At 38.5% G+C, this 72,089-nt stretch overlaps 2 protein-coding genes across 3 annotated transcripts; both read left to right on the plus strand.

The window, feature by feature from the left end:
- The first annotated feature begins 13,530 nt into the window (after positions 1-13,530).
- Positions 13,531-22,221, plus strand: LOC112555303. Of its 2 annotated transcripts, XM_025223648.1 has the most exons (10): positions 13,531-13,692; positions 14,205-14,592; positions 15,026-15,134; positions 15,660-15,769; positions 17,066-17,267; positions 17,648-17,784; positions 17,995-18,114; positions 18,561-18,697; positions 19,155-20,638; positions 21,245-22,221. In XM_025223648.1, exons 2-9 carry the CDS (start codon positions 14,484-14,486, stop codon positions 19,287-19,289), a joined length of 1,059 nt encoding a protein of 352 aa, XP_025079433.1. In that variant the 5' UTR covers positions 13,531-13,692; positions 14,205-14,483; the 3' UTR covers positions 19,290-20,638; positions 21,245-22,221. The 2 variants fall into 2 exon arrangements, with proteins under 2 accessions (XP_025079433.1, XP_025079432.1); XM_025223647.1 differs by lacking the exon at positions 13,531-13,692 and having other exon boundaries at positions 14,084-14,592.
- LOC112555549 lies at positions 19,384-21,344 on the plus strand. The gene is made up of 3 exons (XM_025223982.1): positions 19,384-19,737; positions 19,869-20,638; positions 21,245-21,344. Exons 1-3 carry the CDS (start codon positions 19,384-19,386, stop codon positions 21,342-21,344), a joined length of 1,224 nt encoding a protein of 407 aa, XP_025079767.1.
- Positions 22,222-72,089: the final 49,868 nt, after the last annotated feature.

Raw genomic sequence — 72,089 nt, forward strand, 5'->3', positions numbered from 1 at the left:
AAAAAACTAAAATTTAAAATAATAATAACTCCAAAAGCGTACCCGCGACCTGGAAATTGTATCCTGGAGGTAGGAAGTGGAACACAGATGCTTGTCTGGCTGTAAAACTGCCAGTGTGACGTCATCGGCAGTAGAGGCACAACGGCAAAGGCCGCACCTGTGAGCCACGACACTGCGCATGCGCACTGCGCTGAACGTTTGCCAATGTGCACCTGGCTGAAAGGAAAACGGAGAACAAGGAAGCGGTCAACTGTAATGAGAAAGATGATGAAGACGGAAACTTCACATGACAGTAAAGACGTAAAACCTGCCAGTTTGCACAAACTGCTGTTTCTCCACCCGACATCCTCCCAGACATAGGATCCTCTGTACCGGAAGTCGGCGATACCGATGATTGAAAGATACAATCCCATCAGAAAGTCGGCCACACACAGGTTGGTGACGAAGACGTCATACCCGACGTTACCTGACGTTTTGTGCAACATCAAACGGTAAACCAAGGAGCTGAGGTTTCCCAGTAGCGCCAGTGAGGCAAAGATGGCGACTCCTGCTCGGTAGACTCCGGATCGCAGCAGATCGTCACAGGAAGACACTTCATCGGAAGGAGCGTGACAGTTGACCAAGTTAAAACCAGGGGGCAGTATGGCCGGACAGCACAGCCTGTAGTTGTCAGCAAATATACTTTCTAATTTGGTGAGAGATTGAAATATTTCTCGTGGGAATACAGTCATCGGGCAAAGTCGTAGGTCTAATATTCTCAGACTATTTATTGCGCTAAAACCCTGTCCTACCACGTGATCTAAGTGACTGCTAGAAATATTTAACGTCGATAATTCTGAGAAGAAGGAAATGTTGCTAAAATCTATTTTTGAGATGATGACGTCAGACAGGTCAAGAATTTTGAGAGACGATGTTTGCCCAATGTCCACGAAATAGAAAATATTTATTGGATTAAAGCTTAACTTTAGAGACTTTAGGTTCTTGAATTCCGTGAAACAACTGCTGCTAATATATGTTATGTAATTTTTGCTGAGGTCCAGAATGAGGAGATTAGGCAATGTCACCTCATCCAGCCTGGTGATATTACACCGAATGAGAATAAGATGAACGAGGTAGATATTACTTTTAAAGTCAATCAAGTTCATCGCTGTCCCACTGGCATTAACGTATCGAAGGTTAGGGTAGCTAGCAGCATGGAAGATACCAGAACAACCAAAAGCCCAGCCGTGACAGACACAGTTGTGTGGACATGTTTCATTACACAATATTTCATCATCACGTTGAGGACAATGGTAGATCCCGTCACACACGTGACTCTCGTGAACACACACCTGAGAGGCGCGGCAGCGGTAGAAGCCTGGACACGTGTACCTGTCACATGCCGCCTCGTCTTCGTGACCAGGACAGTCGTTGACACCGTTACATCGGAGGTAGACAGGCAGACACACCTGCTCAAGGCTGACACATGAGAAGTGTGATTCCGGACAAAGAAACATCTCTGATGAATTGTACCCACTTTGTGTGAAGGAGAGATAAGTAAACGTTCCTTGTAAATCGAAATCAATTTTTACAGGGAGTTCAACCTCTAGGGTGTTGTAGTTAGTTTCTAGTTTAGAATGACAACGGTCTTCGTCGGCACGATCATCACAGTCCACTTGTCCGTTACAGCGCTCCCACCATTGAACACACTGCACACACAATTGTCTCATGTTTGTTATTGTTTGTTACAATTAGGTAAACACAGTCAGACAAACACACTTCTGTAAACTGCGTTTGAAGCTTTCTGTATAATTAAGCTCCTTTTAATTATTGTAGTCACCTGAATAATAAGTTGTTGTCGGCCATATTTGTATGACAGGTGTTTAGCGTCTGACGTCTTTGATTGCGTCATTTCAATGACTTCAATTTAAATTAAAACGTTGACGTCATCGAGAGACAATTGAACAACGGACTTTGCTTCTCACCTAGGTGACATCAGCTAAAGGTCAAACGTTTCTATTGGTCATCTTAACTACAAGTGAATATCAACAGTCGCCACTATCTTCGGAGTGTCGTCAAAGTGTCACGTGTCTGTAAGTCGTCGAATGTAAGCTGTGGTAAGTGTGGGTGGTACTGATTACACCGTGCAAAAGACATTTTACTCTGTTAAGTGTGAAATGTGATCTTTTTTAAACCGAAAGTCTAAAAATGCGTTTAAGAAAACCAACAAACCCTCCTGCCTGCACACCGAAAAGGAGACAAAGGGTGGCAGGGTGGAAAGTAGCAGAAGTCTTCGTCGCTCCCGTCTTTGCAGTCAGCACGATGATCACAGACTAGCGTGTACGGGACACTCTGATGCACGCCGACACATTGAAATGGAGGCAATGGTGTCAGTGGTGGTGGACAGGAGTGTGTAGCGCCATCTGTACTGCCCCAGCATCTAGAGACCTCGTCACACGCCAGAAACACGTGTGTGAAGTGATGATCGGGACACTGTATGTAGCCTGACTGTTACACATATCACAGTTGTGTTGAGACATTGGATGCTGCATACAATATAGTGATCAGTATAATTGAAAACAAGTGAATCGCTCTAGTACAAATAACGGTGAATATTACAATAGTTTTTGTATTAAAACTAATTAGATTATAAGTAAAGTAGTCGGTGCATCAACTTCCGGGAGGAGCAAGACTGGGATCAAATTAGTTCGATATTAGACGTTGAGAGGAACCGCAGGGAGTGATGTGTGTCGTTTGAAGACTTTGATTCCCAAGTAATGACGTTGGACCCTCGCCATCGAGTACTATAGGTCAGTGAGTCTAATAAATACATTTTTGTTTGGCACCGAGGGGTGCAATACAAAGCAAAAGTAAGCTAATAGACTTTCGTGTATTTAAAAGTAAATTACATGCTCCCGGAAATGAATTGAAACTGTTGTGTCTGGTGTTCAGTCACTTGTGCGATTTCATTAAGAAGTAAGCCTAACTACGTTTTCTGAGTTTTATCTATCGTTTCGTTTGTCTGTGGAAACACTGAATGAGACAAGAGCTTGCAGAAATCGACTGATTTGTAATAGTACAAAAGTAGGAATACCGGAATCAGATTCCAGAATGTAAATAATTCACACAGACACATATGTACACAGTTATCTTCTGCATTTTATACCTCTAATACGAACAGACAACTTTTACTTGCCAAGAAGTTCTTCTATGTGCAACTGAAAGAAAGTTAAGATAATTTTTTGATAAAGGTAAATGTATCAAAATGATTGATAATCATTTACATTTGTAAAGATCTCTAACTCTTAACACTATGTTTTTAGCATTCTACAAAAAAATTACCACATTAATATAAAAACTAAGCATTACTTTACCTTTAAGTTAGAAGTGGATATTATTCTCATCGCTGGTGGTTCAATTTTTTCAAACGGATTTGTAGTTGCCGGGATCTCACACACAAGGCAAGAAATCAAAAAGTCCTTTTCACACTTTTGTACAATCAGAGGACTTATTTTATCTGTTCCAAATGTACCCGATAAAGTCGCGCAAGAGTCACTGGCAGAAGTAAATACCCAAAGTGTCCACAGTTTGATGAAATGGGCGATCGTACCATCAGACCACATCCAGCTGTTGCGATACCTGTTAAATATAAAGGACTAACTTATGTGTTTTTTTATGAATGCTTCGTAAAGGAAAACAGAAAAGCGAGTGGTTAGAAAGCTGGCTTCTGAACTGTGTGCGCACTGGTTCGATTCCCGATTAGCGCAGCAGACTTGGTCAACCCAGCTGGCGAGAATAAGAACCTGACTATATAAACGGTTGCGAAAGGTAAGGCATCGACGGAGAGAGATGGGTACCGCTCTCATGCAAACTTGACCCCGAGAAAAGTGAAGTCTCTAGCACTTCTACGCCTATCGAGCTGGAAAGCTTAAGGGATGACCTTTATCATTACCTTTATTAATTGTGCTAAAATGGTGGAAAAGTTATTCACGATTCTGTCATTCCGTCCCATGAGTTTTAATTTATAAACACTGAAAGACAAAAACTATGATCAACTACTTACATCGCGGATATTGAAGGAGGAGCTGACCTGGCGCCGATTACGATGTCGAGTAATTTATTAGTCCTCAGAGAAAGTTCTGTCACAGATTCCCACACACGTCTTGTACTCAGACTTGGCAACTGTCCTCCACGCTGCTGACACAACTCATTTGTATGGATCCAAGATATTTGTTTGTCTTCAAAAAAGGAAAATAAAAAGCAGCGGCCGCCAGCCTGGAATGTACCCGGGCTGCACGTGCCGTCACCTGACCAGCATCCAGCTTCATCTTCGCCGCCCACACAGTTAGACACAAAGTTACACGGGAAGTGATGCTGCATGTCCTCCCATCGCACGGCGGAGCAGTTCCACCTGCCTTCAGACAGCTGAACAGGTAGTGCCGACACGTGGTGGAACGAGAACAGTATTCTGAAGAATGAGTAAATATATAAGTTAAAGCTTTTATACTGGATATGCACACCTCCATGGTAAATAAGTGGTTCAGTAGATGTATGCGTTGGTATTTCACAAATGCTGTATTTTGTGGAGCTCGACGCCGTGTGAAAAATAATCCAAAGTTGTAGTGCATTAACGAGACAGGATATACTTCCACCAGTAAGATAAATGTTTATAACAATAGCGTGGTCTTCAGGTGGCTCCAGGTGAGTCCAAGTGTTTATAAAAGGAGTATATTTCCTATATTCACTCGCTTGCCATGTTTCAATGTAACCTGTCAAAATAATAATGACAAGTGTCTGAGATTGATCTTCAAATAAACTCTTTTCAAAACAAAACAAAATTATTTGGATACCGAGTATGTAGTTAAGACGAGGTCCTTTTCTAGTGCTTGTCCTTCGCATAAATTAAAATTCATCCTGGCTAAAGAAAAGGGCGCTAAAATTGTTAAATAGGATGACACCTACTGGCTACTGTAGTGAATAGTATTATGATAAATCAGAGTTAGTTACACTTCTTACTATTCTATTATCCATTGAATGAAATATTAATTTACATTGCAAATCAATAGCGTAAAATCGAGAGGACATGGTAGATAAAAAAGTGGCACTAAGTCTGGGTGGGAGGGGAAATGTTATCCGAACTAATAATTATCATCGGGTATAATAAAAACGGTTTGTTTTCCTCGGGGTCTTTCCTTTATAAGGATGTTTATGTTGATGTTTACTCACGATGATTAAAACTGTCTTTTACAATGCTATTTATGAATCTGCTCAGCTAGACACTTCCATTTTTTATCACAGATGGAGCTTGATGTGTCATAGGTACACACCTTCTCCACAAGACACACCTAACATATATGTGAGCAGTTTACCATCGTACAGACATTTGTATTAGGAGAACTTTATTGTAAATGCCTTTATATTAAATTATTCTATTTCTTGTTGGGAAAATAATCTGTCTTTATTCTTGTTTTGTCCTAAAACTGAGCTTAGAGACCCGAAAAGTGATTGAAAATAACATTCTTAACTTCTTATATTAGTGTTAGGAGCATTAGTTAATGACTAAATGTAGGTAACACAAAAGGGATTAACATATATTTTATGAAAAAAAAGTTCTTAGTACCCAGGCACTGCTTCTGACTGTCAGTTTAAATGAGATGTGAACTCTGAACATGTTTTTCAATGTGGCCAGCAAAGAGTTATTTTCTTCGCAAGCTAAACAGTATGTACAAAGTGCATAAAAATAGTTTTTTATTAACACAGTTGAAACAAGAATCAAAAAAGGGACTTTTTAAAAGAGAAAAACACTTTCGATACAGTACCTGTAGTTGATGAGAGAAAAGTCGTGTTAAGGCGTGGCCGAGTAGCCTCAGGGATCGCAGTAAAGTTCACATACAGTTGAAAAGCAGTTTTGATGCCACTGGTGATCAGCTGAAACTTCACAATACTGGAGTAGGTGAACAGTTCTTTGGGAAACGTGTGGACAAAACCGTCATGCATAGCCGTGTTTACAGCATCCATTAAAATAATTTTATAATGAAATTTACTGAATTGATCAAGCACCCGTACATAAGCCACCATCCCTGGAGGCACTTCCAGCTCTATGGTGCAAGTAATGATGGCGGTGTCTGTCTGAGAGTTGTCCGTCGGCGTATAAAAAATAAAAATGCTTCCTTCGCTCCCTCTCACGTGATAACTTGACCAGTGGTTACCACATTCTTCAAGGTCTATATCCAAATGAACTGAGTGAAAATGTGTAGTCTGATCGTCCAACTTAGTCACATGAGTTAGTGCCTCGGTGCTGGAGTTTACCGGAAAAAACACGTGTGTGACCAGGTTGTAAGATTTGTCATAATCATTTTCAACAGAGAAGTAGTTTTCAGTATAAGTGCCATCGATGTTTGCTGAATAGGGGAGAAAATATTCAAGCTCCTTCGTTTGTGTAATATTTTCTTCCTCCCACTCGTCGGTTGTGTGGATTGCTATAAAGTTGTTTGGAAGCAAGCAAGAAACGACACAAAGTATCGCAAGAGCACTTAGTCTTGGCATGCTGACACTTCTGCAAAAACATTGAAAAAAGTTCATAAAAATTAAGATGATGATGATGGTTTGATGAGTAATAATTGTTCCGTGTACTTCAAGACAATTTCCAAACCTCGCAAACTATCTTGTCAGTAGAGTGTTAAGAGTTAAAGCAAAGAACCCATGTCTAAAATAAAGTAAAAAGTAAATTAATAATCCTTCTGCTGATGCAAAGATTTGTTCTAATAAAACGGAAATAGACTATGTCTTTTGTCAGTTGGTTTATAAAGCTATAGCTCAAGATTCATAGGTGGGAGCACTCTCTGTAAACGAAAGTTGAACAAAAATGTGCATTGCCGGAAAAGAAATAAAAAAGACAAAGAAAAATCGAAAAGTCGTTTTGAAAAACTCAGTAACGGCATTAGCAGTATATTTTAGGCCAATGAACATATTAAGTATTTCTACTCACTGTCAGAATCCACTAAACTGTCATCTCATGAACATCATTTTAACTATTTTAACGGCTACACGAACAGCATCATGCAGGGTTTGAGAACAGCAAGGGTCGTAATTATGAAGCGAGGGTAAGCCGATGCCCTGGAGTAAAGAGGTGATTTCCAGAAAAAATCTTCCTCCGAAGTTTTAAAGTGGTGTCCAGACTTACAGACGGGTTTGTGTATTACTTGGTAACTAAAAACACACTTTTCCTCTAATTACCGATCTCCACCTTGTAAACTACTTCCGGTCACGTGAAAACTGCCCTTGGTGAGTGGATCCTGTTTTCTACCGTCCCGACCGACACACCACATGAGAGTTTCTTATGTAAGTACAACAAAGGTAAGCTTTGAGCTCCGAAATATCCAAAAGTTTTACAAAATAAAGAAAAAGGTACAAAGAACAGCAGCGGACTATGAAGTACTACAAAGTAAAGTAGAAGTATTTAAGATGTTCACACAATGAAGACACATGTGTCGCCATCACACGGCACTGCAGTCGTCGTCAACATCTCTTCAGCTCGTGATGATGTTATTTGAGTACAACCAACAAAGGTATTCACTTCATAATGCTTTTCTTTCGAAACTCTGTTCAGTTCAGACTTTACTAAATGACGATGACTTAACAAATGATTTGAAACACACAAATGTCCAGTAATAATAATAATGTACAGGTGGCTACAGACTTCACCAAAGTCGTGTTGATGTGTGAACACACCTGACTACTCACCTCGCTACTGACAGCAGTGATGAGGGAACAGGCAGGGGCACAGTACTGCTCCAATATTCCCCTTTTATAAATCTTCTTCCTTTAACCTTTTGTGTTCAAATGTCTTCTACTTTCTTACATCGTCCTGAATCAGTAGGTGGCACCTACCGTCTCCTGCTGTTCAGACAATTTAAGTAGTACTTTACGAAAAGTTTCTTTGGGAAATGTTCTTGTGTTGCTTTAGAAGTGTTTTCTCGTAAAATCAACGAACTAACCTTAAATGTAGCTTCCACAGAAAGAAAAATTGAGCTTGTAGACTGGAAAATCTGAAGCATGCTAAGCAGGAGGAAAATACCTTTACAGTATTTCTACGCTAAAACAAAATAAACAAATACTTTATATTTATTTCCCTGCTTAAAATTGTTAATTGGATTCAAAGTAAGAAATATTTATCGCATCTGTAGAAGATATTTAGTTTCGAATGACTTTTCGTTTCGTTAAAAATCTGTAATTTCTTTTTGGTTTAATTTTACTTTTATTTGCTTGTTTTTTATTGTGTGTGTGTGTGTGTGTGTGAGGGGGTGAGGGACTCAAACATTTTCTGAATTCCGACAGCTTCGCCAAGAAGAAAAAATATCTAGTTATTTCTTAGTGATGAAAACGTTTGCTGTGCTTCGTAATTGTCAAAGTCGATAAAGTTTGAGATCAGGCATTATCGACATGTGCATTGCGACAGAGCCGCGTGCTTTTATTTGCGACGAGGAGATGCCGAAGGTAGAAGATAAAAGTCGGTAATGTGTGGCGCGCGAGCTGCAGCTGGGAAAAGGTGCAATGTGAAGTATCTGTAGTAACACACACACAGACACACACAGGCCCGTTCTTAGCCCCCGCGGGGCCCGAGGCAAAGGGCATGTGCGGGGTCCTCACGCCACGATCACACGCTTTTAGTTGGGATCTCAAGTCACTTTTTTCCTCAGGGATATCTCGTCTTTTATCATTGACAGCACGCTGCATACACATTACAACATAAGCCTACGATTAATTTATTTGTAACGTTCGTCAATAGGTTACAACGAAGGGAACCCTACAGTCTGCAGTCGTAGTTGAGGTTGAGTTGATGGGTTTGCATCCGCCATTAAGTAACACACAACACACACACCGACACACGTACATGCGAAAGACATTCAGATTTAGTAACCAAATAACATAGCAACACGTAAACCTACGGCATAATATAACATGTAAGTTTTCAACACTAAAAAATATTTACAAGTGAACTTTCCTGGCCTTCATTGAAGCAAAATCATCAATCAGTTCACTGAAATCTAATTCCCGAGAAACACTGTCCTCGATGGAGAGTATGGCCACAGGCCATGTTCCTCAGCCGATCTTGGCACATCGTTGACCGCAGGTAAGTTTTAATTAATTTCAGCTTCGAGAAACTTCGTTCTCCGGAAGCTACTGTCACAGGTATTGTGAGGGCAATTCTTAAGGCAATCCATAAATTCGGAAAATCCAACTTGCCCCCTCCCCCCCCCTAGTGGCACATAAATCCAGCAATAGCTCAATGCAGGAACGTTCATGCGCGATAAATCCTCGGTCGCACGCATTCGGAGCGTCCTTGACCTATACTACCTATATACCTATATACCTATACCTATACAGGAAAGAATACGAGACCTGCCACAAAACGTGTTCATTCTATTATTAGCACAACACGATATTTAACTGATTGGCAGCAAGTGGGAGAGAGTATCAAGGACGGTAGCTGAGCTAACCTGTCTATCTAACAAACAGACAGAGAGACGAAGGGAATGTGTGACACGTTACCGATTATTACGTTTGCCAAAATGATTTTTGTAAATATATTTGGCCATTAAAAGTTAATAGCAGAATATGTCTGAGTAATACATTTTACACCTTAACATATTATGTCAATGTTTTATTAGTAGACATCTCACTTTCGTTGGACTTAATAATTTCATAATAAAAGTAATAAAATTTCTTTTAGTCATAAAATTAAATCAAAAGCAATTTCATAGACAGGGCCTTTCACTTTTTCTCTTTATATAATAATCAGGTATAATTAATTATTTAATACTATTAGATATTTATATAGTATTCTTCGTTGTTCGTGTTACTTGTTATACTTCGAGTGGTTGATCCTTTAGCTCTGGTTATTTAATGAATGGGAGAGTGAACACAGAAAAACCTTACAACGGCAACAGCATCTTCAACAACAACAACAACAACAACAACAACAAAATCAAAGTCAGGCAGACGACGGGGACCCGATCAAGAAAAAAATTAATTCCCCATTTATTCCTGTCCTTGCAATTCAGCAAAATAACTGTACCTGCAAAACTAAAAGTACACAAACATTTCCCTTTTAGTGGTAGTTTTTTTTTCTCTCCGATCATTGTAGGTTTAGCTCATTCACAACCGCTAGGCCAGAGTGGGGCAGATTTGTCCTAACAATGGTATCATCGTAGAACACATCACTCTGTGCGTAAATGAATGAGTACATAAGGGAGGCAAGTACTGAAAGCTTTAGGAATTGTTTCACAATAGATTACTTCCCTTTAAATGATGGGGAGAAAAAGTCAACCGATCAGGTATTTTGTTATGTTTGAAAGTAGGTAAAGATTCTGTGTTAAGCGCCATGTTAAAGTCGTCTATCGGTTACGCATGGATTTGTACTCAACTGAAAAGAAGAAGAAAACAGTAAATTAAATTCTAATGTATATTCTAATGAAATATGTGTTTGTTAGGTACTTTATGTTTGTTTATATCGTGTAAGTAATTTTTGCATTATAATTTCTAATGTATACTCTAATAAAATATGTGCTTGTTTAATACTTAATGTTTGTTTATATTTGGTAAATAATTTTTTTGTTCCTTCTATAAGTGGACCTGCTTTTCGATTAGTGAGTTCTCTGTCGAATACAATTACAATCTTTAATTAATTTGATTTTACTACCAGTCTACAATACTTATATTTCATAAAATTTACACAACGTAAATGTTTTTAAACTGCTATTAAAAACGGAGTATCACTGATAATTGTCAACATTGAAGGTTAATAGATATAATTATTTTTTTAAATACCAGTCGAAATTTTACTTTTTCTTCGCCAGCTGGTAGCAACGCGCATCTTCTCCCTAGAACAAAAGCTAAAATATTACACTGTGTTTTCTAATCTCATCACAAGTAATCCGGTTGAATTCGCTTGATTATTTTTTTTTATTTGGAAAATTGATTACTATCCTCAGGTAACAGCTATTGCCACGAATGTACTTAAAAAAGAATAAACTTTCTGCAGTCGCTAATTAGTCTGGGAACGCATTCTTCAGCTCTTCCAGCGACAAAGCTGTAGCAGAAAGAACTGTCTTAAAGAACTGGTTCTCAGATTTTCATATTAGTAATGAAAAGTAACGAAGACATGGTCACTTGTCCTCTAGAATGAGCAGAGTCTTTAAAGTGCTCGTGACTAGGCGGCCTAAGTTGAGACATAAACCATAGTCACAAAATTAGGTAAATAATCTTGACTGTATGCAATTAAATATTTCGTGGAAGATTTCACAGATGTAAAGTCGTAATAGGTAACTATTTTCAATCAAGAAGTTGTCTGTTATTGTTTTGAGTAGCAATTTAGACATTAAACAAGTAATTTTTCTGTTTTTTTCCACCGGTTTTGTTTGTGTGGAAAGTCTGTCACATTTTCATGTACGATCTTTAGTGGACGTTGACAGTAGCAGGGTCGACCATCAGCCACTCTTGGTGACGATTCTTCTACACTATTTTCTTCTCTCAACTGCTACAAATAGTGAACGACAGCCTCGAGGATGTAGATTATCTGACTACACACTAACTCACATCCCTCCAGACTTTAAAGAATGGTGGCGATAACGACAATGATGTTTTATCATCAGCTACTCTCGCATCATTTGCTGACGACAAGGAACGACAACAATGATGATCATACAAATGATGGGGTAGCTCACTTCCTCCCTTCGTCGTTTGTCATCTGCCAGGCACACATAGCACTTCTTTCTCCCTAGTGTTCACACTCACACACAGACAAACGTGCGAACACACACATGCACTCACACTTGCAAGCACATATACAAACACACACTCCCACATGCACTTACACTTGCAGACAACACACTGTCAGACACACACACAGACTTACTCCTCCAAAAACATAAGACTAACGATGTAGTAAGCTGTGTAGAAAGTTAAAAACAAATGGATCGTTTTTCAAGTGTGCGAGCAGCAACAGGACTCCTGCTGGCAGATGACTCACTGGTCTGGGGGGTTGATGGAGAAGGGGAAGGGGATCCTCTGACCTTTTATTTGCCTGTTTTCTAGGTCACACCACCGCTCGCGCTGAATAAAAACTCGACAAAGACCTCAAAGTTTTACTCCCTCCTCGTCTGGTATACTACCATCATTGTTTGGAAATCAATGATCGTTCTCATTTGCTGTCTTTTTTTCCGGCTCGTTCACAAGGAAAAAAAATTTTTTTCCAACATCCAAGATGACTTGCAATAACATGTAAACTAGTGCTGGAAACTTTTAAGGATATTAACCCTTTCAATGACCGATCTTATCCATAATTGTTTTATTTTATCGTTTATTAACGATCGTTTCCTATATTAGTAAAGTCAGATCACAAGGTCCGATTTTATTTAATATTTTAAGACGTGTAAGCAAATGACAACTAATGAATTACATACAATCACCAAAAATATTCATGAGCTGTAATATTGTTAACAATAGAATTTAGAATTTTCTACTTTCTCAAAATAATTTTAAAGATTATTTACAGAACTGTTAGTTTCTTTTTTATTTTGTGTGACAGTAAATCCTCTTGATTAAAAAAAAATCTTTTAGAAAATTTTTATCCTCATAGGATAATCTTTGTTTTCTTTTAAGAAGCATTTAAAAATAACGAGAGCAAAATCAGCTACTTCACAAGTCTGGCACAAGAAAATTATCACAAAATATGTAGATTTTTTTTTTTAGAAACTTTTTTGTGGAAATGGATGTTTACGTCCAGCCCACCATTATGGGAATATCTCAGCAAATCAGCCAGGCCTGTAAACAGATGAAACATGCAGAAAATAAACAACGTGCCCGAAACGATATTTGAACCGAGGACAAACAATCCTCGCTGTATTACTAACGCGCTAACCGTTGCGTCACCAGACCGCCTTTTGAAGAGACAGAGAGAGGAATACAGATGGAGAGACGAGAAAGTGAAGTGAGAAGCAGAGGACAAATAGAAGAGAGAAACGATGGATGAAAAGTGCTTTTGAAAGAAATAATGAAAGCCTACAAATGACTCTCCGCCAGTACACAAAGATGGAAGTCTCGCATGGAATAATTTTTTTTTCTGCTAAAATTACTACTCCGGCAATAACAGGCATCAATAGAAACAGCTTTGTCCACATATAAAAAATAATATTTGCAATAACATTGGTTTTCTTTGAGGTTGGCGAACCTCCTCTAGGCTGACCACTTGACAAAAAGCACTCCAGGCCCAACAACCTTGACCTGAACTTACCTCCTGTACATTAAAGTCACTCAAAACATGTGAGCTAGAAAAAAGTCAGAGTGAAGTACCACAGAGGTTGGATTCTAGAAGATAAAGGTCAAGAGTCTGACGTCCCTGTGACACTATTTCGAGATGCCCCCTTCTTAACCTACTTTAGCTGGCGCCGCCTGGCTAAAAAAGAGAGAATTAATGACATTGTTTTCTTTGCTAGCCTCAGGCAGTAGCAGAATTAATGATCTCAAAGTTGTGTTGTTAAGGGATGTAGAAATCGGAGATCAGAGCAGGTATAAAAAAATACCCAAGTATAAATGATGTTTAATTTACCTTTGAACTTTATTTAAATCTGACGCCGAGATTAAACGGACATTAAGACTTTTGTAGTGGAATTATTTTCAGAATGGAACTTGCCGCAGCATAGAAGCAATGTGGTGAGTATTGTTTGACTGGACTGTAGTTTTGAATACAAGTGCCTCGAAAACTTTTCAAAAATTCACTCACTTACCTCTCTTTTTGTGTGTGTCCGCGCGTGCGTGCACTAAATGAAATTCAAATGTCTACATTTAAACTTGAAGTGCTTTGCTCTCTTGTGTTCCTACCGATAATCGTTTTAATTTTCCTCAGATCTCATATGGAGGAGTCGATCATTTCTGTCCAAACGGTCTAGCTATGCACGTAAAAATATGTTTTTTAAACTTTCAATTGTTATTGTGCTACTAGTCGTAATTGTTTTGTTTTCTGTTTGTTGTGGATTTTATTTTAACGGTTACATTCTCCGACATTACATTAGTTAAAGTCATCAACCGTAACACCATCTACAAACACGACCGAGAAGAGGAGACTGATTAGTTTACACCACGTGATAACTAAACCCTCGTCTGTACGTTCGGCATTTCAATGATCAGTTCGTATCGACAGTCACTGAAGCGTGTTACAATTGTAGAGACCGCCGCCTCCACATTTTTATCATCACTGATACGTGGCCTCAACAACAAGGCGACGAGAATGTGACACGTGGACTACTCGCCGAAACAGAAAGGAGAATCCAGACAACAAGTGCCTGAGGAGGCTGTTCCGGATCTCATACAAAGAACACAAGACCAGTGACTTTGTATGAACCAAGATTGCCACACTCGTAGAACGTGTGTGTGCGTGTGTGCGTGCGTGTGTGTGTGTGTGGTCGCATGCGAGTGCTGTCCTCCTTGTGTCACGCCGTGGCCATATGAAGCACGCGACAGGAAGCGGTGGTGGAGTCAGAAGCAGGATGGCCAAGAAGTGGCTGCCACAGAGTCGCTGGCCCTACGACCTCGTCCTTCTGGTCTTGTTTTGTGGTGAGTACTTAGCGCCGCCTAGCGCCCGCTCTCAAGTGTTGTATGTCCTTACCATTTACTACAGTTGTCCACGACATGGCACACTGTGTCAAGTGTCCTCCTCGCTGTTTTTTTCTGGCAAACATTAATGTTTGTTTTGCTACATGAATAGCGAAGACATGAACTGGAACTTTTTGGCTAAACGTCCGTGTAGTGATTTCACCTTGTGGCAGATTTTATTATAAAGTGAAATAATTTTAATTAATATAAATACATTATGATGAAGCTTCTTTATTGTAATTCGTCAATTATAATTAATTTAATTGTAATACAAGTCATAAAGGTTTCAACGAGGATGTATAGATACTGTTTTGTCGAAAACAAAACCAACAACACGATATATTGGCATAGCCTGGACACAGCAACTCTATGAAAGAACTTCACTTTATCTCAGGGGTCACAGGGTCATGCCCTCTTGGAGAAAGGATGCTGCTGATGACATGTCTAGAACCATTGCGTTATCTGCAGGACAATCACAACTATCCATCTCAAAAGGCATGCAAGTAAGAGAAAAAGTGAAAGACAAATGCATTTTTGTGGTGGTTTGTTGTGCTTGTAAACCGTATTACATATTTATTAAACGTTCATTACTTTTTGTCCACTCTGTGTGTTAGAATGATTGGACACTTTTTTGACAGTTCACTGTACAATGTAAGCGATGTAATAAGTTTATGTGCGCCTGTGAGTGTTTTTATGAGAGGTAAGGTTCATGCGTGACAAACGTGCAAAATTGATAAATAAACGATATGTATTTATTCACTAAACAAGATTACATAAAGACATAAGATATACTATAATGTAGGTGGTAAAACGTGTCTGTATATGTTTATCAGTGTATCACAGTCGTTTAGGTATGTAGTAGACTAAGTAGAGGACCAACGATAACTATTAATTTGCATAAGTACGTTAATTCTAAAACAGTTTCTCTTTCATATACCTATTTTTACTTGACAAATGTTGTAAAGCTATAATTATGCTTTCAACATCCGTCTGCGGTAAATAAAATCGTATTTATTTGTCACTGCTAGCCTCACCATCAATTTAATACACTGTGTGGAGCAGCGTCTGTTTCGTTGTCATGGTTCTGTGGAGGTCCACGATGCCCTCAACATTGCGGACAGTCTGAAGGCCGAGTACTGTAAGTATTGTTACAATACTGTAAGCACTTAGTACTGGACTGTAAGCAGGGCTTCTGATTACGCAGAAAATTGCGTACAGTACGCATTAAAAGTTCAGAGGACCCCTTCAATTTTCATCAATGGGGTCCCAGGGGACCCCTTCAAATTTGGGCGAAGAACAGATACAAAATTGGGTAAGTGTAGTGTCTGACATCGTAGACGAACCTATTCATGTCGTCTGCTGCAAGGCGAGAGTAACTTCCCTTGCACTGAGTTTGTTTTCCCTTACCAAGAAGAGTTCTATTAAAGGCGATATCTTCCCACCGGGGGAAGTGAGTGGTACGCCCGTGCAAGGGAAGGTAGGAGTACACAAGGTGCGGACTGCCATCGGCCAGTCGTCTTCAATTACTACCCGGACAAAAGGCGGGTGACATCACAGGCACTGCCGACTTAGCATGGCAATAAATCGTCTCCTCACCCAGTACTTGCGGTAGGGTCTGAGCGTTGATGCGAACGACTTCTGTCTGAACATTCTGTCGGGGTTAGGACTGACTGTATTCTCACAAAACAAAACAAAACTAGAATTTAAAAAGGAGAGAAGAATGAACAGCGCAAATGACACAAACATATAAAAAACTGAATTGATCGCATAATGGTCGGGTAGCAGAAGCCCTGTGTAAGTCTTTATTTTTTAATATTAGACGATTTTGCGATTATAGCTTACTATAAAGCTCAATATGTCCTCTATCCACTCTCCTAGGGAGCTTTCATAAAACCATGGAGAAATATGAATATTTTGTCACTAAAGGCAGGGGCTGATTTCATATTTGTTTTCATCGTACAATACAGAATGATTGGTACATAGCAACACAGCCTGTATTTTGAAAAAGTGGGCAACATTGCCATTCAGCAAGGCATCATTTGCCTTTAAAATAAAAATACGTTCATGGCCTATGACATTTCTACTTGGCTCTTTTTGACAGGAAAGTCCTTTCTCTTATAGTGATTTCAAATTATGAGGGGACAGTGAGGGGAAAACCTGAATATCCGGAGAAAACCTCCGAGAGTCGACTGTGGGACAAAGAATCGCATAATTCCTAATACGGACAATTCTGCGAACACACTCTTTGAAAACAAAGGCAGAATTTTTTACTGCCGACCTTTGTTTACACATCACACGAAGGAGCTTCGGATGTTTTCTTGTGTCACAATTCACGAAATCCGATCGTAACCAACTATCTCCTTCAGTGAAAAGTTGATGGAGTTATATGTTGTTATTGAAAGTAGACAAAAGCTTTACAGCCGTTATTTTTCAGGTAACGTGGAAGCTTCGGAGAAAAGATCTACACCAACAACAGTTGCAACAACCGTCACTACCGTCATCCCCCAAACTACCATTACCTTGACTACCAGGCCCTCCGTGGCAGACGAGGACGACAGTGAGATTGACCACAAGTTTCAGCTCTGTCGGGACAAGTTCACGAAGCATGAACCCAAGACTTTGGAGGAGGGCTGTAGGTAGGCGTCCGTGTGTGTTTGTTCTTATGTATATGTTTTCTCACACGCTACAACCTGTTTGTCTAGAAGACCTTCAAAAATGTGTTTTTGCAAAACAACAACAACAACAAAACAACAACAAAAGGGACAGAGTAAATACTAGAGTGGAGGGTGGGTTAAGGGGATAGATGAGAAAAAAACTAAGTTCTTGGGTCAGGGGTCAAAGACACGCGTGTGTGACAATCGATGTTAAATGTCTACCTTTCGATAAAAAAATTCTCTACTTTTTCTTTTATTATCTTTCTTTATTGCTATTTTAAGGAAGTCGTGTGCTAAGTTTCTTGTTGTCAAAGCAGCCCACAAACCTCTTTGTTTCCTCATTTGCCTTTGTCGATGCCCAGACTTGCTGAAGCCTTTCTGGACTGCGGCTACGCGGTGCTTCAAGCGTACAAAGTCTCTCTGGACACGCTCTACTTACATGCTGAGCTGCTAAGGAACAGCGCCATCTACTGGGAGTACTGTGGCGATGACAGGTCCAGTAAGTACTTTCCGAAAAGATAACGAGCTAACACTGACGAACAACCTTTCTGATTATTGTGAAAAAAGAAACTTCTAACCTTTTCACTATCTAACCGAATACTTGAAGTAAAATAATAATAATAATAATAATAATAATAATAATAATAATAATAATAATAATAATAATAATAATAATAATAATAATAATAATAATAATTTTAAAAAACAGGTGTGCTTGCCATCAGAAATGCTAAAAAGGAAAGGTGTCAGACGCACGTGATTCAACACCTTAAAGACTGTCTCGTGGGCACAAAACACATGATGAAGGCAATGAGAAACCATTCTGCAGGTAACGAATGATGAGCTCTTTAGCATCCTTCAGAGTTTCTCCACTCTCTCTAACCATTTCCGCTTTTTTTAAATATTTTATAGATATTTTTTTAAATATTTCCTTGCTCATGTTGCTCTTCCATCAATCTCCACATATTTTATTTTTCCGATTTTTCCATCCCTGTTAGCTTGTCCTCTTCCTTATCTGTAACATTTTTTTCGCACATCTTTATGTACACAGGGACGTAAAGATGTAATAAAAATAATAAAAACACTCACGAGTATGAATAATAAGAATAATAGAGTAGTAATGGAAGCCACAACGAAAATTAAAAAACACTTTTAAGTAATAATGACTTTGTGAATGATTGTGTTTACCGTTAGGCGGGAGTGTAATCACACTAATTAACATAATTATGTTTAATGCATCATTAGCTGAACAATGATTATGCTCAATCATGACAGCTTGGTGCCCAGTTACATCCCTTGCATCGCGCCGGTGGTCAATAAGTGTTCGCACGTTCGGCAGTTCGATCGGGTGGAAGATTTTCTCATGGACTCCTTGGACCTCCAGCGACTACACTGCCTCTCACCCCCACCCAGTAAGTTGTAACGGACAAGAAGAAGGAAGTAGGTGTTTTTTAGCCGAGCCAGCAGCTAAAGTTAAATTGCAGAAAAGCAAGTGTCTTATGCAGAGAAAAAAATCCTGATCGATACGAGATCTGAACCCACGACATCCAGTTTTTAATGCTTTCTTTTTTGTTTGTTTAATTCTCATGTAACCGATTTCATTGTTTGCCTTTTGGCCATCTCTCTTTGTATAGGTTAAAATTGTTTTGTTTTTTGTTTTTGTTGGGTTTTTTGTATGTTTGTTTGTTTGTTTGGTTTTTTCTTGTTTTGTTTTTTGTTGGGGTTTTTTTTTTTTGATTGTTTTCTTTTGTTTTTCGGGTTTTTTTTTTTGTTTTGTTGTGTTTTGTTTTTGTTTTGTTTTTTTTTTTTTCAAGAGAGCTTTTCTCTTGATTGTTTGTTTGTAACTCACTCTGGGGTTCTTTAATTAAGTTTTCAGCGAGGCGGAGGCTGGAACTAACCCGTTGCCCGAATCATCAGTATCTGCTAGAAAAGGCCATGAACAGTCTGGAGAAGACCCTTTACATGCCTCTGGTTTTTCAAAGACAGAGAACTCTGTGCCTTTGAACAAGCAGCATGCGTTAAACCAGTTGAAAAATCCATCTCAGGAAGCAGCGGCTAGCTTTAGCTCGACCAGTGACTTCAGAAAAAGTAGGTCCAGATGGAAAGATGGTCGCCGAAACCGAGCGCTTCTGAACTTCCGGAATCCAGGGACTCTGATGGCGATGACCTAACACGCACGGGCTCCGGAAGTGAGGAAACAGGAGAAGAAGGCCTGACCGAAATGCAGGAGGAACTGTCAAGTGGTGAAGCAAAACTCAGCAGCAGTGAACAGCACGAAGGAACCGAACCGGATAGCAGTTTGCTGGAAGACGACCCAAGCGGGTCCGGCGCCTCGTGGCAACAAGAGGTCAAAGTTGACAGCGTCACCACTGTGTACCGGACGCCAAGGCAGCCAGAAGGTCTGGCAAAAACTTCAAAGACTAAAAAAATTGAAAAACACTCTTCAAGATCTGTAAGTTTGAAACAAGCGACACTGAAGAAATAAACACAGACGCTGAAAAATTAGCTTCTGGTTATTCGACCCTGGAGACAAAGAAGTCTAATATCAGGAACAAGAAGAATAAAGAAAATTTACTTCCAAAGAAAAACAAAAAGGCTTCATCCACCACAAGTCTCAGTGTCAACACCACGAGATTGTCAGACAATCAAGAAAATCAAACTGTTGTTGATTATGAAACGCAAAATAAAGAAAAGGTTGGTATCTATGCAAAAGGAAACCAGCCGCTTGATGAAGAAAGTGGTAAGACATATGTAGAGGTATCTTTACTTTCACCAAGTAGCACTACTGTTAGAAGCAATACTGAAGACAAATATATTCCAGAGACAACAATATGGAGTCTCTCAAACATCACACCTTATTACACCAAAGAAGCCGGTGAGGACCAGGATGCAAATAGCAACCATTACAGAGGTGAGGAGAATGAAGAGAATGTTTATCCAACAGAAACTCAATCGCCTCTAAAAAAGACTAAAAGCCAGAAAAAATCAAGTAGAACATCTGACCAGTCTTCTCCAGCTTCTTATAAACCTTCAACAAATGGAATCCAGAAGAAGAGCGAAGTTACAGAAACAACATTGTCAATAAATAACCGTGTCAACGAGCCAGCAACAGAGCAAGAAGCTGACAGTCATCTAAAAGAGGAAACTGATAGCACTTCATACTATTACGAAAATGTCGAGGATGCCCAGGAAGAGGAGGAGAGAGAAGAAGCTAATCTGTTTCCAAACGAACTCGGAGAATGGTCGACCCTCCAGCCCTGGGGCTCCGGGTGTTCGAAACCCTTCTACGGCAGTCAGTTCTGCACGTCCATCATCATGACAACGCAGCTTGGCCACCGTGACAGCGAGTGCAGGTGTGTAGATGCCATTTATTTCTTTCTAATTATTTATTTGAGACACATTAGGAATCTTAGTCATTGAACTGCTTTTTACTTTCATGGACGCAACTGATTCTAATTCTAGCTGTTTGCTTTAATTAAAAATGATGAGGCTTCAATTAGTTTGATAGACGCCTAAGTTATTGGTGGCATCTACAATAATCAACATAGTACAGGTAGGTTAATCAAAACCAGTTAATAGATTTTTGTTGAAACGCAAAAAAAAACTGTGAAAAACAAAGAATATTAACTGTTCTTTTTAAGGAAAAATTCTTATTGCAAAAAAAGGAATTCCGTCAAAAAAAAAAAAAAAAAAAAAAAAAAAAAAGGTCTGATCGGAAAACTGTTAACTATTGCAAAGTTTTGGTCAGTGTGAAAGTAGAAAAAGAAGATTATTTACGATAAACAAACATTTCGGATCGTTTCCCCAGTCCATAATTGAATAGCGATGCTTTACCAAAAAACTGTCAAGAAATAAATGTTATGGAAACACTTCCTAATCCAAAAGAATCTTTTCTTGATAAATACAAAGGATTAGCCTACATATAAAATGTGTGTATGTAAATATTCTTTTCTGTACAGGGGCTTAAGGTCTTACGTGAGCTGTCTGCGAGCGCTGATGGACGCCTGTGAAATTTTCCATTATTTGAGACAATACCAGGCACCATCAAACACATTATGATCAACTACAGAAAGAAGTGCATGAATTAAGGCTACAACCTGATGACCGTAGAAGTCCATGTTGGGAAGTACCTCTTGAAAAGAGATGATAGATATTTAATCGTTAAGTGGTCTTAACAAAGAAGAATGGCAAGAAATGAACAAAGGACAAGTTTTGTATATTTCCTTTCATTATTAATTCTTCTCTCTTTCTCTAAAGATGAAGGCTGGTTGTGATATCTCATTATGGCTAATGTAAAATCGAGTTGTTTACTTCACAGGATAAACATGTAACTTGAGAAAAGAAAACAACAAACTAATGTTAGAACCAATGTACAGGGTGCGAAGATGCAATAAAGAAAACAGGATCAAGATTATAAAATTACTCTGTCCATTTAAAAGAGGGTTACGATTTTTTTCTCATGTGTACATGACATAACACGTTTTTTTCCATTGATATGCCTGTATAATAGTTTTATTGTCTTCTTCATAACATTACCTTTCCACTATGTAGCTAGTAGAACAGTTTTTTTCAGTGCACAAGTGACTCATAAACATTTCTTCTCTAACATCTCTTTTAAGGTCACTCTTCTTTCTCTCCCCTTTTACCTGGCTCAATAGTCATGTCACTTTTTGTCATACCAACCTTTTTCTATCCCTTTAGTTCATTTGTCATATTTTAACCCAAAGCCTTCATTTTGTAACATCATCGTTGTTATTATCATCATCACTGACCTCGTTTGCTAAAGAATAATGACCATCAACCGTGTCATAGCATCATTTTCTTATTTATCTTCTCATGAGAAACCATCATTATTGTCAACTTTCTGTACGATTGTGGTTAACGGTTTTAACAAAGATACTGAAAAAATGATGTCAATAAACAATATGCAGACAAGGTTTGACTTTTAACAGACAAAGAAGGAAAAATATATAAACAAAATTAGCAAATAATATAATAACTACAAACTACCCAACATTCATGTAAACAAACTGTCGTCAACTGTTAAAGTGCAAGGGTCGGAGAACTGTTCTTAGAAAATGAATAAAATTTAGAAAAATGAACTACTAATTGATGTCGTCACAATATTTGAGAATTTTTACATACTACAAGAAAACATTTTTTGTAAAAGAAAAAAAAGTTTGATTTGCAAACGGTTTCAAACGAAGATGACCCGCTTAGTGACACTGTTGTTCCAAGTATGAGATTTAAAAATGGGCTGACTTAAAGAAGTAAAGCTGATTGTTTTATGAACATTTTTAGTGGTTCAGTAGTAAGGTTCTCGTTCTTTCTGCTCACTGACACTTTCTGTCACACTCAGAGAGAGAATGAGAAGGGCAAGTTGAGGTGATTGTTTTTTCCCCCACAGAAAGATCTATAAGTATACTATTTTAAATGACTAAGTATATGATTAATCAGCTTAAGGGATAAACAAACACTGAAACGGAGCAAAGTGACAAAAGCATGAGGTCACAAAGAGAAGGTGGAGTGTTACCGGTGACTTGCTACACAGACATCAACAGAGGTGAGCGAGCCTCCGGGACAGTGTTTTAGCCACTTGAGCACCCGTCACCTGTACACCCACGAGATCGTTACCTGCAGAGGAATGTCATTACTAGCTGGCCCCGCTGTTTAACAGCACAATGGTATCTTAGAATGGCTAGAAACACTTACACAGTTTATCAAAGCTCGAGAAAAGCTGTATGTATACACACGAACATTCGTGCTACTGCAATCCACGGATATTTAGAAGGGTTATCAAGAGCAAAAATAGTATCAGGGAAAGACCACAAAACAACAGATAGCTGTATGTCACAGTATAAACTGAAATAATTTTGATGATATTTAGTTCCACGTATTTAATATGTTCGGTTCTCACAAAAACTAAAAAGGAGAGGTGAGGAGCGGCTTCCACCTTACGGCCCTTCGTGCTGCTCTTGTCCCCTGTATTGCTCCCTACAGTACTGGGACCTTTTGTTTTTGACTTGTCGATATTATATTGGAAAAAAACTAAATAAACATGAAAAAAGGAGACCACATTTACACACCACCTGTCGAACTGAGCTGTAAGTGGAAAGGATTAATCGTCCCCGGGGAAATCACATCGTTATCAAAATCACTTTTTGCCGTCGAAGGTCCAGAATGAAGTCCTCATTATGTTCGTGTGTGGTTCCAGGGGACACCACCGTGTTTTCATTTTGGGCGTCAACGTTATCTTCCCTTGTCAAGTCAGTCCTCCTACTAGACCAGTGGTTCTTAACCGGGGTTCGATCGAACCCTAGGGGTTCGGTGAGTCGGTCTCAGGGGTTCGGCGGAGCCTCCGCCACAGAGGTCAAGACACACCCGCAATTAGTGATGACACTAAAGAAGGGTTCGATGAATGTGCATATGAAACTTGTGGGTTCGGTACCTCAAACAAGGTTAAGAACCACTGTACTAGAGCTTTTCTGGTCATTTCTCAGTGTCGTTTGTGGGCCTTCCAGTCCTTGTAGGCCATCTTTCTACTTCGTACTGCACAGTACGGACTGGCACTGCAGGCAGCTGTTGTCTCTGTCTCGGTAAATCCAGCTCCAAGGGTTGTCCGTGTTACCAAAGGAAATGTCCTCCATTTGGAAGTTTGTGATCATCTCATTTTTTTTTTTTTTTTGAGTGCCTTGTAGGCTAATGCCAGTGTGTCTAAGCTGGACGGTAACTCTACGGATATGACATTCTCCCGCTGAATCGGTGCGTAGTAACAGCCTTTTCCATTGGCTACAAAGGTCTCCGTTCACCCAATGTAACGCACGTGGAACAGGGAGCACATCACGGAGATCTTGGCTGCATCTTTCCTCCAGTGGAAAATGGATACCTTCTAGATGCATCTACGGCTATGGTAGAATTTGCCGATGCCAGAGCCGGAACAAAACAATAAAATTTACAATGTGCGATCTTTTGTTTATCGATCACTTTAAGTATGAGATAAATAATATTTGTAATTAAAAACATTTTGTATTTGCCGGGGCGATTTGAGACTTGACATCCTGTGGAAGTTTACTGGCGAATTCTTGACTCTTTTAATCTCAGCCTGCATGCTCCGCACATGATTAACACGTGTTACCGTTAATTAACTGCCATTATCCTAACTCATCGATCTAACAATGACTTTGCCCAAGTAGTTGCTGAAATTGTAACTATGCCGATCAGTTTGTATGATGACGGTGAGGTTAAGATGAGACAGGCAGGAGATGAAAGAGGAGGGTGAGTCATTGATTGGTCTTGATGGAAGCTGAGAATGTGATGTAATCACGAACATATCCATCAATCATGCAAGTTTATCGTCTTGAGGTCACTATGGAAATTTTTTTAACTTTTGCAATTACTAGCAACCAGCCTTTATCTTTATAAGTTTTTCTAGATATTTTATGGTCTTCTGAAAAATTCCCTCGTTACCAGCACTAGAAGCCATAGTTCCAGAGCATCAGAGCATATAAGACAACAAGAAAGTAAACAACATCAGCAGACAGGCCATACTGCTATGTGTTCCTTTGTTGCTTGTCTTACTACTTCTTATTATATTTTACTATACTCGTGATATTTTTTATGCCTTTTGAATTTATTTAAAATATTTAATTTGAACGGTCTTAACTGTGGTGATCCCACTTTCGTGTATATGTGAAGGATAGCTCATACACTTATTAAATATTTATTACCAGGTATTTCAGGTAGAAAGTGTGGTGGTTGGCACCTTATTCCCACCCTCTACCCTAACGACCTTAGGTTACAGGAAGTCCTTTACCAACGGGATCGTTAGCCTGAATGGTTCGCAGAAAAGCAATATCTAGAAAAGTGCAAGTGTTGTATCTTCTAATCTTACCCTCCCTCCTTTCTCATTTGTTTCAGTGACCGTGCCAGCTGCTTGCCACTTTTTACAACCTGGCATACATAGTTCCAAGTAGTATGTGTACAGATTGTGCTACATACCAATAAAAAGGAAATGACGAAGTACAAATAATTATTTTTTTTTATAAATCCTCTCAATATTTGAAAAAAATTGTAGTACTGGATCAAAAGTCAAGTCACAACATTCAACATTTGCCACGCTTTTTTTCACTCTTCAGATGAAGAGAACAAAATAACGGGTGACGGGGGAATGACCTTTCTTTTAATGTAGTTCTGTACACACTAAGGTCAAGCCTGTACAGAAAAAATTGAATGGACGTTTGCAGAAAAATCCAATCAAAGGATGTTTCCAAACTATTGCAAATCTTTAATTCTCACCATTGTATTCTTCTGATACGTACGACCAAACGACCGAATACTAACATCAGGTAGCAGGCACCTGTGCTGTAGAAATTTGACTGAAGGGGGTTTTGGGTAGACAAAAAGAAGATAATAATAATAATAATAATAATAATAATAATAATAATAATGATGATGATGATGATGCAGTAATTTCGAAAATACCCACACCCCACTTCTATATGTCAAAACGAGAATCCTAGTGGTTCGATATTTTCAAAACAATAACTTAAAATTTGGTTATTTTCTGTACAGAAAATTCAAAAGTAAACAAATATGTTTGTAATAATCAATACTTTGTTTAAATTTTACATTAAATACAAAAATTGAACATATTTAAAAGAAAATCGAAAAATGTTATGATATGTATCTTTACTTTTATTTACTTTGTTATTATTATTGCTTATTCCTTGACAACGTCCAATTTTTTTTTTTTTTTTTGGTTGAAAAATGTCACCCGTAAACCAACTTTGCGGTCGATTCGTTCACAAGCAATTGGGTTTATTTGAGTATACTCAAAGGGTAAGCCAAATGTTCATTCAAGCGCAAATGACCCCATTTTAAACACATCTCTAATTATATAGCATTAACCGTGCCAATATAATATGCTTGAATTTTCTTAGGGCAGTGGTTGCATTGTCCAAATATCAAATCGTCAGAGCAGAATGATCTACGTTGTAGCTGGAATTATTTTCAGCAATGTAACTTGAGAAAGTAAAATACATTTCATAAGAAGTACACTGGACTTGTATCATTATTATTGCATGGGCCTTGCGTTCATCAGCACCAAGCAGTCTCTCGATGCTCCCTTTCACTTTATTTCGCTTCACCCCGACATTTGCATATCATGTGAAGACTTACCAAAGATCACTGCTACTGAGCAGCACGCGGTCCGTGACTGCTGACCTCGGCGCCCAGCTGAACACGCGTGTATCGAGTGGTCCATGATAACAGCAGTTTAAACAGAATTGACAATATACATTCAAAGTGATTGGAGTCAAAAGAGATTTACCTTCCTTTTACGATCATCAGATGGTCGAGGTGTGTCCATGCCAGACATTTAACAGAAGGAAAATTCATTATTCAGTGATAGTAAGGGTTCCTAAGTTTTAGTTGCAAACTTGGATTTTTAAAAAGGGTTATTTATTATTTGGTTTGTGAATGACTCCCTTTTGTTAAGGGTGACGATACAAGTGGTGGTAGTGAAAGATGTGTGAGAAGATTATTTTAATATCCACATCCGTTTTTAACCAAATAACATTGTTATTATCCTAATTAAAACCCTTATTATATTTTAATAACTATTTAAATCAAAAACAATATATTATAATTATTATCATATTTGACATTTAATTACTTTTTCAGAATTTTGTTATTCTAATTAATAGTAAATACGAAGACAGATGATGTGATGAAGATATTTTAAAACACGTCACGTGATATGTAATTGCGGCCTATGCTCCTCGAAAAAAGAAACAACAAACAAACAAGTGATATGCATATACTTAAAAAAATATTAGTACTAGTCACTGATAAAGTAACATGCGGCATGATTTATTGCGCTGTTTTATATATACAGTCAAATCTCCCTACTATGCCACCCCGCTACTATGCCACTCTCGGTATTATGCCACTTTTGCTCGGTCCCGACTATAAATTCAATGTAAAAAAAAATTTACTATGCCACCCCTACTCTCCCTACTATGCCACTTTTTTGTGACTGTTAAAAGACACAAGTTGTAAAATTCCGCGCATTGCTCGATTATTATACTGTATGGTAGTGTGGGACATGGCAGTTAGGTGGATGGAACATAGCACGCACACAGGGAGGGTGGAGGCTGGCAATGTGGGGGTCGGGTGGTCGCTGGCCGGGTGACAGCCACGTGACAGAGGGAAGGTGTGAGGGGGTCGACTAGCGACAGGATGCAGGTGCGCGGATGTGATTGGGAGGGGTGGAGGATGAAGAGGTGAGGGGGAGAATGAGAGGAAACAGCTAGCGAAGCCGACGATTCTTGAGAGCTTTGGACCAGACCTGGGCAAAGGCCTCCTGTCTCTGACCGGCCCGCCCGCCAGTATATATACTATATATACAGTATTGGGTAAAACTGAGTTAACTATATTAGTCCGGCCCTCTAAAACCATCCCAATGTCTCATGCGGCCCCTTGGGAAAATTAATTGCCCACCCCTGCTTTGGACTGACGGGTAACTTGAACAAATAAAGCCGTTTTTACGCACCCTCTCTACTATGCCACTCTCGCTACTATGCCACTTTTGCTCGGTCCCGGTAGGTGGCATAGTAGGGAGATTTGACTGTATATAAAATAAACACAAACCGACGGACACATGAATTGACTGAGGAAGCCCAAGTCTTACTGACACGAGTTTTCAAATCAACTGACCGTTAGGGGCACAGGATTATGACTGACCACACATACTGACCACAACCACATTATGTCCGCTGCCTGATTGCGAGTAGAACAAACTAGGAGCAGGAACAGGACCCGCAGGATTCCGCGTGAAACCTCGGAATTCATTCTGTTATGATGCTCAATATTTTTACAGCAGATTGTCTTTCACGAAAATGATAAAAATGTTTTTCTACATGCTTTGTCTTATTCTAATATGACATACGGGAATATTGTAAAGTTATTCTGCAGGTTTTCTGGATACAATTTTTTCATATAGTTTTTTCTTTCTAATTTTTGTTTTTTCCGTAAAAAGATCATTCTATAGTACGATTATGTAGCTTTTCGAAAATAGTTTTCCATTTATTTTCCTAGTGTTATCTATCTTTAGTGGATAGATTGATAAGGCCACTGATTTTGTATTAAGAATTTTTTTTTCTTTTATCGCAGTTTTCTTAACAGTCATATCGTAAATCTCGGTGAACCTCTCTTTGATGTATGCTCTACATTGGAAAAAGGACATCGGCATCATAAAAATTGCAACAACAAAAAAAAAAAAATACAAAAAAACAAAGATATGTAAATATTGCAAAAAGTTTAAGCAAACTAAGAGGTCAGTGTGTAAGATCATCTGTCATACTGACATCTTACCGCTTTCCTCATTTTGCTATTTATCGGAACACGTGTATTTATTTTCCTTTTCTCATCAATGAAATAAAAATTTCTAACGTAATAATTGCACATCTTCATATTTTCATTTAGTAGTTGTTAAAACATCTCCTTAACCGCAAACATTCAATTTAAGGACTAACAAAAAAAAATAAATAATTAGAGATAATAGTCTATTCATTTGCAAGGATTAAATCAGGAAAAAATAAGGCTTGGAGAAAACAAACTTTTCAAAACATTACAAAATGAATAAAAACTGCAAGCTTTAATTAAAAACGTATCAGAAACACAGAGCTAAAACTTTTGAGGGAAAGATATAGAAAACATGTGGAACTGCAAGACATTGAGAAACGACCATACAACTTCAGTTTTACAAAAAAAATATTTATACAGCAGAATACTTTGTAAAAAACAAAGCAAAAAGGTCAAACACTCCCAAAATAAAATTGCAATAAAAGTACAAGTGTAAAGACTGAACGAAAGAAAGACAAACAAAGTTTAGGTAAAAGGATTTTATCCGCCTTTGGTACAATTAGTGGCTACTTTAAGTTGATACATGATACGTTTTTGTCTTTCTTCTTCTCTAGCCCGACGTTTCCGCTCCAAATAAATGTTGAAGGTGTAAAGGAAGGGGTTCAACGCGGAGTTAACAGGCAAAATAAAAATTGCCATTGCCACATTGACCTCTCCCGAGATAGGAATATCATAGGTCGCGAGAATTCCCGTTAAACCGACAGGAAACCAGCACAAAAAGTCCGACATGACTACAGTAATTAGCCGTCGTGCTACAGTAATGTCTTTAGTAGCTTTGGATGTGCTGGACACAGACATGGAGGTCGCGCGTATAGACCAGTAAATGAGGACCTGACCCACAAAAATAACAAGAAAACAAAAAAATTCAGGACAACTATAACAATAAACGAATATTTACGACCAGGGAAATCAACCCTCGAGGTAGGAAGTGGAATACAAATACTAGTCTGGCTGTAAAACTGCCAGTGTGACGTCATAGGAAGACAAGGGGTCACAGCTAAGGTCAGACCTGCCAGCCACACAAGTCCGCATGTAAGCTGTGCTGAACGTTTATTAAAATGGAACGAACTAAAAGGAAAACGAAGAACTAAAAAGCGGTCAGTAGTGATTAAAAAGATCATTAACACAGACATCTCCATTGACAATAAACACACGAAGCCTGTAGCCTTGCACAAGCCGCTGTTCCTCCAGTCGACATCCTCCCACAGGTAAGAGCCTCTGTACCTGTAATCTGCGACACCGATAACCAATAAATACACACCCATCAGAAAGTCCGCCACACACAGGTTGGTCACGAAGACATCATACCCGATGTCACCTGTGGTTTTGTGGAAGATCAAGCGGTAAAGCAGTGTGCCGACATTTCCCAGTAACGAGAGCGAGGCAAAGATGGCGAGTGCCACGCGGTACAGGTTGGAGCGAAGCAGATCGTCACAGGAAGACACTTCATTGGAGGGAGCGTGACAGTTGAGCACGTTGAACCCTCGGGGTAGTATTGCCGGACAGCACAGCTTGTAGTTGTCAGCATAAACAGTGTCCAGTCGGTCTAAAGCTGTGAATATTTCCCTTGGGAAATGTGTGATTGGGCATTGGCGCAGATCTAGCACGCGCAAATTATTCATTTTACCAAAGCCTTTTCCTGTCACATGTTTCATCTGATTACCAGAGAGGTTTAACATAGTTAAAGACGAGAAGAATGTAAACATTTCAAAATCAACTTCTAGCAATAGGACGTTGGACATGTCCAGAATCTTTAGAGAATTTGTGTGAACGTAGTCATAGAAATAAAATCGTTTTAAAGGATTATTACTTATCTTTAAAAATTCTAGATTTGTCAGACCAAGGAAATGGCTGCCCGTCATGTGAGTTAACTCATTGTTGCTCAGATCCAGAATGCGGAGGTTGGGCAAAACAACTTCATGCAGTTCAGTGAGGTTACAACGGACTAGAATGAGATGAACGAGGAAGGTGTTGTTCCACAGGTCAGCGAGGGTCAGCAAGGTCCCGCTGGCATCCAGATAGCGAATGTTAGAATAGTCAGCGGCATTGAAAATGTCAAAACAAATGAAGGCCCAGCCGTGACAGACACAGTTGTGTGGACATGTTTCGTTACACAATATTTCATCATCATGTAGAGGACAATGGTAGATCCCGTCACACACGTGACTCTCGTGAACACACACCTGAGAGGCGCGGCAGCGGTAGAAGCCTGGACACGTGTACCTGTCACATGCCGCCTCGTCTTCGTGATCAGGACAGTCGTACATTCCGTTACAACGGAGGTAACAGGAAAACAAACCTGCTGAAGGCTAACACACGTGAAGTCGGAATCAGGACAAGTAAAGGTCGACATTACAGACATGTTGTAATCAATGAAAGTAAACAGTCCTTTTTGGAATGTAAGTCTTACAGGTGGTGGAGAAACCAAGTCCTCAAATGAAATTTGTTCGTATTTTGGATTTGTATCACACCGGTCTTCATCTCTGTGGTCATCACAGTCCACTTGATTGTCACAGCGTTTGCTCTCATGAACACACTGCCGACAACACACATGTTATTCTTTCCTCATTGAAACAAGTTTCGTTTAAGGCTGAGGATAAAGGCATTTGCATGAAACCTGCCTTCAATGCAGGTCTTAATTATTTGCAGATGTATCATGAAATCGTAATCGTTACAAAACAGAAAGAAATTTATAAGTAGTCACACTAAATACGAAAGCTTATGGTCAAACAAACCTTTATGTACATCTTAAAATTATTAGATACAAAGAAATTTGTGCTTTATATTTTGTAACAAGAATTTAATAAAACAAAAAAGGTAAATGTAAATGAAATACAAGATGAGCTTAAATAATAGAGGCTTTCTTTCAGACACTTTTTAATTAATAAAAAAAATGATTAAATACATAGCAATTTAAAGTTAAGAACATCTTTTACAGTTAAATGTAAATTTAAATAAATCCAAGTAAATAAATCCAAGATGCTCAAAGATGACCAAAATATTCTGTTGTTAAATTGCATAATTTAAAACCAGCGGTAAGCATTGTTTACTCTGTTTCAACTGATCCGTCGTTGTTATGGTGACACCGCGCATGTGAGGATCGTGGCCGACAACAGCAGATTGACTTGCTCAGGAACTTCTTGTTTCTCTCTTATAGATTAACTCAGTTTTATTTTCTTTGCAAAAGTATACAACGCGTCGCTATCCTATAACCGAGACATGAGTGTAATAATGTACAGCTTGTAAGAACATCAAAACTTGAGTGGGTGTTCTTTAAAACCTCAGTACACGTAGCTAATATTTAAACTCCACCTTTATTTTCTCTAATACAGTGATACCTCGGTTCTCGAAAGCCTTGACTTTCGACCAAATCGGTATTCGACCAGGAAATTCGAGAAAATTTTGTCTTGGAATTCGAACAAATATTTGGAACTCGAACATCCGAACGTCCGAGATGAGCCGAGTTGAGCCGAATGGCGTTCATTTGGCCCAGCGCGCCTTGCTTGCGTCATCAGTGACAATAACCATCCCCCTTCCCTCCTCCCTCCACATTCATTCCCTCCTGCCATAAAGTTTGGTACAGGTACAGTAAATGAAACACAATTTACTGTACTGTACAGTACATTTTTTTTTGTTTTTGTTTTTGTTTTAATAAATACACTTTTATTTCTTATTTCTTGTTGAGACTCATGTTTTTCTACATATTATATACAAATTAGGCCAGTAAATAGGCATTTTCTGGGGCTTGGAACGAATTAATCCAGTTTCCATTATTTCCTTTGGGTTTCATTGCTTCGGTTCTCGAACAATTTGGTTCTCGACCGTCCTCCCGGAACGAATTATGTTCGAGAACCGAGGTATCACTGTATTTGTTTTAACGAAATAATTAGACAAACCTGTTTACCGCTGCAGTGAAAAGACGATGAACTATTACATTGTGGGAAGAAGCAGAAGTCCTCGTCACTCCCGTCTTTACAGTCAGGCCAATGGTCACACACTAACGTGTAGGGGACACTACCCTGCACACCGCTGCACTTAAAGAACGGCGGAAGTGACGTCAGTGGTGCCGAACAGGAAGAAGTGTCGCCATAGTTACCAGACCAGCAGGAAGAGTTCTTATCACAAGCCAGGAACACGTGAGTGAAGTGATTAGCGGGGCATCGGATGTACGCAGCCTGGTGGACATTGAGATGTTTGTACTTTAGACACCGCTGACAGTGAAAACAATGATATTATATTTTACAGCAATCATTTATCGACCCCTGATATAATCAAGTAAGAAAATCATCTACTATGTAATTATTAAAGTAAGTGATACACAGAATAGATGTGAAGTAAATTATTCTCTACACAAAGGTTTCACTAGACTCATTGAACCCTATCACTGATCTGTTACTGACCTTTGACAGTCTCTCAGAGGGTTGTCCTGTAGAAATCATTGGTAGCTGTTGTTGTCTAAGAGGAACCGAAAACTGGCACATGTGATTCACATTGGAATAAATATGGTTACATCCATCTTTTTCCATGGATGCCATAACTTGCTTATAGCGTAAGTCAACTGTCATTAAAAAGCACTCATGCGTGAAAGAAGTGTACCTTGAGTTTTTGCTATGTGCGACAGTCTCATCAAGCCACTGTAAACTGTATTTATACCTGGACAAATAAAATAAAGGGTAATCAGTTTAATAGAATAGTCAAATTAACATTATCCTCGATATGCTAAGGAGACGCAATAAAACAATCATACGTTGAGTGAAAAATTTGTAGAGAAGCAAAGATGTCTACCTACATTGGTGATAATGCCTGCTGCGTTGTCATCAGGCCAAGAAAAAATCTTCCACTCAGATTTAGCCTCTGTAGCCATTTCGGCAGACGGTCTTTCAGGTTTTGTGTAGTCAGACTGACGAGTTGTCCTCCACGCTCCTGACACCATCCTGTTCTCACGGAACCAGGATGATGATTGCTTATCACGGGAAACAGCAATACAGCGCCCGTCAACCTGAAATACTCCCTGACTGAATGTGCCATCACCTTGCCAGCATCCACCTTCTGCTTCCTTGTCGTTACAGTCAAACATCAAGATACAGGGAGTGTCCTGCCACATGTCCGGCCAGTCTGTAACCGAACAGTTCCACCTGTCTCCAGACAGTTCCACAGGTGGTTGTGACTTGTGTTGAAAATCAAAAGCTATTGTAAAGTTACTTTCCAAAGGTGGTTCATAACTTTGAAATTCTATGAATACCTCTCCAGAATAAAAAGTAAGGGAATGGCAAACATTTACCGGTAAACTGCATAAAGGATACGTTAAGGTGTTGTTGTCTGTGCGAAAGGTCACGTGATCAGAGTACGTCGTGTCATAACATATATATGAAAGAAGAAGCAGGTGAAGGACGACAATGCTGTCGTTTGGAGCCTTCAGGTGCAAAGAAGATTTTACAAATGGCCGAAAGTCATTTTTTCTCCAATTCTTCATCTCGATGTTGCCTGTAAATCATTCGAAAAGAGTATTTGTATTACCATAGAAACAATAATAATTTCCCTCTTTAGTCCTGCACACCTGTGACGTGTGTGCTATCAAATAAGACAGCAAGACAGGAATCACAGAGAGCTACGGAAAACTGAATTTACAGATCACCACATAGGTTTAGTATTTGTACTATCACTGCAGGTGCTTTTAATTACTTTTTGTCATTAACAATCTAACTGCAAGTTTATTCTGTAGAACTAACTGGTGTGAATAACTTGTGTTTCAAATGCCATATTACCGCACGTTGCTGTCGGCATAGAAGACTAACAACTAAAGATGAAGATTCATGTTAAGTATGGGATCAGCAGTAAACAGCTCCATACAGAAATATTTCATCATCTCAATTAGCTTATTTACTCACACGTTTTGTTTAATTTTGTCTAACACTGAATGGATGTTTTCAATGTAAAGTAACACACCTGATGTTGAAGAATTAAAGGTGATTTCAAGATGTGGGCGACTGGTCTCTGGCAAGATGGTGATGTTAAAGGCCATTTTAAAAGAAGAAATCATTCTTTTCAGTAGGGCTAGATTAAAGGTCAGATTAACGGTCAAGAGATGAGAATAGGTAACAAATGTTGCTGGAAGATGCAACCGACAGCGAGTTAATAATAAGGTCACACCTTTGTCGTCCAACAGGGTCATGCTGCTAGCTTCACAATTTGTAATCGGGTATTCTACCTGCACAACAGCCACCATCCCTTGTGGAACACTTAGATGCAAAACACAAAATGAAGTGTCGTGTGACGAAATTTCATCTCTCGGATGAAAGGTCCAGTTAATGACGGACTCGTTATGGATGATATGATGTCTGACGATGCGGTTAGAGCAGTTTCTGAGTTCTAGATGGAGATCAGATGATTTGTTCCTTTACGTGTGGCCTCAGACGAATTGTTTACTTTTACTCCGTCATGAAATTTTACAACAGAGTCGTGACCGGAAGTAGTAATCATCAGTGTGCTGGTGTCACGGGTGTCACTAGAATGTCGTGACCCTTGACTCACATGGGACGAGTTGTCATTATGTCTGATAGATGAATCCGACTTTTGATGGTGGACTGCACTGTGCGCAGTGATGCTCACCTCCCCTGATGTGGGGTTCATCACTCTACTTGCTGTTGATGTAGAGAACCCTGATGTGAAGTGTAAGCAAAGTATACTAACGATCGCTGTTGTGGTGCTGAAAATGTTTCTGTTTCGTTTCATTTGTTTAGAAATAACCAAGACCATCGATAGTCAGAGTCTCCAGTAGCTACCTTTGACCCTTTCTGAAGGAACTGGCTAAAGGACTGAGGACAAGGAACTGACGACCATCTTAACGTAACATACTTAATGATGTCTGTGATGTTCCTCCGACTGCTTTGTTGTGTACCCTTGTAGTTATAAAGACATTCTAAGACAATATTCTAGTACTGTTTCAGAAAAAACAAAAGTTATTTAGTTAATTTGATAAAAATATTTATTTGACAACAGTATTAAAATGAGACTAAATTACTTTGAAATTGCATTAAACTTTCCATTTTGCACAAAACCATACTGTTTTTCTTTCTGTTTCCAGTCACATTTATTTCTCGTATTACAGTACAAAGATTTTTTTCTTATTGTTTCTTTCCTTTTGAGTATTTTCCACGCGAACAAAACAAAGCAAGCAAACAGTAAGATATCTTTGTCATGTTTTACTCAGAATTATTTTTAATTCTATGCGACAATATTCAATTCTAAATCGACAGTATTAAATACTTAGCATAAAATTACTGTTAGACGATGAAACGAGATTCTTTAATTTTGTGCTCTATTACTATGTTTTGGTCTGCTGAATTAATTTGTGTGAAAAGACTGGTAGAAAAATACTTTCAGACATTTGCTAGATAGAAACATATTTTTTTGTAACTGCAGTGACTGAGAAAAAATTTAAATATCCAACAGCACCACTCTCGAATTAAGAAAAGTCTTTTTGTCAGTCTGGCAATGGGAAGGAGTGTATCAGTTGTAATGACGTTGAGCTAGAACATTGTAAAAAAGAGAATAGAGAGAGAGGAGGGTGGAGGTTGGAGAGAGAGAGATGGTGATTGGCTGTATGTAAGAAGCACGCGCGACACACGTGGCTAAATATCCCAGCAGCAGCCTGGAGGCTGTCAGAATGACATGACAGGCCTCGCACCTTGTTATCCGGAGCCAACGGACACGTCGCGTGTTCAAAGCCCAATGTTTCTGTAAACATGTTGTTACCTTGTGATAATGTCAGGTTAGAGAGACAGAGACAGTAAGAGAGAGAAAAGTGAGTGAAAAGTAACAGAGTTGAAAAGAAGACAGGAAGGTGCATACGCGTTTAGTTGCTGACAATGATGTACATTAGTCTGTTCTATAAACTACAACGATTTACACACTGGCGGTCATCGGGTGTCCATCTAGAGAGCAACAAAGCGGAGCTTCATCCCTGTCACATGATTAGTCGCAGTATGTTTGAAAATATTTTTCATTATCCAGAACATTTTAGAAATAGTTTCAGTGGTAAAAAACAAACTTTATAGTTTTGTAGCGTGTCTGTGCCTCTGTCATCACTTTAATATTTGATTGCTACAAGCGGAGTACTCCAGTCATCAACTTTATCCTCCATCTCTCTTTTTCTTTCTCGTGAAGGAAAACCTGTGATGTAGAATTTGTTCTCGTAAAAACGTTTGTCAGTGAGGTGACAATCCTGTCAATCTTCTTTCCTTTGCTGATTTACTGTTGCAAGTAACGTTTCTCGTAATAAGTAATAAAAGATTAACATGATATATTGAGGTGTATAATTTATTACTAAGACATACTCTACTATTAACTTTTCACAGCCAAATGTAGTTACAAAGATCATGCTGGCAATATTAGGTCATGTGTCACACACGCCATAGACTAGTGTGAGGGAGGAGGTAGTCCTCCATCCATTTATCACTTCCGTCCGTCTGTCCGTCAGGTTCGCTCAGCTACCGTCCGTCTGTCCTTCTGTCTGTCTATTCGATAGACAGACATGTAAGCTCAGCTACCGTCCTTGATACTCTCACCCACTTACTGCCAATCAGTTAAACAACATCGTGTTGTGCTAATAATAGAATGAACACGTGTTGTGGCAGGTCTCGTATTGTTTCCTGTGCGAATGACGTCTTGTGTCTGACGTCTTGTGTGCGTCATTTGTTCCACGTCACTTGAAGCAGAAAATGACGTCATATATAAAAAAATAAGTTGCTCTTAAAAACACAAAATAAAAAATGGCCAAGTCCGCCATCTTCTTTATGTTCCTCTCAGTGAGATTCCTCTGAACTTGTGCCTCGTCGACTCCATTATCTCGCTGTACCAATGCATGATGGGAGTAGAGAGACGGAGGAAGAGAAGACCTGCGGCTCCTAGATTCTGCTGATGACCTTATCAAAAGTAAAGTTGTAAGGACAAACAAATCGACTTTGCTGACTAAACGCGCGCTTTTGCTGGAGACGACCAAGTAGTTAGAATCTTTACGTCTGACTCCAAAGGAATGCAGGTTGAAGGCTAGTGGAGATATCCGTGTATATATTAATGTAGTAAGACATGTTTGTGTCTTCACAGTTTCTCTCCAATTGGTTGAATAGATGGCGCTAGTGTTTGTAACAGTTTTATTCCTGTTTTAAACTCAACGCAGTGTAACAGGTTAGCAACTACTTCTGTGTTGCTATTGGTAATGCTAGAGATGGAACTACTCCAACGCTCATATTTTCACCGTCGTTTGAGCATCATCACTGTCTGAACACAGCCTGCACTACCTGTGACCTCACAGCTTGTCTCCAGTGTTATTCTCCACAGAAAGGTCTTCTCACATTTCGATTCAACCTTTCATTTTTCCCAATCACGCGTGCCCCCCTGTCTCCGCCATTGTTCCTAAGGCAGGCCCAGAGAAAACCCCCATTGTCCCACTCCAGCGTCTGAGGAGTTCTTTTGTCACCTGGTCTTTGTGTTGTACATGCACCTTGTAGTTAAGTTAATCGTTAGCAACTAATAAACAACGGGACTAGTCGCTAACGACTGTTTAATGAGCACAGAAACTGCGACATTCCTGTGCATGTAACGACCGGGTGGATGTACCGGGGCGTGGATGCTCGAGTGACTAACACACTGTCCCAGAGGCTCGCTCACCTGTCTGTTTGAGGTCTGTGTCACAATTGACAGCTAGACGCCCCGCCCTCTCCAGTGACGTCATGACCAATCGCATGGCGACAATTATCTTTAGCAGGAAGAGTTACTTCGCCTGAGTGGTTCCGTGCAGAACTAAGAACATCGCTCCATCACACTGGCTGTTTCACATGTGTACAACTGAATAAAACATGACGACACCATTTAGTAACTGTTATTCTATGTCATAAGAATTTTGTTCAACCAAAGGATTTCTTTTGTGCATATATCACGTTTAGCAAAGAGATACCCGGTGTGAGGCTCCCATAGACACGAAGCTTATAATACCCCATCCTGCTGGTCAAACACACGGCATAAGAAGGGGTGGCCAACAGGCTGCTGCATGCATCTATATGGCAGTTATTATGGAATTTTCAGATGAATAATCTCTGTGAAATATAACAGACTCAGAATCGTTGCATTCTGACAGATTGTGCTTGCAATTAAAATTTGACAGATTCTCGCACACAAACAAAACCGGTGGAAAGTAAACAGAAAACATTATGTGTTTAATAGCTAAAAAAGCAGACAATGTCTTGATTGAAAATAGTTACATATCAAGTCTTTACATCTGGAACATTTACACGCAACATTTAATTACATACAGTCGAGATTATTTACCTGATTTTGTGACTGTGGTTTATGTCTTAACTTCGGCTGCCGATTCACGAGGACATTATAGACTGCTCATTCTGAATGGCATGTCTTCGCTACTTTTAATTTAATATGTAAAAATCAGAGATCATTTCTTTAAGTAAAACAATCAAACTTATACCATACTCATACTGTCGTATTTAGAAGTGATTGAGATGATGTTAGTATGTTGTTTTGCGAAGCAGTGTTTCAACAGTGTTTTAAAGCAGATTTTTTAAAATACTGGTAGCTAGAATAAAATCAGACATTTTTAATCATCGCACGGATGATATTAGTTCAAAATTTAAGCACTGGGAAAACTGTAGAAGAGTGCTACATCATTCATGTATGCTTATAATTCGTGTGCTTTGATTTCAGGGACATGAGAGAACTCGAAAGACTAGCCTATTCTTTTGGTGACAAACAAACAAAAACAAAAACAAAAACAACAAAACAACGACGAAAACCCAAAGCAAAAGCAAAAAAAAAAACAAAACCAAGGATTGAGTTTTGTTTCTTAAAATTGTTTCAAGGACTTGTGTGGAGGAAGATGTTGGCTATTTGCAGTTACTTCTGGTGGGCAATTATTATCCGCTAGTCATTGCACTGATAGAGAACACTTAAAGTATGCTGTCTCCTTCATACAGATAACATGATCTCTCCAGTGGAATTACTTGGTCTGATTCAAAGCCTTACACCTGGGAGATTTTTTTCTAGAACCTTTGCTGTTAGAGGAGAGTCGTGTTCTTGAATACCCACCTTAGAAAATCTTCAGCGCTGCCTCTGTCTCTGATACCAGACATGTGATATAAGAATACATATAATATAAAATACATCATGCAGCACAATTTTTGTAACTCATAGGTGGTTAATGTACCTTTAATGTCTGCCATGTAAGAAATAATGGAACCAAAAAATATGGAACTCAATCGCCGTTGTACTTTATTTTTAAGAAATATACCTATACAGTTAATCCAGTAGGCTAGCCATTAACCTTGGTTAATCAAAAGAAAAAAAAAAGAAATGCAATCATTCACTATTACTCAATGTCTGGTATATTGCACAGTCTCAGATAACTCTGACAGTCACAACTATTTTCTAATCCGTGTTTCGCAACACACGCTGACTGAAGACTATAACAAGAGCTTCTCCTTCTCTTGTCATATACCAGTAATTTGTAATTAATGAACTGCCATTAAAAAGATAATTGGTTAGATTTGGTCCATTGTCTAAGCTTGATAAAGAATAAAGCCGAACTGTTATTATCGTCTGAATGAGTGAAATCTTTTGGCCATAGGTACAAAGATTAGCTTCAGAGAAAACGTCGCGAAACTCTCGCAAAATTTTATGAACTGTTTCTGTTACTGAACGGACATCAACAATCTTTTAATTAAACTTGGCTAAAGTCATTACAGCGCAGAATGAGGCTTTTCATTCAAGCCTGAAAGTTTTATTTTATAATGAAAATATGAGGACTTCAGTGCTACATTTTCATGTTGTTGTTAATAAGGAATTTAATGAAAGCTTGAAAAATATTATAACTCTAAAGTATGGCTACTAATATTATTGGAGCATATACGGTGATCTGAAAGTGATTGGTTTATTGATGGACATCCTTTGTTTATGGAATTGCCGTACCATTGGAAGATTAATGAGTGACAGGAAAGATGAAAGTTAAACAATTTCTTCTTGTGAACCCGAACTTGTATGATTTTTCACCTTTTCATATCAAACTGTGCCCGATAAAGAATTTTGTAAAAGTTTAGAAGAAATATTCATAAGGTCTCCAATATTGAACACAGAAGTTCCTTAAAGCGATGATAAATATAAATGAAGCAGTTTTTAACGGTCCACAAGTCAGAGATATCCTGCGAGATTCCATATTTGAAATAAAGCTGACTCATTTGAAACTGAAAGTATGGCTTTACTTCAGAGCGGTTGTCGATGGGTTTCTTGGAAAAACAATTCTGATGTTTACAGAGATTTGGTGGCAAAGATGCTCGCTGATTAGGAGAAAGGAAGAGTTTGCACTTTCTTTATTCACATACAGATTTCTTTTCCCCTAAACTAAGTGATGTTAGGGTATAACAAGGAGAATACTTCCAGAGATTCATCTCAGTCATTGCAAAGCGAAGTACAGTCCATGATGGGTGACTTTGGTGGTTCTTACAGAGGGAGACCAATGTTTCTTACAGGAGGAAGTCAAGATCCCAGCATCATTCTCCAGCAGCTACAGTTAAATAAAATATTGCGGAATGTCCTAACTGTTAAATCTTAAATAAAGAAAATGGTTCTTAACTTGAAAGTGAGACGGGCTAATTATTACTCAATTTTACAAGTAATTCGATTTTTAAACAAAACTGTTGGACAACGATATATGAGGTAGACATTGCACTTTCGTTGGACTTAATAATTCATAATAAAAATAATACATTTTTTTCCCCTCATAAACTTAAACCAACAGCAATTTCATAGAAAGGGCCTTTCATTTTCTGTTTATATAATAAGCAGGTTTAACTAATTATTTAATCATATTAGCTGTTTATATGGTATTATTCTCTTTTCGTGTTACTTATTATACTTCGAGTGATCTGCCCTTTAGCTCTGGTTATTTAATGAATGGGAGAGTGGACACAGAAATACCTTACAACAACAAAGTCAGGCAGATGACGTGGACCTTATCGAGAAAAAAATTAATTACACGTTTATTCTTGTCACTGCTTTTCAGCAAAATAACTGTACCTGTAAAAATAAAAGTACCCAAACATTTCTCTTTTACTGGTAGTTTTTTTTCTCTCCGATGGTTAAAGGTATAAAATATTACACTGTGTTTTCTAATCTCATCACAAGAAGAACGGTTGAACTCATTTGATTAATTTTTTTATTTGGAAAATTGATTTCTATCCTCAGGTAACAGATATTGCCTCGAATATACTCAAAACAGGATTAATTTTCTGCAGTCGCTAATCAGTCTGGGAAGACATTCCCCAGCTCTCCCTGCGAAAAAGTTGTGGCAGAAAGTACTGTGTTAATGAGATCAGAATCACAAGTTCCTGTCATTTTAATTTTTGAATTTCTAGTGCTAGTGTCACTATTAATCAATTTAAGCTGACCAGTCATACGCTTCCATCTTTCTTCCTCCATTCTACGTTTTCTTCGCTCCAGATAGACATTTAAAGTGTACAGGAAGGGGTTGACGGCAGCATTAGTAGGAAGAACAAAAATGGCGATACCAACATTGACCTCTCCGGGAATAGGAACATCGTATGATGCTAGGATACCCGCCAGTCCCACAGGAAACCAGCACAAGAAGTCTGACATCACTACTGTTATCAAGCGTTTAGCGATAATAAAGTCTTTGCTATTTGTAGACTTTGTTCCTGAGCTTATAGAATTATTTCTGATGGACCAATAGATAAAAATCTGTGCAATACAGATCAAAAGAAAAAATACAAAATTTAAAATAATGATAACTGCAAAAGAATATGCGCGGCCTGGATACTGAACCCTTGAGGTAGGAAGCGGAATGCAAAGGCTTGTTCTGCTGTATAACTCCCAGTGTGACGTCATCGGTAATAACGGCACCCCAGCCAAGGCCACACCTGTGAGCCACGACACTGCGCATGCCCACTGCGCTGAACATTTCCCAAAGTGAATCTGGCTGAAAGGAAACCGAAGAACAAGAAAGCGATCTAATGAAATCAGAAAAATAATGACAACACACACTTCACATGACAATAAACATATAAAACCTGCCAGCTTGCACAAACTGCTGTTTCTCCACCCGACATCTTCCCACACATAGGATCCTCTGTACCGGAAGTCGGCGATACCGATGATTGACAGGTACAAACCCATCAGAAAGTCCGCCACACACAGGTTGGTGACGAAGACATCATACCCGACGTTACCTGTATTTTTATGAATAATCAAGCGGTATACTAAGGTCCCAAGATTCCCAGTAATGCCAGTGAGGCTAAAATGGCGACTGCGATGCGGTACAGGTTGGATCGCAGCAAATCGTCACAGGAAGACACCTCATTGGAAGGAGCGTGACAGTTGAGCACGTTGAACCCACTGGGAAGTATCACCGGACAACACAACTTGTAGTTGTCAGCAAAAACCGTCTCTAACTTTATCAGATACTGAAATATTTTTCTCGGAAATTCTTTCAAGGGGCAAAGACTCAAATCCAATATACGCAAAGTGTCCATTGGACCAAACCCATTTCCTGTCACATGATCTAAATAACTGCCAGAGAGATTAAGTGTAGATAATTCTGAGAAAAATGAGAAGTTACTAAAGTCTATTTCTGGAATATGGACGTGAGACAAATCGAGATTTTTAAGAGATGGCATTTGTCTGACGTTGACTAAGGACAAGACCTTCAACGGATTAAAGCTTATCTTTAGAGTCTCTAAATTTGTGAAACCAGTAAAATCATTGCTGCTAATGTAAGTTAGCTCGTTACTGCTCAGGTCGAGCATGCGCAGGTTGGGTAAAATCACTCTGTGCAGCTTCGTTATATTACACCGAACCAGATTAAGATAAATAAGGTAGACATTGTTTTTAAAGTCAATCAAGTTCATTGCTGTCCCACTGGCATTAACGTATCGAAGGTTAGGGTGGCTAGCAGCATGGAAGATACCAGAACAACCAAAAGCCCAGCCGTGACAGACACAATTGTGTGGACATGTTTCATTACACAATATTTCATCATCATGTTGAGGACAATGGTAGATCCCGTCACACATGTGACTCTCGTGAACACACACCTGAGAGGCGCGGCAGCGGTAAAGCCTGGACACGTGTACCTGTCACATGCCACCTCGTCTTCGTGACCAGGACAGTCGTACATCCCATTACAACGGAGGTAGACAGGCAGACAAACCTTCTGAAGGCTGAAACACATGAAGTAGGACTCAGGACAGAAAACCGTAGTCGACGCATTGTGTTCCAATTCCTCGTATTGTGCAAAAGTTATCTTTCCTTTTGCATTGAAGTCAATTTGTAGGGGCAGGTCAACATCCAGGGTGTTGCTCATGAAGAGCATCGGTGAACGACACCGACTTTCGTCTGCACCATCATCACAGTCCACCTGTCCGTTACAACGCTCCTTCTCTGCCACACACTGCACAGACGCGGATGCATGTCTTGTGATGATGAAGTATTTCTAAATCTTAATAAATCATCATCATCATCATCATCATCATCATCATCATCATCATCATCATCATCATCATCATTTGAAACTGTGACTCAATCACAAGCTTATTATCATCAGAAGCAGAAAAAGACGTTTGTTCCTGTGTTTGACTCAAATAGTCACAATCGGGTATTGTTTACAGATAAAAACAGGATTGCGGTTGACCTTACAAACAACATTCAGGAAAAAAAAGCAGCGTACCAGGACGAGATCTGAACCTAGAATAACGGATTGTCTCTTTACTGAGGACAATCATATAGTAAAGATTAGAGAAATTTTAGAAATTATAAACAAACCCTTCGACCGCTACATCGGAAAGGGGAAGACGTTTCGCAGGGTTGAAAGTAGCAGAAGTCTTCATCGCTTCCATCATAACAGTCAACACGATGATTGCACACGAGCGTGTACGGGATCCTCTGCTCTACGCCGACACATTGAAATGGAGGCGGAAATGACGTCAGTGGTTCTACAAGGAGACTCTAGCGCCATCTGCTCCTTTCCAACAGCTAGAAACCTCGTCACAAGCTAAGAAAATGTGTGTGAAGTGGAGACCAGGACACTGTATGTAGGCTGCCTATTCACAGAAAAGTACATTTGGTTGAAACATTCTTACCTTCGACATGAAGACATCTATCAATGATAAAACAAGGTACTCTCTTTCTGATTTTACTGATCTTTTCCTGTACTTCAATAACATTATAACCCTGACAGCACAACTAATTTGAACATTTAAAATTCTTTTCAAAAACAAAGTGGACGTCTAGAATTAAAATCATTAAAAAGGACTTGCTTGATCTATTAATATTGGAAGATAGGCTTTACTATACTTTGTGTTTGGATAGAAAAATACAAACAGTATCAGATTTAGTTCCACTAATATACAATACGTGACCTGGAGTGCATTGGACGGGGATTTAGTGGCCTGAACCTCAGGCGGCTTTAGTGTCTCGTTGGCCATTGAGTTGTCAGGTATCTCACACAGGAGACAGGAAGTGTGGAACATATCGTCGCATTTTATAATAGTCAGCGGCAATGGATACCCTTTGAATAAAAAGCGAAATATGCTTAGAATTGTACAAAATTCAGTGTTGCCACCCACTGCAGAAATGCTCCTCAGTTTGATGAAATGGGCAACGGTCCCATCGGACCAAAGCAAGCTGTTTCGATACCTGCCGCATAAAAAAGAAAAACTCGATTTTAAAAAACCCTTTTAGAAGACTAAACAACGAATTATTATTATTATTATTATTATTATTATTATTATTATTATTATTATTATTATTATTATTATTATTATTATTTCTACTGATTTGTTTTGAGGAATATCGTTATGAAACCGATTGCAGTTTCTTTGCCCTAGTGACAATTATGTGATGCCAAGCGAAAAATTTTGTTTGCGAGGATAGTGGATGAAGCTTGTTTAAAAAAAAGCATAGCTCTATTGGTGATACATGGCACGTGACTTTTGTAGCAAAGGCATTAGAGAGCAAATTCAGTTGGGTTGAAAAATTGTCGAGCAGAGATAACCTTTACACCGAAAATTGTATCCCTGAAAGTACTTGCCCAGTATCTAATACCGAGTCACAATATGAAAGGTTTTCTTACGTTTTATTGTATATTTACCAACTACAAAAAAACATAGGGTAGATCAGGCACTTACATCACGGGTACTGATTGAGGAGCTGATCTGGCGCCAATGAAAATAAGCGTTTCTTCCGTCTTCTGAAACAGTTCTGTCACAGATTCCCACAAACGTCTTGTGGTCAGACTTGGCAACTGTCCTCCGTGCTGCTGACACTGTTCATTTGCATGGATCCAAGACATTTCTTTCTCCTCAAAACGAGAAACTAAAAAGCAGCGGCCGTCAGCCTGGAACGTCCCGGGCTGCACGTGCCGTCACCTGACCAGCATCCAGCTTCATCTTCGCCGCCCACACAGTTAGACACAAAGTTACACGGGAAGTGATGCTGCATGTCCTCCCATCGCACGGCCGAGCAGTTCCACCTGCCGTCAGACAGCTGAACAGGTAGTGCCGACACGTGGTGGAACGAGAACTGTATTCTGAAGCAGGAAAAAGCCATCCCTTTATAATTTCTGTACTGTAAGTGTATTTCCTCGTGGTAAATAAGTGGATCCTTCTTATTCATATCAGACCTTTTATATACTGTGAAGTTGAAATTTGTGTGAATTATGACATAATCCACAATCAGAGCTCCATCGAAGATGCAAGTTTTGTTATCCTCGTCAGCATTAATGTTAATGACAATTGCGTGGTCATCAGGAGGTGCCAGGTGAGCCCAGGTGTTAATGAAAGGCAAATACCTTCTATTTTTCATCTTTTGTGACAGTTGTACATATCCTGTAAGTCACAATACCATTTTAAAAATAATAAAACGTCGATATGTATACTTGTTTAACCTGAATTAATTATTTTTTTCAGTATATCCTTTCAGCTCGATTGGTAAATTACCAGAGAACTATCTTCTTTGTGACAAGGTAAACATGATACTATTGGGATGGCAGGGATTGAAAGTCTCGAAAAAAAATGGAGTCGGTAACGAATCAGTTAGGTCCTTTAGTTTTCTTACCTGTAGTTGGGGAGGTAAAATTAACAACCAAATATGGTAGATTGGCCTCTGGTATTGCCGTGAAGTTTAAATATAATTCACAATCATGTATGCTCCACTTCATCTCCATATAAAGCTTTAATTTGTTCGAATAAGTTAAAAATTCTTCAGGCAGGTCGTTATCATGACCATCGAACATAACGGTGTTGTCCTCATCCAGCAGTTTCACTCTATATTTCATTTCACTCGGAGATTTGTTTAACACCTGAACATAAGCCACCATTTTGGGGGGAACTTCCAGCTCTATACTGCACGTTAGGTCGGATAAAGTTTGAGAGTTGTTGGTAGGTGTAAAAGAAAACAGTAGAACACCTTGCCTTCCTGTAACATGATAGACGTGCGTGGGGTCGACACAGTCTTGAAGACTTATTTCTAAATAAACCGAGTCAGAACCGTTAATTTGGTTGTTATATGTAGTCACATCTGTTTCATTGTCTTAGTCTTATTGCTGAACATTAATTTGATATCGTTAGACGAATAATCAACGCTGTTGTTATCTACAGGTATGTAGCTTTCAGGATAGAGATCTGAAAAGTGCTTGGGATACTCTGAAGAAATGTTATACAATGGTCTTTTACCAGTAATATTTTCATCTTCCAACTTTGCCCCGTCTCTAGGACTGGTTGTTCTTGCTACGATCTCATTTGCTACGCAGAACAGTAGACAAAATGTAGAGAACATTGTTGTTATCATCGTATTGCCAAACCTGTTAATACCGGCTAACCAAGAAAATATTATTAATAAACGACAAAATCATCGCTGCTGCTGTTACTGTTTTTTTTTTTTCGTATTACTCAATCCTTTAAACTTAGATTGACCGCTATGCACGTGGCTACAAAGTTTTTTTTTTCAGCTCGCAAAACCTCTATTTCTATAAACTAGTGAAGAGATCATACTTTAGAAACAATTTAGACCCTCGCTCAGGGTCTCTAACAACTTTTGTAACAACGCTGTTCCACTAAAGCGAATGTTGAGCACCTGGCTGCTTTTCGTTCTCTTACATTTCTCATAATTTGCATGACCTTACTTCCCGTAATGTAAGTATTTAACAAACAGCTTCAGATGGACTAAAAAATTAGGTAAGTGAATTACTTTTTACCCAGCACCTACGTCGAAGACTTGTCGGGGGATACAGAGTATGTAAAGGTTATCCGTAGACAACTAAGAATAGCAGAGAAAGATAGGTAACACAACTGTCTATAGAACTTCACTCCATGGGGTTATTGACAAGAAGAATCAATCTTCGTCCTTTTAAAGTAGTTTCTCAAACTATCACTGGAATGAAAGAAATGCCGCAGTGACGTTCATACACTTAATTATATCATTTATAAGGTCTTACTGAATACAGTGACTTCGTCTAATAGTACTAATTACTGGGACTTGTTATAATTTTAATTAATGTTATTAATTTAAATTAATGACGTGTTTGAACATAAAGCTTCGCCTAACGATACTTATCCCTGAAACTTTTATAAAGTCCGCGACTATTTAATAAGTATAAGTAATATGATCTATGGTCACACAAAGTTCACAAAATATTTTTTTCTCTGATAACTGAAAATACATTTCATCAGATCTTAATGAACACACTGACTAAACACAGACGATATGCGACGAGGGGAAACATCACGGTGGCGTCGTACTGCTCCAGCCCCAGGTTTTATATATCTTCATCCGGTAGGTTTTTGCATTGTAGTCTATTTTCTTTCACTATTGTCAGGTCTCGACATAACAGTGGGTGGCCCTCGTAAATGGAGATCACTGTAGAGATAAATTAAATTGGCATGACATTATTTTGTTCGGGATTCTTCTGTTAATTTATTTTTGGAGCTGAGTACTCTTTAGTTTAAAATGTTTTTATAGTAGTCAGAACTAAATAAATGTTTTCCGAAAAAAGTCAAAGAGGAAGCCTGCTGTTTTAGGCTGAAAACAAAATTCAAATCCGTGTTCGCTTAACATTAAACTATTCATTTGAATGGAATTTTATTTTAGCTTTATTACCTATCCGCCCTGAAGTTAAAAATAAAATGAAATAATTAAAACTTTTTGGAGGATGTGATTCGTAGAAGATTCTAAATTTTCAAAAGAAAAGAAAATTCTTTTTCGTAAGTTTTTGTTCGAAAAAAAAATTTAAATTAATTGTAAAACAGTTCTCGATAGAGAAAGGCGTTTTGTATTTATTTCAAGTTTCGGAAAAAAGTCCTACCAACTGAAACATTAAATCCTCTTTAGAAAATCTTTACAACTTTAGAAAATTATTTTTAACATTTTGTTTTCTGGTTTGTTTTGTCACAAAATTCAAGACTTTAAATAAACAGACTGCATAAAATGTGTAGCAAGAGAGAGAGAGAGATAGAGAGAGTGTACGAGTGGGGTGTTTATTGTAAATATATAACCATTGTGTACAAACACAGGTCGGCATTGTTAGGAAACTGAGATAGACATTGTGATATAAGGATATCTGATGTCTTATGTAACGGACTGAAGGAAATGTGTGTGTGTGGTGTTTTTTCGGAAGGAGAGAGAGAGAGAAAGAAAAAAATTGAGCTTTCTGGAATTACACATTTAACTGTGTGCTTGTAAGTGTTAATGTTCTGAGTTCTCGAACCCGGACGCTGAGCAGAGTGTGAGATTATTTTTGTTTTATAACAGCTAATTTATCTTGGAATATATGCAATGTTACTCAACCTTTTAGCTGACTGTTGTCTGCACAGCATGCTGAAAAAAAACGTGACAAGAGACGAAAATTCGCCACACCCACACATACATCATGAACACATCAACTGAAAAAATGTCGACAGATTTACTTTCGTATCATTCTTTTACACGCGTTAAGTACGTTTATGTCTTAATTTCACCGAAATAACTGAGTATGACTCACACTTGCACATACTGTCAACATTGAAAATGATGTGTAAATAATATCAATTAAATGCTTCAAACAAAATCACCATTGGACAAGTTTATTTCCGTTTCAAGCATAACTGTGTACATTGCTGTTAATGTGTTGGTGTGTCTGACATTCTAAGCATGTATATAATATAATGAGCGTTCGCACAACCATTGTTTCACGCGACTTCCGTCGGTGAGCGAAGTTTCCACGATTTGGAGACAAAACACCATGACGACCGTGAGTATGAATTCAGATAACATTAATTGTTTACAGCAACATGTTGACAAACACTTTGTGGACATCGTACAACTGTGTGAGGCGGACAGTATCAGTGCGCAAATGTTTGAAACTACGTAGTGTGAGTAGATTGACGTCATAGGTGACGCAACTTTTATTTTTCCTCGTCAACGATGACACACTTGACGCATTGAAACACTCAAATCGTGTAAACAACAACAAAAACACGTAGAAGGCAATTGTAATAACATTATCTCCTGAAGTCTGTATTCAACGTAGTTTCACGCTCGTCCAAGAAAAGAATAAAGATGTTGTAAGCAATCTGATTTCGACTGTTGGCCAGAGGCGAACTTTTGTCATAAGATCATATAAAAATGTGCGTGTGTGTGCGCGTGCGCGTGTCTTAAGTGGAAGAAATCGTCAGTTTTTATAACTGTAGCGAGGGCGCGTATTTAAGGGAAACGTGTGTTCGCTGACAATTTTTTCTTGCCTGTACCCTGCACCCACTACCCGTCTCTACACATGGCCAGCAGCGGGTCGCCGCTCGAAGGAGTGCAGTACCAAATAACAGCTGTCAACAGGTAGTATAATAATTTAATTTGTTTTTAAAAGTTTGTCAGCCGGGCTAAGGGAGGTAGGTAACTGCTACTCCCGGACTTGTAAATTATGGGTTGTCTCCCTTCATGTGGCCTTTTGAAAAAGGGAATAAGGCTAAGTAAAAAAAAAAAAACGATAGAAATATCGATAAACCCTGGCATGAACATTGCAATGAACACAGAGGACAGGAAAATCTTATGTGCACTATATTTTGAGTCGATTTACAAAGGAAGAAAATTTGAGCTCTAAATTTAGTAAGTGACTGGCATGACTAGCCTAAGGACAATCTGAGAATTTTGTTGTTAAGGGTAAATATAGTTGGCAGTTTGGAATGTCATGACTGTTATAGAACTGACTCTGTCGCTTCTGTCTTGACAGTACTGTTTTCACGTATAAATTTAATAAAGTTTTATTTCCTAAAGTATCTGTGCTTGCTATGATCACTTTGGATTTTTTTTTTATACACTTAATGTTGTAGTAACACTTAAAAAAAGGAGCGCAGTGTAATGGATTTTCTAGCAGGCTTGTTACTGGTTCATGCACAAAAAAGTAGAAAATAATTTTAGGAATCAAACAGTTAAAAAACATGCTATGGCAAATTAAAGAGGATAAAAATGCGCTTTTCAAAACTCAATGGGTGAATGGAATGGCTTATCAAACAACAATCTGATAATTGAATCTGAAGCAAGCAGGACTGACAATTCAGTCGTCCCCTAAAGATAAACAATTAACATTTGGTAGCACTATTCCTCGGAGATGGCATTCATGCCACTTTGAACACAGCATTCCACTCCACCTCATCCGCAACCCTTGCAACACGCGCCAGTGACAACTTCAATGTTATGCGTACAAAGGGTTTGGGCACCTACACCCAGAACTCATCTACTACCTCCCATAACAAGGAAGTAACACCCGCTAAACCCCACTCGTCTTCTTCATCATAATGTCTGTGTTTATTATCAATGCTGTCCGTCCTTCGTTTGATGTTATAGCTGGAACATGACTTTGTAAGAGAAAGAGCATAAGAACACAGGATCAACCCGAGTGTTTGAACTGCAGCCGTCGTGCACGGCATCAAGGTCTCTAACCCATCGCCATGGGAACAGCGCGCCAACAGCCTCACCTGCCCGCCAGGCGCCGCCCACCGTTTGGGTAGAGGGGAGGAGATGTGTCACACTAGTCACGTGAAGCACCCTGCGCCCACTCTTTCCTCTCTCCTCCCAGTGTTATCTTTCGACAGATGTACCCTCCCACTCAAACTCCCAGGCTGACGCGCTCTTCAGGGTGGATGACCACGACCGGTAGGCAGTTGTGTTTGAAACATCTGAACCCAAACACTGCGAGTCACCAGAAAACAAGTCAGAAATATAAAATATGTGTTAACGAATTCATTTAATTAAGAGCCAACTTGAAAATAATATATTTAGAACCCGAGTACTTTCAGGAGAAGACTTCAGGCTGACACTATAAGTGAAACAAAATTGAACTATACTCGACAACAAGCCATGGCCGTCTTTCTGAACTTAGTTCTAGTTTGTCATTGTTTTTATTTTCTTTACTATCACGAAGCATGCCTGACTTTTTAGTTGCTAGGTAGTATTTGTAATCCTTTGTTCACTAAATATCTCTAGGAATCTGTAAAACGCTTTCTTTGGTGAGAGCTGTTTCGAAAGTAATTTAAACTTCTGGTTTCAAACGTAGTTGATTACAAAAAAAAAAATAAATAAATAAATAAATAAAATTAACAAATGGAAAATAAGAGAAAAAAAAATAGAAACATTCAACAAATGAAAGTCTTTCTAAACTAAACATCTAGAGCTACAGATCGGAAAATAGTTTTTACAATGATGTCTGTTTAACAACCTCAAGCTGGGCGATGTGAAATAATTTTTTGTTGGGGGTGGGTTCCTCAGAAATACTTAAAATGTAATTGTATCCTGCATACAAACGTGACATTTCATGATCAACAGGTGTTCATTTTTTACCGAGAAAGTTGAATGTTCGTTCGTTGATTTTACGGTAAAACATTTTTAAACGTAACACAAGAAAATTTAGAAGAAAAGCGAAAATCGTACCCGAAGAATTTTTTTGAGAAATATTACTTCGGTTCCCCACGATCTCACAGAGCAGAAGACTGAACACAAAAGGCCAAATAACAAAAAAGTTTAAAGGAAGAAGATTTATAAACCGGAGTATTGGAGCAGTACTGTGTCCCTGTCATGTTCCTCTCTCGCTATTTACTGTATCACTCTGTGAAGTCAGGTGTGTTGAGAGACATGGCTTACCTTTCTGGATGTTTGTAGCTCAAAGTGATGTGAAAATTCACTAAGTGAAGTTGAAGTGAAATTATTCCTTTAATTACTGTTATTTGGTAAAGACTGTGGATCAAACAAAGGTGTTATAAAATAGCATCATCAAGTGAATACTGTCAATCATTATCAAAAAAAATCATCACGAGCGAACAAGATGTTGAGGACGACTGATGTTTGGTGCGAACATCACCGTGATCGCACATAAGAATTATCGCTTATTATTTCATAAAACTGCTGACAAAAGATATCCTAGAATTCCGCTTTATTATAATATTTCAGTAATAAGATCCTGTACTCATTTTGTATTGTATGAGAAACCTGGGTCCGGTACGTTATTTTTTAATTGTTTACTTTTGGTAGTGAGTTCTTCAAAGTCTATAAAAGAAGTCAACAACATTTTATATATTTTTTATTTGTTACAGATGAGGCAGGATGACCAGATTCAAATTTTTTCCATCGCTTGGTATACTTTTCTTTGTCTTTCAAAAAAACATCATAGCCAAAAATACAAACGGTCATAATAACGAGCGGAAGAAAGAAAATATTACCGAAATAACTGAGCCCCAAGATTATCTATCCTTTTCACTAGAACCTGACTTTGATGGAAAGTATACTGAAAGTTACTTGTCTCTAGAAAAAAATGATTATGACAAGTCTTACAACGGAGTCACACAAAAGTTTTCTCAGACGAACACTGATGCACTGACCAGTGTAAACATGCCTTGAAATCAGGCTTCAGGTTTTCACTCAGTTCATGTGGACATAGACCTTGAAGAATGCGGTAACCACAGGTACAGTTATCAGGTGACAGGAACTGAAGGAAGCATCCTGATTTCACTTAAGCCGACCGACAACTCTCAGACATACTCGGCCATCATTACCTGCACCATAGAACTGCAAGTTCCTCCAGGGATGCTGGCTCATGTACGAGTGATTAATACTATAACTGTATCTCAATACAGAATGATTATAAGCGATGAGAAAAACACAGCAATATTTGATGATTATGTAGATCGTTTATTGAGTGAATTTTTCACATTCTCCAGTATTGTGAAGTTTCAGCTGATGATTAGTATCAACAAATCTGCTTTTCAACTGTACATGAACTTCACGGCAATCACAGACGCTAGTCGGCCATACCTTAAGACTACTTTTCTCTCCTCCACTGCAGGTATTTTATCTGAATAAAATTATACATTCTTATCTCTTAGCTTTTTCTCCTCTACGAATACAACATACCGTTATAGTATTTTAAGACTAATGTACATTTATACTAATGTACAAAATGTGACATAGCTAACCAGATAAATATTCTTGTTAAGAAATGGGTTCCTTTGAACAGCAATGTTTGACAGTTTTCTTCGTTATTAACAGGCTATATAGTCACAACACAACCGAACGAAAATACCGAATACATTCCTTTCATAAACACTTGGACTTACCTGGTGGCACCTGAAGACCACGCTATTGTTATTAACATTTATATTAATGATGGAAGCATATACTGCTTTGAAAATATACTTCGTTATTGGATAATCTTCCACACAGAGTCAAGCTTCAAACAATATAGATTGTGTGACATACCTAAGTATACTTCCACTGAACCACTTATTTACCACGGAGGTGTACGTGTACAGTACAAAAGTTTCTACTTACATTGACCGGCCCTACTTCAGAATACTGTTCTCGTTCCACCACGTGTCGGCACTACCTGTTCAGCTGTCTGAAGGCAGGTGGAACTGCTCGGCCGTGCGATGGGAGGACATGCAGCATCACTTCCCGTGTAACTTTGTGTCTAACTGTGTGGGCGGCGAAGATGAAGCTGGATGCTGGTCAGGTGACGGCACGTGCAGCCCGGGAACATTCCAGGCCGACGGCCGCTGCTTTTTAGTTTCGCGTTTTGAGGCGAAAGAAATGTCTTGGATCGATGCACATGAACAGTGTCAGCAGCTCGGAGGACAGTTGCCAAGTCTGAGCACAAGACAGGTGTGGGAATCTGTGACAAAATATTCCCTGAGTATTGGTGTATGCCCCTTTATCCTAATCGGCGCGAGGTCAGCTCCTCCTACAATATCCGCAATGTAAGTATTGGATCCCCATTTTAATCTCTCAGTGTTTATATAAAATACTGATGACGCAGTCACAGGGTTCGAAAGTTCCTTATAAGTCCTGAAATATTTGTAGATTTAGAGGTGGGAAAAATAAGGCCTTAGAAGTGTTTATGTTTAGCGATTAGGTAATTCTAAATTGCAGTCAGGTCCGTTTAAAATAGAGGTGCTTATTAATGCTTACTTTGCGGGAAGTGTGTGTCCACACTGTCTTTCCAACGTACTGTTCATAGCCATGTCAGAAGCTAGTGGGCATTACTAGAGCTTTTCCTCAGCCCTTCAATCTATCATTAACGAATGGATCCTACCTCGGGTTTGGGAAAGAGTTGCGAACACTTGGCAAGCCAAGTTGAAGCAATTACAGAAGCAAGATTACTACTGTGATGACGATTGGGCTTAAAAAAGGCTTTAAAGCTCCTCATCAAAAGCTCACCACTGTAGGGCTCGGGGGTGCTGACAGGTGAAGGGTGGTATTGCTCTAAGGGGCAAAAAAGTGAACAAAACAAGCAAACGAACAAAAGACTCGATATGCTATGAGACACATCTACAGAAAACAAATGGGAGTACATAATTTTAATGATTTGGTGAGTAGTGTTTATAGTATGTTTGCGTATAGTACGTGGATATTAATGTACAACTGGGCAGCGGAAAATCGTAAAACAGGTGAGGAGAAGAGTGGTTTCAGGGAAGGACATTCCACTGTATGTAATATTTTTATACCGTCTGCTGCAGTACAACGGTATTTATCAAAGGATCGAGTAAAGTATATGTTTCGTCGATTTTAGAAAGGCATTTGACATAGTTAATAGATATAAACTTTGGTATGTTGAACGTAATCTAGGAGTTGGAGGCAAGATGCTCACCATTTTACATGTATGTACCAGAACATCAAAGCATGTGTAAAATGCAAACAAGTGTTCACGGAATATTTTAACTGTCTGACTGGAGTAAGGTAGGGTTGTATTTGTCGCCCAATCGCTTTATTTCTTTATAAATCAGTTAGCGTTAGACGATTCTCGAAAGGCATTCATGGCATGCAACATGTTCTAGATGTAGTACAGATCCTTCTATTTTCCCGGAAGATATTGTACTCACATCATATTCTACTGCTGGCCTCATAAAACAGCTTGATATTTGAAAAGAATATGGTGATTGTTTTGGAGTGACTGTGAAGCTCAGCAAAAGCAAAATCATGGTGGTTAGGAAAGGAGGATTTTTAGCCTCAAAGATGTCATAATATTATGGTGAAGGACCGATAGAGGTTTTTAACATGTAGAAGTATTTAGTCGCTGCTTTATAGATAAACTCACCCTCTTCCTTGTCGTTAAGGATATTGCAGCTAAGGCTTATATCAGAAACTGCCAGCTAATAAAATGCCTGTGGAAAATAAGAAATATATCAAGAAGCGTGTTTTTTTTTATAAATGTTCGATTCTCGGCTTGCACCGATATCAACTGTAAATCTGAGGTTTTCAAACGTATTAGGCTGTTGAAAAAGTGCGTTCTTTTAATTTGAATGGCACTAGACTTTCAGTTATATTAAATATAATAAAACGGTAAAATACTTTGGCTTTCTTTGTAAAAGAACTTCTCTGTAATAATGGCTTTGGATATATATGGCTCCCCCAAGATGTCAGAAGTAAGAACGTGTTTTAAGGACCTTTTGACAAAGACTTACAGGTGGTTTTTAACAGAACTGGCGTAATGATATATGCTCAAGTGAAATTCAGGTTTGGTTTGTTTCCCAGCTTGTACCGAGGTTTTTTTAGAAATGATTTGGATGCCGTATATTGCAGGTATCGAAACAGCTGGATATGGTCTGATGACACGATCGCTCATTTCATCAAACTGTCGTCACTCTGGTCATATTCTCCTAGAACTGACTCTTGCGCGACTTTATCGGCTATATTTATTAAAGACGAAATGAATCCACTTTTTGTGGAGACGTGTGACAACACTTTTGTCACTTCTTGTCTTCTGTGTGAGATCCGGGGCACCTCAAGTCCGTATGAAAAAGTGGAACCTCCAGAAATCAGACGAATGTCATCTTCAAAGCTCAGCAAGGTTCCGCAATTTATATTTTTTTATCTGAATGTGATTATTTGTTTGTTAAACTTCACAACACGATTTCAAGAAATACTAGAACTTTTATCAAGTGTTTGTGGTGGCGAAAAACCATAAGCATTTACCTGGGAATCATCGTCCCACGATAACGCAGATAATTCTTCTGATGTGTTACGTTATCCCCCCTTGGAGAAGGATAAATCGTGTGGTCGGTGGTCCTAACGATCACACGCGACCCTTACATTGCCTTTCTTGTAGTAACATTTTTATTGGTAAGCGCATTGTAAACAGAATATAGTCTTTTTATGGCTGTTTACAGTTAATAATAATTTTTTACAGAAAACTATCACTATCTTTAAATTTTATTTGTCCTACTACAATTATAGTCCAATATTGTTAGAGTAAAAAAAACTATTCAAATATAGAACATTGTTTTCATTTTATCGAAAGTGTTTTCGTTATTCTGAGAATTAGGGTCAATATGTTTAACAGTCAGGGTACGCACAGGTGTCCCGATCATCACTTCACTCACGTGTTTCTGGCGTGTGACGAGGTCTCTAGATGCTGGGGCAGTACAGATGGCGCTACACACTCCTGTCCACCATCACTGACACCATTGCCTCCATTTCAATGTGTCGGCGTGCATCAGAGTGTCCCGTACACGCTAGTCTGTGATCATCGTGCTGACTGCAAAGACGGGAGCGACGAAGACTTCTGCTACTTTCCACCCTGCCACCCTTTGTCTCCTTTTCGATGTGCAGGCAGGAAGGTTTGTTGGTCTTTTTCGGTCTTCTTGAGCACTTTTTCTTTTGACCACGCTACACTCGAGCGATAATTTAACAACTCCTACGACTTAGCAATCTTTTGCACAAGACAAAAAAAAAAAAACCAAGTGTAATTAAATAAATTATACAATACTGGTTAAAGCTGTTTACAAAGTAAATTCATCTTTCTTCTTTTTTCGAATGTAACCAAAATAAATAAATAAGCTTAAGACTTTTTTCTGTGCAGTGTATTAAACTACGAGAGCGCTGTGACGGACATGTAGATTGTGATGATCGTGCCGACGAGGATCGATGTCAATCAACGCTAATAGTTAGACACAACACTCTCGACCTCGAGCTCCCATTGAAAATTGACCTCGATTCAAAGGGAAAGTTCTCTTTTTCACCATATAATAAATTTCAGTATAACTCGTCATCAGTGCTTCTCTGTCCTGAATCCCACTTCACGTGTGTCAGCCTTCAGCAGGTGTGTCTGCCTGTCTACTTCCGCTGTAACGGGGTCAACGACTGTCCTGGTCACGAAGACGAGGCGGCATGTGACAGGTACACGTGTCCAGGCTTCTACCGCTGCCGCGCCTCTCAGGTGTGTGTTCACGAGAGTCACGTGTGTGACGGGATCTACCATTGTCCTCTACATGATGATGAAATATTGTGTAATGAAACATGTCCACACGACTGTGTCTGTCACGGCTGGGCTTATGTTTGTTCTGGTACTTTTCATGCTGCTAGTTATCCTAACATGCGATATGTCGATGCTAGTGGAACCTCGATGAACTTGATTAACTTCCAAGGTAATATCTACCTCATTAACCTCAGTCTTGTTGGATGTAATCTAACTCGGCTGCAAGAAGTATATTTGCCTAATCTCCGCATTTTGGACCTCACTAGTAATTATTTAACTCACATCAGCAGCAGTTTTTTCACTGGTGTTAAGAATCTAGAGTTTCTCAAACTAAGCTTTAATCCTTTAAATGATTTCTATTTCGTAAATATCGGGCAGACATCGTCCCTCAAATATCTCGACTTGTCTGACGTTATACTTCCAAAAATAGACTTCAGTAGCTTCTCCTTTTTCGCGGGATTATCAACGCTAAATCTCTCCGGTAGCCATTTAGATCACGTTACAGGACAGGGCTTTAGTGCAATTAACAGTTTTAAAACATTAGATCTTAAATTTTGCCCTATGACCATGTTCCCGCAAAAAGTATTTCAATCGTTAACTAAATTAGAAAGTATTTTTGCTGACAACTACAAGCTGTGCTGTCCGGCCATACTGCCCCCTGGTTTCAACGTGCTCAACTGTCACGCTCCTTCCGATGAAGTGTCTTCCTGTGACGATCTGCTGCGATCCGGAGTCTACCGAGCAGGAGTCGCCATCTTTGCCTCACTGGCGCTACTGGGAAACCTCAGCTCCTTGGTTTACCGTTTGATGTTGCACAAAACGTCAGGTAACGTCGGGTATGACGTCTTCGTCACCAACCTGTGTGTGGCCGACTTTCTGATGGGTTTGTACCTGTCAATCATCGGTATCGCCGACTTCCGGTACAGAGGCTCCTATGTCTGGGAGGATGTCGGGTGGAGAAACAGCAGTTTGTGCAAACTGGCAGGTTTTACGTCTTTACTGTCATGTGAAGTTTCCGTCTTCATCATCTTTCTCATTACAGTTGACCGCTTCCTTGTTCTCCGTTTTCCTTTCAGCCAGGTGCACTTTGGCAAACGTTCGGCGCAGTGCGCATGCGCAGTGTCGTGGCTGACAGGTGTGGTCTTGGCGGTTGTTCCTCTTCTGCCGATGACGTCACACTGGCAGTTTTACAGTCAGACAAGCATCTGTGTTCCGCTTCCTACCTCCAGGGTGCAATTTCCAGGTCGCGAATATGCTTTTGGAATTATTATTATTTTTAATTTTAGTTTTCTAATTTTAATTTTTATTGGACAAGCTTTGATTTACTGGTCTGTTCACACCAATTCTATGTCTGCACAAAATACATCGAAGGCAAGAAAAGAGGTTACTATTGCCAGACGTCTAATCACAGTAGTGATGTCCGACTTCTTGTGCTGGTTTCCTGTCGGCTTAACGGGAATCCTTGCGTCCAGCGGTATCCCTATATCCGGAGAGGTCAATGTGGGGATCGCCATTTTTGTTCTTCCTATTAATGCTGCTGTCAACCCATTCCTGTACACCATCAACATCTACCTCGAGCGCAGACACCGAAGAAGGGAGGAAGAAAGACGGAAGCGTATCGTGGACCAACTAAAGTTTGCTAATGGACTCGCTGGTAATACGAAGGTTACTTTGACAAGCAGTGATGCTCTTGAACTTATTAAAACACTGATTTCGGTAAAAGCTTTGTCCCAGAAAGAACTCCGAAAATGTTTTCAGGACACTAAATAGGGAACGGTTAGAAAATGTGTGTGTTCTTTCGTTAATCTGACTGAATGTATATGTAAACGAGAAACAAAACAGTATTATCACGTCCCCACCCAATCATTTATCCATTTTTGTTCTGGTTATTTGATTCCTATTTGTGTTTTCTGTATTTATTTTATTCTTCGTTTAGTACGATTGTTTATTCTTTTATAGCTCATGTGTTATTTGTTAGTTTTTCTTTCCCTCCTATGCCGTCCATGTTTCCCTTTCTTCTTAAGAGCGTGCTCCTTAGGGTGTAAGTATGCGCTTTAGAAGTTTTTACTATTATTACTATTATTAATATTATTATTACTACTACTACTATTATTCCCATGTACACAGTTCCACACAAACTGCGACTAATTCCAACCAAAGCTGTTTTTAAATTTAGAAAACCCGAAAATCTATAAAATGTTTGAAGTTTTATAATCTTTGGCAAGTCGCTTGCATAATATTTGAGATTACAGGCTTGATTGAAGCCTGTCCCTGATAACTCTGTGATCTGATCAGTAGCCGTCACATTTCTAGAGAATTCTTACTCCAAATATCTTTAGGAGTATGCTTCTGTCCTCTCACAGTTGAGACCACTGTTGATGTGTTGCTCAGTCTTTGATCATCACATGTACATGTATTGTGTTGTCGGAAAAGCCATCAAATATTTTTTCTCTGTTTATTGAAGGATGTTTTTTATGTAAACAACAATGATCAATCAAAGATATATTCCCATTTACTTCGATAACCTTTCGCCATCTTTTAGTGATCTTTATAATTATTCCTCATTCATAGAAGCTCATGTCTGTATCGGCGAAAAAACTGAACAAGGTGTTGATCTGCGGCTTCATCTGAACTGAACCTTGAACCACGCAACGAGTTTTGAAGAGAGCGAAAGTCTGATGTTGCAGGGTTAGATAAGTATGGTGGGTGTGGCAACACTTCCTGTCCAAGCTTCAATAACTTTTGACGGGTGGTCAAACTTGTGTTGTCTGCTTTAATATTACCGAAGAACAAAAATAATATTAAGACTTCTTTCATATCCCAGCTTATTCTGATGGTCGTAAACGCTTGAATGATGAATAATCAATCTTTCTGCAATCTCGTGTGTCGTGTCACGTGGGTTTGACCCGAACAATGCTTGCGTTCTGACGTCATCAACTTCGTTGAGCCTCCAAAACCGAGGACCATCCTTGAAATCACAAGCACGAAACTTCGTGAACCATCGTTGGCACTGGGGTTCTTGTAGAGCATTGTGACCGTAAACGTTTGACAAGTTTGGGGCTTTCTCTTCCTTTTTCGGAAGAAAAACAATAAAACATGGCGAAAATGCACATCTTGGTCTTCCACATTCAGCTTGTAAAATCCCCAAAACTTAATCTCTCAAATTTGTTTTAGAATGAATCCTGAACTGTCAGCTATCAAATGATAACAAAGATACGAACTACTCCAGTACTTCAAAAAAAAAGGGTTACTAGCGCCATCTACTGCTGAAATGAGTCATGAATTTTCCGACAACCCAATGTTTATGTGCATAGTATCAACACTGATATAATCGGGTAACTACATTTCAAGCTTATGCGTGCTCTCAGTGTATACATCACATATTGAAAAAAGAAGTTTTGATATTAAGAACACTTTGAAGCCATAACACATGTGAAGAATATATACCCCAACACAACATTCCACAGGTTCAGTATGAATCTCTCTCACACAGACCCTACGAAAAAAAAAGAGCAAAGGAAAAAAATAATAGACATATATCACATTATATTATAATATTAACATAATATTAACATTATAATATTATATTATAATATGTTCTTACAGCAACTGCAACAATGTTGTCCACGAGATACATACTTGTCCATGTATAATGTATTAGTCTATTAATATTGCGAAATGTTCTGAGTATAAGCTAAATAGTCTAGTTTGGCTTTTCCTTATCTCTTAAAAAAAATCCTTGTTATCTCCTGGTAGAAAGAGAAACATTTAGTCCGAGAACTGCTGAGGGTCAACCTGATTGGAGAGCTGATCGTCAGCACATGCGCTAAGACTGATTTATAACAAAAAAACCATTAACCTGCTCTTTTATTTTCGCTTTATTATGCTTTATTTAGATAAGCTTACGAGGCATTATTAATTACGATAGGCAAGAATGTTATTACTGAAGGATGTGCAATGCAACATAAACGACAAACCCTGACTACGACCAAAAAAAAAAAAAAAATGTACACGTATACGACACTGCAATCGCAAACCATTTAATGATAGAGATTAGTCTTGATGTTGTATAAAAGGAATCCCTTTGTGGGATTGAGACAGAATTCTATCGTATATTAATTGACCTGAGGCAGGTACATTTAACAAAAGGCTGTCCTTGCGCAAGAAAGGTATGCTTCCGTCTATACTATTATGGTGTGCTATCCATTCATCGTGTGACCGACTAGCTAGCTGTCTACACAATCACCACTGAGTCGACAGAATCCATTTAATCTGTAGCAAAAGAGTTTAATGTGTGTCGCTATTACAGGAAAGAAAAAAACAAAAGATAAAAAAGTCCCTTGCTTTATTATCGCAAGCCACTAGTTAAGTATCACATTCTTGTTATCATTTATCAGTTGTAGACACAGGTCTGGCATGCACCAGTTTAATTAAAGATTCTTTTTCTCTCTAATTCACACACAACGGCAGCTATTTTAGAACAAACAAGCATGGGACATTTTTAGAAACCAGACAATTAGCGAAATCTTCTTTCCTGGAAAGTACAGTTTCAAACATTGAGGGTTAAAAGATAAAACACATGTATTACAAAGACTGGATACTGGAAGACAAATTAAAAGCGCAGTATGGATTTTGTAGTGTGTCTCCAAATATGTTGTCTTCCATTATTAAATACACAATAGAGAACAGAAAGACCCAAAAAAAATGAGAAGCTGAACAATATCATGTGCTATCGGACTTTTTCAGCCCTCAGGAGAAAATAGTTGATGAAAATGTTTCCCAGGTTATGTCTTCCTTCGTTAAAGTATAACTCTGTAATAAATAAAATGGCTGATTGTTTGGGATATACGGTAGTTTGTTATGTACTTTATGAATGCCTCTAGTAACGGTTTCCACACCCTTAAACTGTTTATTCACCCAGCACGCGCTTGCAGGTCTACAGAAGGGAATTAAATGTGAGGGACTAGAGGTTCAACGTATCTATGTCGGACAATGTGGTTACTATAACTATTTCTGTTTGCAATAGACGTTCCTGTATAATTTTTAAAGATATGTATGTTTTATATACATTATAGGTATATATATATGATGCAGTCATTTCTTGTCGGAAGACTTCCGTCAGCTTCCGCTGGGCTGCCAATGTTGTGTGTCTGCGTGCAGGACCAACAGATTGAAGCTCTTCTGTTCGATTCTACTGTGACTTTTGAACTCTACACTGTGTGAACTACTACTACTAATACACATGAGCACCACAGTCATACGTCAAGAATGACCCTTATGAAGTAACAACAAGGTAAAACTAGAGTTGATGTTATTCATTGAATTAATCGCGAGGTCCCGCTTTCACACCGAAGAACACTTCCTAACCTTCTGGTCAGCTCGTCAAGATGTCGTTTGACTTTACCCTGACCTATAGTGTTTAGTCCTTTACATGTTCAATATGTCGCCTGCGGATTGTGTTCGTGTTGTGTGTAGACGCTGACCTTTGGCCTGGAGTACCGTCATTTTGTTCTGACGTCACATTATTTTCACGTCACAACATTTGTCATCTGTGAAGCTCCTTGATCTTCTCAACAGGGGAGATAAGGCGCTGTACAAGTCAACTGTTGTTGTTATGGTTGTCGTTGTTGTTGTTTTGTTGTTGTTGTTGCTGTTGTTGTTAAAAATCGCCGAAAGCATTTTTCTTGATTCCAGGGTGATATTTTAGCGAACAATGGATTACAAATCTTTCTTAGCAGTAATAGAAAATAAAGGAAATTGAAAAAATATTTTTTTATTTTATCTTTATTTTACTACTTCTTATGTTATCTGTTCAGAATTACACACACCCTCGAACCATCTCACAAATCAAGGTAACTAACACAGCCACAGTGATGACAGGTTGAACAAACTGCCAAACACTGACGTGACAAATGATGATGTTACACATATTACAAAAAGTACAATTACAAAAGTAATATTTAATATTAATGATTCTACTACACGACCGATATGGCAGCCATTGTAGAAGATGTTTGGGCAACAATGTCTAAAAATAGAAGAAAAAAACCAACACTAAATAAATCTCCTTTAGCATGATGCGCATCAACCCGTCATGTACATCATCACCACGTCCCTGGAAGGAGGATGACGTACAATGAGGAAGAAAGAGGAAGACCCATTATCCGCCAATTTTAACTTTTAAAGAAAACGCTGGCGCTGCAAATGTAAACATTTTAACAATAATGATGCTTTGATTTTATTTAAACATTGCATTCGCTTAAAATATTGAAAAAAAAACAGTTAATCCGGCTTCTTGTCAGACACAAGTTGCTTGCCCTCCACTCCCCTCCAGCAGTAAATGATGCTTAACGCTCTGTTGTTTATTTAGTTCCTTAGTTTTCTTACAAAATTAGCTTCTGCAACATGTGTTTTATAAATCAATTATAAAAATATTCTGCACAACACGAAGAAAACAGTGAAGCAAATTTTATCTGTAGAAAACTGTTTCTTTCTGATTTTCCAGGATGGTGTAAATTTTCAGTTGTCTGTGTGTTTTGTGAATGATTTTACTTCTATTATTTCTCTTCTTAATGTTTGTTTCCCGTCTGGTTAATACACGCTTACCGATCGGTATATATATTTAATTCTATTTTTCAAGCTTAGATGAGTTAGCCATTGCTTTTAACGACTTTAACGCACAAGTACACACACGTAGGTGATAGTAAAAAACAATAATGTACTATGTTATCATCAGGAAGAAAGAGCACAAAGGCTTGAGAAACAAGAACAACAAAATTTACATCCGGAAGAAAGATGTGAGAAAGAACAAGCTGAGCGATAAGATGAGTAAAGATGAGTAAAGACAGATTTCAACGGGAAGAAAAGTCTGAGAGAAAAGAGCAAAAATAAAGAGAGAAGAACAAATTGGGGAAGGGGAGACGAAAGAGAGATATACAGGGAATTTGAATTAGCCAGACATATTGACAGAACTAGAAGTGTAAGGAAAACTAGAGACATAGCTCCAAAGGGGTTATTGCCAAAGTAACATGTTGAACGAAGATGTGGATGATATTGACTCTTTCTCTTGGACTCAAACCAATGCCCAGGATTTGCGATGGCCATGTGACCACTTGATTTATCTACTAGTTTTCAAGGAGAAGCCCTCAAATTATATCACGCCATTGTGCTCGGTGACTTATTAAGCATAAAGAACTTTTAAAAAATTGTTATTTAAACCCGCTGGTCGCTACAGGCACAGGACCATGGAGGCCATACATACCGTACCTACCGACCACGACCACATTTACTGAGCCTCCACCACCTGAGTGGGACAAAGTAGGAGCAGGAACAAGACCGGCATGCTTCACACAGGTCACATGATACCGTGAAATACTGTTCTGAAGCGTAGTTCGATGTTTTGCAGCAGATTGTCTTCCACAAAAGCAGTATAAATGTTTTCTGAGATACTTTGTCAAATACTACGAATGGATTCTTTTAAATATATTCTACAAAATTGCTGATAAGACTTGTTTCCAAATAAACGTGTCTACGTTTCTTAAGGCTCTAATTGAATGTATTTGTCTCCCTTCTCATCCATCATAAAACGATTCTTGGAAGTAATTGTCGCATCCCTACGATTTGTGATAGCACACGTAGCATCATTTTGACATTCGCATAATAAGATAGTTCTATGCTACTTATTTGAAATATAAATGTTGCTTACCTTCTCTTATATTTTATAAGTGCATTGATTGTTAGGCTACTGACCTTGTATTTCATAAATAATTCCTTTCTCGAGAACGCCGCTATGTATAGAAAATATATATATATAAATGGATCTAAATATCTATCTATTTGTGTATACACACATATTACACGTGGTCACGCACTTCCTTTGACACCTATATCTGTATAACAGACAGAAATGATCAGTGCACCCCTCTTAGTTTCAAGCTTCGTTACGCTGGACCTTACCTCTTCATCATAACATTACCAAAAGTGTTAAAGAAAACAAACATATATAAATATTGTAAAAAGAAAAGTGTAGACAAGAACGTAGTCTTACTATTTCTAAAACAAAAGGTCAAAGTGCAATTTTATCTGTCGTATTGATGGAAAACCGTTTTGTTCATATTCGAGCCTTTTTCTATTATTATAAATGATTATCTTATTTCAAATTAATTAATGAAAAACTAATTTCTAATACCGATAAGAACTTTTCTTATTATTATTATAATACTAAATATTTTATTATTGTACTTTTACATAGTACTTGTTAAAACACTTCCTCCAATGCAAGAATGCAATTCAATGAATAACATAAATAGTCAATATGACATATTAGTCCATCCACTTTAAGGCAAGAGAAAACAAACCTTGACCATTAGGAGATAATTAGAAAAACTGCAATTGTAAAGTCAAAAAGTATGAAAAAAACCAAAACTTACACTATGTGGGAAAAGGCTAGTGAGGAGTTAAAACTATAAGAAAGAATATCGAGAAAAGACAAATTAAAATTAATTTACAAATAAACTTTATGCAAAAACAAAAGTTATTTTTCAATTAAAAATTTCAAGAATGCAAATTGAAAAAGGTAGAGAAATAGAAAAGCGACAGAGAAAAATTATATCTCTATCAAAGATACAACCAAGCAAAGTCAATGGTATGAGGTTCTTACTCATCAGTCTTTGGTAGAATCCTTCGCAAATTTAAGTTGACACATTATCCGTTTTTGTCTTTCTACTTCTCTAGCCCGACGTCTCCGCTCCAAATAAATGGGGGTTTTGGCTCGAAAAGACTTCACGCGTTGTAGCATCACGTGGGTGTTGTGGGGGCTGGCCATTGGTTGCAGCCCCTGGGAGACAATGTAGCGAACCCCGGAGCGTAGCGTCCCTTGAGGCATCTTCCTAAGGCCTGAGAGGAGCAGGTGGTTGTGAAAGGTGAGAGACCACGTGGGCAAGGTGCCGTGTGTACACAGCAGCAGGAGTGACCAGCAAGCTAGGGGTGGACTGGAAGGCGGGTACTGTAAGTGGATATGTGTGTGTGTCTGTCTGTCTGTCTGTCTGTCTGTCTGTGCACCGTCTGTCTGTCTGTCTGTCTGTCTGTCTTTGTTTGCTCTGTGCTAGGGTCAAAGCTTTATCAGCTAATTTAAAATGAAGGGAAGAATTAGAGTACCCCATGTTTGTTGATGATGTAATTTCCGGGTTGCACATTTGGGCGACCACTCATTTTGTATTGCATTTTAGAAAGGAGAACTCAATACGACTGTATCAGGTTATAGCTATAGGTAGGTCTTTTTAATTCATTTTAAAGCCACCTAGTGACAGATGCTCTTTTGTTTTCTCCATGGGCTTTTCATTTTCACATTCATCTTTATCTTGCTCTTCTTATCTTCTTATTCTTCGTGGGAATATCGCTGACCTTGTCTTTGTTCTTGTGTTGTCCTCACTGCATTTCTTCAACACCATCATCTCATTCTTTTTTGTGTATGGAGTCTCGACTGTTCTACATTTTATTTTTCAAAATTTTTATCTATATCTGTCATTAAAGTGATTATTTGTACCGTTTATTTCCTCTTTGTTGTGGTCCTCGTTCATCATAGGTTTGATAGGTACGTCGTGTCCCATCGCTGGCTGAGCGAGTGGGTGATCGGCGACATTTTAAATTAATTAAAGTTTGATGATGACGATGATGATGATGAGGAGGAGGAGGAGGAGCATACAGGTGGGTGATATATTTGTTTTTAGCCTTTCCCCTTCCTTCTTTTTCTCCCTGCACAAACCTTGCTCTACCATAGAGACTACGCCTTTTCTACAGCATTTTTATTCCCAGAAAAGTCTCCTCATTTGTCTCACTGTCTCTGGTATTGTTCCTAAGGCGGGTCCAGAGAAATCTCCCATTGTACCCTTTCTGCGACTGATCAGTTCTTATGTCAGGTGGTCTTTGTGTTTTAGTTGCATCCTGCAGAAGAATTGATCATTAAGAACTGTGTAACAGCTTGACATGATTGGATCATTAGCAACTGTTAAACAGCGGGACCTGTTTGATATGTAAAGTATTTTTGTATTTAGCTGCGACATTCATCTGTGTATCGACCTTGTTGCAGTGCACAGGGCAACTGTTTTATTGAATCTCGAGGGGTGGCGCGTACGTTACGGCTGAGCGAGCGGCTATGGGCGTGCATCCTCCGCCGTCTGGGGGTGGTAAGCGACACAGTGTATGAGCTGATTTGTCATGTGGCATCTTAACAACAGTCAATTCGACTGTGATTATCATACACGCTACAACTCTGTAAATAAAAGCACAAGGACTCAATAAAGGAAATAAATCCTGACAGGATTTATTAATGATCATTTGACTACTAGACTACAGAGGTAACAATATTACATATTTGTATAAAACATAAACACGCACATTTTTAATAACTTACTACATCCATCAATCGTTTGAGAATAAAATGCACTTCTTTTATCTCCGTCGTCTAAGATCAGGAAACAACAGCTAGCACAAAAATGTAAACAATGTACTATTTTTCGGTTGTTTTTTTTTCATCATATAATGAAATACTACAAAAAAAGAACTAGGGAAGCACGATATGCATTGTACTTGCCTCTATTTCAAAGAATGAATGACCGTCAACATGTAGGAAACAACAAGCAGTGAAGAGCAAATTAGAGACATAGTTCTAAAATGATCCTCTCCAAAGTTACCTATGATGCAAGAAATGTGAATTTATCTACTCTAGTCCTTTTCGGTTTGAAACCCATGCACAGGATTTTCGTTGTGGTCGCTTTATTTATCTACTAGTTTTCAGCAAAAAGCCTTCAATTGTTCTCGTGCTCTTTGTGTTTCATCAGTATAAAATGCTTAAAAACCTATTATTATTGAAATTTCAATGTACAAAGTAAGCATTCACGGATCGATGCAATCTTGTATCTCCTGAATGAGTAGCTCAGAAGACAGATGGAGTGTATTATCACGAATCAATACCTTACAACACCTTATTCTGAGAGAACAGGTAATGCAGAGTGTCTCCGATGATGTAGCCGTTTTCCTGAAATAAAGATACTTCAGAACAGTGTTAAAAATGACAAAATAGGCAAAAAAGCTTGGCCCGCCTACAGGAAGCGAACGTGTTGTAAGCATCAGTGACTGCCTTAGTGACCACGTCTGTGACAACAACAACAGGTCAGTGATGAGGTGTGTGTCTTTAGAATGGTGAAGATGTAAGAAAGCTTCGTTGTGATTTGTGTTGCGAATGATACATCTTTGTCAGTTACGATTGCTGCTATCTTAATTACTAAGATTGTATTCTTTGGCCATGAGACCCGGCATGACACTTTTTTAAAGACTGTCCTCCACGGCAACGACTACCAACGTGAAAGACAGGATAGGTCGTCCTGTACAGGACCTGCTGACTATCGCCCACAATACTCAAGAATGGCGGACCCTGTCAGCCATCCTAGTGATCTCCCCCAACGACATGTGCCGGTGAAAGGACGATCTTAATTAAACCCGCATTTGTATTCTAATCAATATTATTGCCATGAATAAAGTACTAATGTACTAATAAATACTGTTAGTATTTTAATTCATATGTTTTTAACATTTCTAATTACGCTTATACTTTAAAAAATATTCCAAGACAGATGATGCGACGAAGCTATTTAAAAACGCGTCACTTGAAACGAATATACTTTAATAAAAGATATAGTAGTCATTGAAAAACTAACAGAGGCATACCATTCTGAACTGTTCGTGTGTGTATACATATCTGAACAGGCACAAAGGGACTTGCTGACACTATTTCACTTATGAAACAGCAACTGGCTGCTAAAGGCATAGGACTATGGAGGCGAGAACTGACCATACATACCGACCACAACCACATTTATTTCGAGGCCAGACCTGATTACCAGTGGGACAATAATAAGTGGGAAAAAGTAGGGAGCAAAAAAGATCGCCATGCTTCACACAGGCTGCATGAAACCTTCAAAAACATATACTTATTTTTACTTGCGAGATGTTTTACAGCAGTATAAATGTTTTCTTAGATACTCTGTCAAATACCTGTGTGACATGGAAAGATCCCGCTAAAGATATTCTGCAAAATGGCTTAAAATATTTGTGCCCAGATAAATTTTCCTAACTTTCTTGAACTTTTAATGGAATGTAATTATTTCGCTTAATATCTATTAGAGAATGCTTCTTTGAACTAGCTTTTGGATATCTACCATTTGTGACAGTATAAATGTTCTGTTCGTATAAAAAACTCATCCATGATGCTCTTTAGAAATAGTTTAGTAATTTGTTTCCCTTCAGTTATCTTTCTTTAGTGCATTGATAATCAAGGCAGTTGACCTTCAATATAATAATCGATTCATTTTTCTAGAACTCCAATATATATATAATATTTAAATGAATATAAATATTAATTCTTTAATGCTAATGAATACACGCACGCACTGCGCGTCATCACTTAATTGTACTCAGCAAAGCAATTTTCTTGAGAAGTATCTGTATTATTAACTGAAATTCTCGGTATACCCGACTCTGTTCTATGATTTGTTACGGTGAACCGGACATCTTATAAAATTACAGCAAGAAAAGTATAAAAAAACGATCTATATCTATATATATATATATCTTGTAAAAAATATATAGAACATAGGAGTTTTCCTTTTTCTAAAACAAAAGTTCAAATTTAATATTATATGTCGTTTTGTTGTATATAACTGCTTTATTCATATTCCGAGTCTTTTTCTTATCAACCGACAGAAATTATTTAATTTTAATTTGGTAATGAAATATTTTTAATATCGCGTTATTACACACATTTGTAGTTTCACATAGTACTTGATGAAACAATGTAAATGTTTGAAAAACTTTAAATACAGAGAAACAATTTAAGGAATAGCAAACAATACATTAGAAATATTAGTCATTTAAATGCAAGCGATAACAAACATTGTAACACAATTGATACGTTTCATCCGCCTGCGGAGGGTAAAGCGGCTATCATAAGTTGGACATTCCAGCCTCCAAGGGACGCAACACAGCGGTAATCAGTTTAGGGTAACCCTGGGCGTAAATGAACGAATACATAAGGGAGAAAACACGGGAACCTTTAGGACTTGTTCCTCCAGCGATTACTTCCCTGTAAAGGGTGAAAAGGTCAACCAATCAGGTGTTACCTCGTGTCAATTCCACTCTATGTTTTGCTTACTTGAGCGACATATTGACATTCGTTGAGGGTTACTCGATTTGACGTGGATTTGTACTCAAACAACAGAAAATGAGAAGAAAACAGTAATATTTAAATTCTAATGTACATTCTAATCAAATATTATTTTGTTTCTTGTACTTTATGCTTGTATATAGCATGTAAAAAAAAAAAATTCTTAATTTCTGACTTGTGACATTCCACCCGGGTTCTGAAATCTCTGCCCCATCCAGTTACTATCTTTGACTTAAGCTTACTACAAGAAATCGGAGCCTATAATTCTTGAAATACACATCACGCAAATGCTTTTAAAATGCTCTTTTAAGTGGCGTATCACATATATTTGCCTTTTTTGTAACAGATATAACTTTTTAAAATACAACCGGTG

This window comes from Pomacea canaliculata, linkage group LG14, assembly GCF_003073045.1.
Source record: "Pomacea canaliculata isolate SZHN2017 linkage group LG14, ASM307304v1, whole genome shotgun sequence".
In the NCBI taxonomy this organism is placed as follows: Eukaryota; Metazoa; Mollusca; class Gastropoda; order Architaenioglossa; family Ampullariidae; genus Pomacea; species Pomacea canaliculata.

Coding starts and splice junctions, on each gene's coding strand:
- LOC112555303 (XM_025223648.1), top strand. CDS start 14,484: ATGAAGCACGCGACAGGAAGCGGTGGTGGAGTCAGAAGCAGGATGGCC. Junction 14,593..15,025: donor CCTTCTGGTCTTGTTTTGTG/GTGAGTACTTAG, acceptor ACTTTATCTCAG/GGGTCACAGGGTCATGCCCT. Junction 15,135..15,659: donor CCATCTCAAAAGGCATGCAA/GTAAGAGAAAAA, acceptor TGTCACTGCTAG/CCTCACCATCAATTTAATAC.
- LOC112555549 (XM_025223982.1), top strand. CDS start 19,384: ATGGAAAGATGGTCGCCGAAACCGAGCGCTTCTGAACTTCCGGAATCC. Junction 19,738..19,868: donor AAAAACACTCTTCAAGATCT/GTAAGTTTGAAA, acceptor TTACTTCCAAAG/AAAAACAAAAAGGCTTCATC. Junction 20,639..21,244: donor CACCGTGACAGCGAGTGCAG/GTGTGTAGATGC, acceptor TTTTCTGTACAG/GGGCTTAAGGTCTTACGTGA.